Raw genomic sequence first — 72089 nt, 5'->3', positions numbered from 1 at the left:
GATCTCGTTGCGATATTTGTGTGCATTCAAATTGACAATCGATAAAATGCAATTATGTTCGTTGTGCTTAGCTTATGCCTGCCCATACCATAACCCCACTGCCACCATGGGGCACTCTGTTCACAATGTTGACATCAGCAAACCGCTTGTCAACATGACACCATAGACGTGATCTGCGGTTGTGAGGCTGGTCTGCCAAATTCTCTAAAATTACATTGGAGGCGGCTTATGGTAGAGAAATTAACAATGAATTCTCCTCCAACAGCTCTGGTGGATATTCCTACAGTCATCTGTGGCATTGTTTTCTGTAACAATACTGCACATTTAGAGAGGCCATTTATTGTCCCCAGAACAAGGTGCACCTGTGTAAAGCTGTTTAATCAGCTTCTTGATATACCACACCAGTCAGGTGGATGGATTTCCTTGGCAAAGGAGAAATGCTCACTAACAAGGATATTAACAACATTTGAGAGAAATAAGCTTTTTGTGCATATGGAACATCTCTGGGATCTTTTATTTCAGCTCATGAAACATGGGACCAACACTTTACATGTTGCATTTATATTTTTGTTCAGTGTAGTTTAATCAGCTAGGGATTCGGAGAAAGTGTGACACTCCTCCGGCCCCCAAGGACTGGAGTTTCCCATCCCTGGCCTAACAACCCATAATATCACACGCCATTTGATTGCTGAGAGCCTTTATGAGCCACGTATCCATGGCATCTTCTGGAATGTCTCAAGCATTTGTAATTATCGCATAGAGGAAGTTGGCGCTATATTTGCTCTTTAATTGGTAACATTAAAAAGCAAAGGGCGGTGCATGTCAACCGAGAAAAGCCAGCTGGGGAGGCCAGCTGGGGGATTTGTGAGGAGAATGAAGGATAAAGCTTGATACATACAGGACATACTACAATACTGCACCATGATTAGGGCATTGGGGCGGGAATAATTAGGGAGAAATTGTTGGGTAACTCCTTGTCTTCATTACACCCTATTAGATCAGAGGTAAATGCCCACAGAAACGGACCTCGTAATAAAGCTCTCACATTATTCCTCTGAGTATATATGTGATAATCTGTTATTCATTCTGCTGGCTGGCCTGAATATTATTCTCATTCTGCAGGAGCAGAACAGAGTCTGGGGTAGTGATAGGGCTTCCTCTCACTGTTAATTAATGAGGGAAGGTTGGAGGAGAGGAGGGATATTTAACTTGTCACGGACATGCCACAAGGCCATCATATAGATGACGAGAAAACATGACTTCCTTGTTATGTCGATATAGGACTCGTTTTACTGTGCATATAGATACATTTGTATATGTTTCCTCCTGCATCTTCACAAGGTCCTTTGCTGTTGTACTGTGGTTGATTTGCACTTCGCACCAAAGTACGTTCATCTCTAGGAGACAGAACTCGTCTCCTTCCTGACCGGTATGATGGCTGCCTGGTCCCATGGTGTTTATACTTGCGTACTATGGTTTGTACAGATGAACGTGGTACCTTCAGGTGTTTGGAAATTGCTCCCAAGGATGAACCAGACTTGTGGAGGTCTACAATTATTTTTCTGAGGTCTTGGCTGATTTCTTTAGATTTTCCCATGATGTCAAACAAAGAGGCACTGAGTTTGGAGGTAGGCCTTGAAATAGATCCACAGGTACACCTCCAATTGACTCAAATTATTAGCCTATCAAAAGCTTCTAAAGCCATGGCATCGTTTTCTGGAATTTTCCAAGCTGTTTAAAGGCACAGTCAACTTAGTGTATGTAAACTTCTCACCCACTGGAATTGTGACACAGTAAATTATAAGTGAAATAATCTGTCTGTAAACAATTGTTGGAAAAATGACTTGTGTCATGCACAAAGTAGATGTCTTAACCGACTTGCCAAAACTATAGTTTGTTAACAAGAAATTTGTGGAGTGGTTGAAAAGCAAGTTTTAATGACTCCAACCTAAATGTATGTAAACTTCCGCTTTCAACTCTAAGTATTTTAGATTGCACTCTGTTCAAAGTGGCAACAGTCTGTAGCTATAAAGTGGCTTATAAAGTGTAATTGGCCTCCTCACTGGTTTGTGTTGCTGGAGAGAGAATCATATCAGCTTTGACGTGCTTTATGAGAGCCAGATGAGACATTAAACATGGGTTGCCTTTGTTATTTATTGAAACGATGAAGATCATCACGCTCAATAATGAATAAGGAGTGGGGCTCGGACCCGTGAGGTTGTGAGATGAATTAGAAGGTGCCTCTAGTCTTTTCATCTGCCCTGGTGAATGAGCCTCGCTCTGCAGTATCATCAAAGTTTTATAACTCTGTTTTGTACACTGGCCTATTGTCTAAAATAATGGAAAAGAGCTCTAATTTTCATGAGGCCATTTAGGGTAAGGAGCCTAAGGTGTTATTTAGATGGACACCATGCATTGTGATGCACAAGTTAGTTTCAAATACTCTTTGACTTGTGTTTGATGTCATGATTAATAATATCATATTCATTGATCTCATCTGCCTGATTGAATGAAAGCGACCCTTACTGAAACTAACCCTGCTGAAAAGAACAGCATAGACCAGCATACATTTCAAGCTGGTTCATGCTGGTTTATACTTGTCTATGTTGGTCAGTGCAGGTCTGATGCTGGTCAAGCTGGTCTGACAAGCATGGTCTAGCTTAGGGAAGGGCAACTTTGATGGGGGTGGGGGCCACAAAAAAGATGAACTCATCATGACAGGCCGCATTGGCTCTTGCCATGGGTTGTACAGAAAATGTAGCAGTTTTAAAGCAAATTTGCTGCAATCCTACACAACTCATTTTGCCATGGGGCAGAGAGAAATGTTTGCAGTTTTTAATATATCTGAGTGAGAGTGACTAACAAAATCAATGGGGGCTCCCCAGTTGGTAATTTGACCATTATTACCACAAGTTTAGATAGCTGGACGCTAGACTTACCAATCTAAAACATTTTAGCTGGCATGGGCTAATTGAGTGACTGTCATAACAAGACAAAAACTGCTGATGCACAACCACATTTTGAAATTGCACCTTGTCTAGTCTACTATTCTAACTCTCAACAGTAAGTGAGTGTGGTCTCGACGGCCCTACAAAAGGGCGGGCTGCAAGTTGCCCATCCCTGGTCTAGCTGGTCTGACCAGCATGGATCTGAGTTTTGGACACTGGAGCTTATGCTGGTATTCTGGTGATCAAGCAGGGCCATGCTGGTCTATGCTGGTCCAACGTAGTCTAGCTTGTCAAGCTGGTCTGACCACACCCATCATTATCATTTTTCTTCGCATGCTCTACTCCAGTTGATTTTAAAAGAATAATGTTTGTTTCAATATCTTTCTTGTTTGCTGTGTTGTTGCATGTACATTGATTGATTAATTAATATTATGCTAAATAACACGTATTTCTCTAAACTAATCCAAATTGTCAGTTGGACTTATTGCACCCATTGTTTTAATCATCTTTCTAACAGTCATTCTGAATTCATATTGTGGAAAAAGAAAAGTTGTAATTGTTGGATATCCCGACTTTGGCTGGATTCCAATAGGAATGAAATGTCACTTTGCAAGCCAGCATTATGTGACTTGATGCTGGTCACCAGTGTCCAAAACGTAGCGAAGGCACCAGCAAAAACAACACCTATGCTGGACCAGCATATGTATCACATTTCAGGTAAGACCCAGATGCAGACAGTGTCGAAGTAACAAGAGTTTATTACTAGAACAGTGGGCAGGCTAAACGACAGGTCAAGGCAGGCAGAGATCAGTAGTCCAGATTGGAGTCCAAAATGCACAGAATGGCAGGCAGGCCGGTTCAGGGTCAGGGCAGAATGGTCAAAACCCGGGAAAACTAGAAACTTGAACTAGAAACAGACAGGAGCAAGGGGAAAAACAAACAAAACGAACTGGCAACAGACAAACAGAGAACACAGGTATAAATACAGTGGGGATAATGAGGAAGATGGGCGACACCTGGAGGGGGGTGGAAACAAGCATCAATTCAGTTTTTTCCCCAGCATTTTTTCAGTTCATGTTTCTAGTTTTCCCAGGTTTTGACCATATATATATATATATATTCCATTTCCCAGTTCAAAACACATTCAGTCATACAGTATTTTGTCCATTCTTAAGCTGCAGGTAAAGGCAGTGTAGAAGTGACTGGCCCAACTGTGGTGTATGTCCCCTCTGCCATCAGACTTAGTGGGAGGGAAGGTGGTAATAATTCTTTGCTCAGAATGACACATCTCGTGGCCTAGCACATTTGTCGTGCTATATATATATATATATATATATATATATATATATATATATATATATATATATATATATATATATATATATATATAATTACTGTGTGTGTGTGCAGTCCACATGAGCTGTGCTGTAATCATTGAGGTAATCCTGTTTAAGACATTTACTTTAGCTCTTCTCTCTGGATTTATGCTGACACCTAAACAGCCTGCACACTTTGCATGACATGATCCCAGCCAAAAGGGCTCTTGGCTCACTGGACAGAGCTCGTGTATGTTTTTTTTCATGTGTGTGTCCGTGTGTGTGTGTGTGTGTGTGTGTGTGTGAGGGACTGTTTTTGGCAGCCTCTAGCTAGTCTAGTGCAAACAACGTTTCCATTCCATTTGTCGTGCTGAGAGCAACTCCTATTTCTGGCCTCGTAAAAGTTATAGAACACGACCATTACCAGCATCGTCAATCTACCAATTTACAGTCACTAAGACACGTTGTAAATCAATGGTTTGTATCAAGTCCTTCTGAAACCTTGCCACTTACATCCAGTAATTGAACATGTCTCATAGAGACGTGCAGAAATGTTTAAATCTCTTAATACACAGTATATGACCTTCTGAGCGTCAAACTAGCATGTCTATTCAGTGTAATAACTGGCGACAAGTTACATGGCAGTTTCCTTTTTGAGTTATTTCTTTCATCCAGTCTTCAACAACAAAATTGCCGTATATACTACATCTTCACTTCATTTCCTATTCACCCCACACCATGACTAGATAAACAAATGTACTGCTGGATCACACAGAAAAATATATGGGCAGGAATGGGGGCAACGGCGCCCTTCCCCAGAGAATATGAAATCCTGGATTTTCAAGTGGGAAACCTTACTGTTTTTTCAGTGTTTGTGAAATCACCAACATGGAGTCGTCTTATTTCACCTCTTTTTTACCTCTGCTTTTTGCATGGAGCACCTATTCAAAGCCCCACCTGGTTCCTCACTGTACCCTGTGTAACAGAGCAGAGCGGGTGGAGGAGTAGGGTACATGTTTGAGTTAGTAAGACGTCACTGGCTGAGCCCTTTCACCTGAGGCAGTGCCATGAGAAACACGTTATGTACTGGACTATAACCGGTCTCTTCAACGCACCATGTAGTGCAGGACTCCCATTGGGTCAGTGACGTGACAGGAACTCTACAGTTCTCCCACCAGCACTGCATCTACAAGTCCTGTACTTCTCACAGGCTGTTATCTTCATCCAGTTCAAAACACATTCAGTCATACAGTGTTTTGTCCATTCTTAAGCTGCAGGTATAGGCAGTGTAGAAGTGACTGACCCAACTGTGGTGTATGTCCCCTCTGCCATCAGACTTAGTGGGAGGGAAGGTGGTAATAATTCTTTGCTCAGAAGGACACATCTCGTGGCCTAACGATCCCATCTAAATAAGGGCTCTGTGACATACATGCACAGGAACAGCTGAGATTTTTTTTTGCATTACTGAAATTGGCCCATGTGTCAAGGTTTCATTTCCCGGCCTTGTTTCTGTCTCAACCTTTAATTTGGGGCGCTGAAGCATCATTGTTCAACAAGTCACACACTGCCTGCAGCACAATATCAGTAATTGGGTTTGACCTTTTTGCTGGAATACCAAAACTACAAATGAAATTCAAACGGAGTTTCAATAATGACGTTTTGTAGGTGGGGGCTGGGAGATTTACTTTGCCACAGCTGTAACAGTGTCTCAGTGCCCTGGGTAGGAGAATAATAAACATTAATTTAGGTGCCTGTATCACAAATACAACAGGGAGAAATGGGACTGCTCCATCTGGGTTCACTTCCACGTGCTCCCTCTTTTCTATTATCAACTATCACAATGTTATCACACTTCGGTCTAAGAATATCATGCACTTACAAGAGCAAGAACAAATTTGTCTCAATCATCTTTTCGATAAGAACATGTAATGTGCACATACAGAGTGCTTATGCTTTGAGACAGGAAGCACTATGATATCTAAGAGTAACTGTCAACATTAACATATGAATAGGAATGTCACATCCATGCATGAGTGACAGTGGATGCTTTGGGCTAAAAGATTGAGATGAAGACAGAATGAGCAATATGTTGTGGTTAGCTGTACTGCATTATTCATAGTTGTTTTAGAAGACATTCGTATCAGTCAATATGATTTAGATCTGCAGAATTTACAGATTGCTGTGTTGTGCATATTCTCAAATGAATCTAATAGAAAAACAATCGATACACTTGCATTTCTGTGTGAAATAGTTTAGATTCTCACAGAGAATCAAATAGTTTGTACAAAAGCATGAATAAGTGTTTTTAGTCTTGATTGAAAAGTGTTCTACTAACATGTCTTTTACACCCATCCTAACATAAATCCATCCTGCAATCTATTCTTGAAGGTTATCATATTTCTCTTGACATGTTGAGTGTAGAGTGCGTTTGCTGGTCATGGTACAGTGGTGTGTAAAAGGCTGTTTGATGGATGTCTCAATAGGAGTGAATAAGGGGAAAGTTAACATGATATTTATTAGTCCCGTTGTGCTTGGAATACAGTTGGTAAAGGTTATAAATGCGTCACTGGGAGTCATGTGCCTGCTTGATTGAGTTCAGTCAGTCACTCGTGACATAGATTTCACAGGGAAGTAAAGCACTCCCTTCCAGCTCCAAACGTTTAGTGGTATGAAATTGTTCCAATACATTTTAAGTAGGTTAAATCTAAGTTAGGTAATATTTCCCCCAAAGCATTTTCTTTTGATAATATGAAAAAGGGACCCTGAATGTAACCGATGATCCATGAACAATGAAAAAGTCTGTAAATTGTTACAACATTTCTTTGCCCAGTACTTCCACTCCAATGTCGATGATAAGGATACATTGAACTCAATTTTCATCATCATCCTCACAATCGACAGCAACCATTGCAAGAAACAGATGCTTACAGTATTAAGCATCAGCACGTCCCACATCTTAACAAAAGGCACGATTGATCAATAACCTGCCTGAGATCCATGATACTGGAGGGCATGTACAGTATACTGCATACAATAGTGGTTCGACACCTCTGTACCTAACCTCTGTATGGTGCCTATTCTCCTCTGTCTGTGCTGTGCATGGTGCGGCAGCCCGGGAGCTCTCCATGGTGCTGAATCTCCACCATGAAATCCTTGCTGTAGCCTTCAACTACATAGTCTCTCACTCACATCACATCCTATGAAGGGCCAAGGACAGACGATTCAGGTTTGAAAGGTAGATAATGAGAAATTTAGTGAGTGCATTATATTTCTATCCTCCACTCGTCTCTCGAGGTTTAGAATAAGCTGTTAAGACAGGTATTTTGCCCCCCAGACAATTACCTTAGCCAGTTATCTAACGTTCTGTCTCTGGAACAGTTATCTATCTCTGGAATGATCAACCCTCATTAGATGTCTTATAGATACAGACTTCTTTACGAACATTGGATCCTTATCTGTTGATTGTGGCAGTGAATGCTTACCACAGGAGGGCGATAGAGAGCTTCAGAGGCATTGGCGGTGGACAGTATGTTTGAGATCTTTTGAATAACCCCTATTGATTAGTAAACAGTATTTAATATCCTATCAAATCCACTCAGTGATGCTGAATTTTCTCTTAATATAATAGTATTTAACCATATTTTCTCTCTTAATAGAAAATTGCATATGGTAACCCAATTACCAATATGACATTCTGGATGCTAACTTTAAGACAACATAATTGACCCTCTTTATTCCCTAAAAAAGCTACAATGTATTTCCTTTAAATGTCTGACGACATGGCATTATAATCATGCAATACATCCATAAAAACACAAAGTACATGATGCACTGGTCTATCAGTGAAGTGTGGTGGCAGACAGATAGGGAGAATCTACATTGTGATGTGAGCGCTGGCTGGCTGCTTTCATTACCTGTCACACAACAGACCAGATGTTGAACCCAAGCGTGAAAATAATTCCACCCAGTCCTGACTCTGCGGGACCCAGGGCTCACATGCTTTGTAAGTGTCTCCCCGCTGGAGATGCTATGCAAAATAGGATGGAGGGCTGAGGGTGGAGAGGCTAGAGCTCTGTTACTCAACCCGAGCCCGATGGGCCCTAACATTATACATCGGTTTAGGGCTGGGTAGGGCCTGTTTTTGATCAATAACTAGGGTACGGGTAGGGATTAGGTATCACTAAATGGAGTTTTGCCGTGGTGAAGTTTAGAGTGATGAAAAGTAGTTTAAAAGCTAGCTGTTCTCTGTCTCATCATGGAGCAGAACAGCAGAGCAGAGGCATTTCTATCTATACTCACACAAGCAGAACCATGCACAGAGTGCATGCAGAGTGAGCAGCGCAGGGAGCCAGGGACAGACAGACGAGCTGCTAATGACTTTACTAACGGAGGAAGTTATTTCTGATTTCCAGAAGGGCCGGGCTTTAAATTTGGCAGAAGCAATCGGGCCTGGGTAGGGTAGGGCCTGAATGTCACAGTCATGGGTAGGGCTTAAAATGTATGCCCATGTAGGGCTCTGGGAGGGGCTGGTGCCAGGGGTTGTAGGTCATTGTCACTGGTGGTCTGTGGGTACTGTGACCAAAAGGGACACTGCTGCATGAGGAAAGGTCCCTGTGGTGTCAAAAGCATCCTTGGGATGGTCCACCGAAGACACCTCATCCTTGGGATGGTCCACCGAAGACACCTCATCCTTGGGATGGTCCACCGAAGACACCTCGTCTTTGGGATGGTCCACCGAAGACACCTCATCCTTGGGATGGTCCACCGAAGACACCTCGTCTTTGGAATCTCCATCTTCCCAGACTGCACACCTACTGTATGTAGGTGGTTACTTACAACCCACACTCACTGAAAGGGAAAGTGGAATACGAAACAGTTGGAAAGATAAGGAGCCGTATTCACAACACTGAACTCAATTGTGTGAAGTTACAAAGTAATTGCTACACTATTATATAACAGCATGTAAGTATGATCTTGTCTCTACTTATACAAGGGGAAAGTGTTACCAAACAGGGATAAAACGGAGCAAACCCTGGTACAAATCAAATGTGAATATCTATCAGACCCGTTGCAATTCACATCACTTGTGTCAGGATTTGGCCAGGGTTGTTCCGGGTTTTGGTCAGTAGATGTCCCCATTGTGCTTTTTGTCCCTATGTTTTTCCCTTGATCCCCATTATTATTTGCACCTGTGTCTCGTTTTCCCCTGATTGTATTTAAACCCTTTGTTTCCCTCAGTTCTGTGCTCTGTGTTTGTATGTTAGCACCCTGCCCTAGTGTTCTGTGTGCTCTTGTCGATTCCGGGTGAAGTTCTTGTGGTATTCTGTTTTTTGTTTTTGTTTATTTTTGGTGAGTTTCTTTTGAGGTCTTTTTGTGTTTTTCCTACCACCTTTTGGATTTGCCATTTTTTGTATTTTAGGATTTTTTCTTTATTAAATTCACCGTCTTAAGTACTGCTGTGTCTGCCTCATCTTCTGGGTTCTGCTGTCTATTCGTGGCTCAGTTGGTTAAGTGACTGTTTCTCACTCCAGAGACCCAGGTTCGAAACCGGGTCCTGACAGAAACACAGAGCCAAAAATGAACCCAGAGGCAGCCAGTTCCCAGGACCTTTTTGCCACGCTGTCCCACCACCAGGAGACTGTCCAACGCCACGAAGCCGCCCTGGTTCAGCAAGAGGCCTTAATGGCTAGACATTCTCATCTTCTGTCGGAGATGCTGATTTCCATTAAGCAAATATCTGATCGACTTACCCCGGCAACAGTTTCCGTCCCAGTACCTCAGGTTCACGTACCCATGGCAGTTAATCCCCTGGCTGAACCTCGTCTTCCACCTCCCCAACGGTTCTCAGGTGATCCAAGTGCTTGTAAAGGCTTTCTCACTCAATGTTCTCTCTCCTTTGAGCTGCAACCCTCGTCGTTTCCCACCGACCGGTCTAAGATCGCATATATCATCACCCTGCTGTCGGAAAAAGCCCTGGCCTGGGCTACTGCTGTGTGGGATGCCCATAGTTCCTGCTGTGCCAGCTACTCTGCCTTTGCTGAGGAATTCAAACGAGTGTTTCAAGGCCCAAGCAGTGGTTCTGACTCAGCCAAACAGCCCCTGACTCTCCATCAAGGTTGGCGCAGCGTGACGGACTATGCCATCCAGTTCCGCACGGTGGCAGCAGCGAGTGGCTGGAACAACGAGGCGCTCACGGTGTGCTTTCTGAAAGGCCTTTCCGACACTATCCAAGATGAACTGGCCACTCGGGAACCACCGGACAATCTCGAGTCCCTGATCAAGTTGGCCTCACGCATTGACCAGCGTCTGAGAGAGAGAGAACTCAACCGTAGACCTCTAGCCCCTATCAGTCCCAGCTCCGAGTACCCACCTTTATCATCGCTGGCTCCACCGGAACCCATGCAGATTGGACGCATCTCCCAGGCTGAGAGAGACCGCCGGATGAGGGAGCGACGCTGTCTATATTGCGGCAAACCGGGCCATTTCCGTTCCACGTGTCCCGGGCTCCAGGGAAACGCTCTGTCCCGTACAGACCGGGGGAACTGTAACGGGAAACATAACCTCCTCCCATCCGTCCAACTCCCGTCTGCTCATTCCAGTCACCCTCTCCTGGGACAACCACAAGCTTCACCTTCAAGCCTTGGTAGACTCTGGAGCCGCAGGTAACTTCATGGATGGTGTCTGGGCGAAGGAGAATGGCGTTCCCTCTGAACTTCTAAGTGACCCCATGAGGGTTACTACATTGGATGGAAGCCCTTTGGGATCTGGACTTGTCACTCATGTCACTACCTCCTTGAGACTTTCAGTTTCACAACACCAGGAATTGATGAACTTTCATTTGATCTCCTGTTCCGAGTTCCCTCTCGTCCTTGGATACCCCTGGCTTCACAGCCATAACCCTCACATCGACTGGTCTGTGGGCACTATCAAGCAGTGGGGTCCTACGTGCCAAGCTACTTGTATTTTCCAGAATTCCCCGAGTTCTACTCCCGAGTCTTTAGAATCCATCGACCTGACCCGAGTTCCCGAGTGTTACCATGACCTCAAACTGGTGTTTAGCAAACAGAGGGCCACCATGCTACCACCCCATAGATCTTACGATTGCCCCATCGACCTGTTTCCGGGCACTTGCCCCCCAGGGGTCGGATCTTTTCCCTATCTCCACCCGAACGAGCTGCTATGGATACCTACATCAAGGACTCTCTGGAAGCAGGCCTCATGCGTCCATCAACCTCCCCGGCGGGAGCAGGGTTTTTCTTTGTGGCCAAGAAAGATGGTGGATTACGTCCTTGCATCGACTACCGGGGACTCAATGACATAACCGTCCGTAACCGTTACCCGCTACCCCTTATGGCCACAGCCTTCGAGCTGCTCCAGGAAGCAGTTGTTTTCACTAAGCTTGACCTGCGGAACGCATACCATCTTGTGCGGATCAGACCTGGTGACGAGTGGAAGACCGCTTTCAACACGCCTACTGGTCACTATGAATACTTGGTGATGCCCTTCGGCCTGACCAACGCCCCAGCGGTGTTCCAAGCGCTCATAAACGATGTGCTTAGGGATATGCTTAACATATTTGTGTTCGTTTACTTGGATGACATCCTCATCTTTTCGAGCTCCCTTCAAGAACACACTAAGCATGTCAGACAAGTACTCAAACGCCTCCTGGACAGCCATCTGTACGTTAAGCCGGAAAAATGTGAATTCCATTCATCCCGAGTACAATTCCTGGGATTTGTAGTGGAACCCGGTCGAGTCCAAATGGACCCTAGGAAGGTAGGGGCGGTAGCGGATTGGCCCACCCCCAAATCCGTTAAGGATGTTCAGCGTTTCCTGGGCTTCACAAACTTTTACCGCAAGTTCATCAAGAACTTCAGTTTGGTGGCAGCTCCTCTCTCAGCTTTAACCAAAGGTGGCAATGCAAGGTTTTTGTGGGGAAGAGAAGCTGAGACGGCCTTCCAAGGACTCAAGCAGCGCGTCCTCTCTGCTCCCATCCTGATACTACCGACTACGGATGAACCATTTGTGGTGGAGGTAGACGCATCAGAGGTTGGTGTTGGAGCTGTCCTGTCTCAGAGGGGTGAAGACAAGAAGCTTCATCCGTGCGCTTTCTTCTCACACCGGCTTACCCCGACTGAGAGGAACTACGATGTGGGGGATCGTGAACTCCTAGCGGTTAAGATGGCATTGAAGGAATGGAGACACTGGCTCGAGGGGGCTTCTCACCCATTTCAAGTGCTTACGGACCACAAAAATCTGGAGTATGTCCAGCAGGCGAAGCGATTGAACTCTAGACAAGCTAGATGGTCTCTTTTCTTCAATCGATTCCAGTTTATCCTCACCTATCGGCCCGGGTCGAAGAATCTCAAACCGGATGCCCTGTCCCGAGTCTACGCTCCTGCCATTCGAGATGACACGGACATGCCTGTCCTTCCTGCTGCTAAGATTGTGGCTCCGATCTCGTGGCAAGTTGAGGATACCGTGAGACGTGCTCAAGCTAGCGAACCGGACCCTAAAGGAGGCCCTGCCAATCGGTTGTTTGTCCCCAAGGCAGTGAGGACTCAGGTCCTTCTGTGGGGGCACTCCTCTCGCCTCACCTGTCATCCGGGCGTAGGTCGCACCTTGGAGTTCATCCAGCGTAAGTTCTGGTGGCCTACCATAAGAGAAGACGTTGCCACTTTCGTCAATGCCTGCCCCGTGTGCTGCCAGGGCAAATCTTCTCACCTCCGCCCTCAAGGACTCCTTCACCCTTTACCTGTTCCCCACAGACCCTGGTCCCATATCTCATTGGACTTTATTACTGGACTTCCTCCATCCCATGGCAATACTACTATCCTAGTCATAATCGACAGGTTTTCAAAGGCGGCCAGGTTCGTCCCTCTGACTAAGTTACCTTCTGCCAAGGAAACGGCTGAGTTGGTAATTAATCATGTGTTCCGAGTCTTCGGCATTCCTCAAGATGTGGTTTCTGACAGAGGTCCCCAGTTCGCCTCAAGGTTTTGGAAGGCCTTCTGCCAACTCATGGGGGCTTCTGCCAGTCTATCTTCAGGGTACCATCCGGAGTCCAACGGCCAAACAGAGAGGATGAATCAAGAGCTGGAAACCACCCTCCGATGTATGACTCGTGACAACCCGTCCACATGGTCATCCTTTATTGTTTGGGCCGAATACGCGCACAACACCTTGCGCTCCTCCTCCACTGGTATGTCCCGCACGAGTGTCAGTTTGGCTATGCTCCTCCATTGTTCCCGGACCAGGAGGCAGAAGTCAGAGTGCCTTCAGCCTTGAGGTTCGTCAGACGCTGTCGGCTTATGTGGAGGAAGACCCGTCTTAATCTGATGCGTTCCTCACAGAGGTATCAACAACAAGCCAACAGACGTCGCCGTCCCGGGCCTACCCTGCGCCCCGGCCAGAGAGTCTGGCTTTCCACAAGAGACTTACCTCTACGGGTGGAGTCTCGCAAGCTGTCCCAAAAATACATCGGTCCCTTCAAGGTTGCCAGGAGAGTTAACCCAGTTTCTTATCGCCTACACTTACCCAGATCCCTTAAGATTAATCCCACATTTCATGTGTCATTGTTAAAACCTGTTGTTTTTTCTCCCCTTGTCCCGGCAGACAGACCTCCCCCTCCGCCTCGTGTCATTGGAGGCCAGCCGGCTTATACCGTCCACCGGATACTGGATTCCCGCCGGGTGCAGCGGTCCTGGCAGTATCTGGTGGACTGGGAAGGCTACGGTCCTGAGGAGCGCTCTTGGGTTCCTGCCAAAGACATCCTGGACCCTGACCTCATTCGTCAGTTCAGGGTCCTCCACCCTGAGAGAGCTGGTAGGAACGTCAGGAGCCGTTCCTAGGGGGGGGGATTCTGTCAGGATTTGGCCAGGGTTGTTCCGGGTTTTGGTCAGTAGATGTCCCCATTGTGCTTTTTGTCCCTATGTTTTTCCCTTGATCCCCATTATTATTTGCACCTGTGTCTCGTTTTCCCCTGATTGTATTTAAACCCTTTGTTTCCCTCAGTTCTGTGCTCTGTGTTTGTATGTTAGCACCCTGCCCTAGTGTTCTGTGTGCTCTTGTCGATTCCGGGTGAAGTTCTTGTGGTATTCTGTTTTTTGTTTTTGTTTATTTTTGGTGAGTTTCTTTTGAGGTCTTTTTGTGTTTTTCCTACCACCTTTTGGATTTGCCATTTTTTGTATTTTAGGATTTTTTCTTTATTAAATTCACCGTCTTAAGTACTGCTGTGTCTGCCTCATCTTCTGGGTTCTGCTGTCTATTCGTGGCTCAGTTGGTTAAGTGACTGTTTCTCACTCCAGAGACCCAGGTTCGAAACCGGGTCCTGACAACTTGTCCACTCAGATGAGTGAAGTGAGTGCTAATGGAAGGGATGGTGTACAGCCGGGTTCTGCTTTCAGAGGGCAACAATGCTAATATCTATTGTTTTTAGAGGTCTTTCTATTGTTCTGTGTCAGACATGCATATTCAATTACCCCAGATTAGCAGTATTCTTCATTACTTGATTCAGTCCGGAATTTAGAAACAGACCAGTTTTCAGGTATCAATCTTTTCTCAGGTGTAAGTATGTATTTGTTTGCGTGTGCGAGTGTTTGGGTGCGCCTGCGTGTGTGTGTTTGTGAGCGCCTGCAAGTGTGTGTGTTTGTGTAGGTGGTGGGAGATGGTAAAGTACTAATTCTTCTGATCATAAGCAGCAGTCATTTCTTGTGAGGATGCAGGCATTGTAAGCTGGGAAGGTTATTACAGAATTGGATTTCACTCTGAGATGTGGACACTTTTTCAATCAAAGCTTTTGAAAGTTGCCTCTGGTACAGTTTATCAGTCAGAGGGATAGGTGAGGACTGGGGATAACACAAGGGGAGATAAAAGATCATGTCAAACATGTGGCAGAAAATGAAGTTGAAAGGCCTAAGGCTTCTTAAAAGTATTCTGCTTTCCAAGAATGAGTTGAACTCATGCTTTTGCCTCCATTCACAGTGTTTAGTTAGGATATTATTGATTTAAAGGTGCTATTATTAAAGAGGTAATAGTATTAAATGTATTGGTGGTGTATACCACAGTTTATGGCACATTTATATTTGAATGCACTGAGGCCAAAGGGCAAATTAGGTCAAGCGTTCAAATTAGATTCATATGAATTCCCAAATGCATTTCAACAATTCTATTTATCCTATCCATTGGATTTGAAGTCAAGTTCAGTCGAAACATAATAAAGATTGCATGAGGGTGTTGTTTATCAGATCATGCGGACAAAATTAATTACAAATGACTCAGTCTTTGACAGCAGTGAGCACCATAATAATCACCTCAATTCAAAAAGTTAACACATCTTTCCTCTACATAATTAAATTAACAATATACTGTTGAAGGAATTGAATTCCTCTGTTTTAATTCCCAATTAAAATTAAACACTCTGTCAATTCATAAGAATTTGTAAGACACTTATTTTATAGGAATGGACAGAGCCCGGTCTTAAAGTCAAGTAACAGCCTTTATTCAAGAGAGTACTGCCACAATACAGGTTACCACAGGTTATAAACTGAAAATGACGTCATTAGTTCTAACACTACCCGTGCCATCTCCGTTCCAGTACAAAGGCTGTGTCTCAAGCCTTCCCACATCCGTCTCCCTACCAATTTAATATAATTTACGAGTCAAGGTTTTCTTGCGTAGATAAGCATTCTAGCCAGTCTGATTCATTTGTAACAAGGAACAGACCGTCATTGTTACTAAACTCTTGACCACATTCACACACATTATTTTCAGTACTGGGATCAGATAAGAAAATTCATACATATACAGTAACATTTAGTATTCTGATTAGTACATATACAGTAACATAATAGTATTCTGATTAGTACATCCTGATTGAAATGTATACATAATTAGTCATTATAGATAAAAAATTCCCTTAACATATACACTGCTCAAAAAAATAAAGGGAACAATAAAATAACACATCCTAGATCTGAATGAATGAAATATTCTTATTAAATACTTTTTTCTTTACATTGTTGAATGTGCTGACAACAAAATCACACAAAAATGATCAATGGAAATCAAATTTATCAACCCATTGAGGTCTCGATTTGGAGTCACACTCAAAATTAAAGTGGAAAACCACACTACAGGCTGATCCAACTTTGATGTAATGTCCTTAAAACAAGTCAAAATGAGGCTCAGTAGTGTGTGTGGCCTCCACGTGCCTGTATGACCTCCCTACAATGCCTGGGCATGCTCCTGATGAAGTGGCGGATGGTCTCCTGAGGGATCTCCTACCAGACCTGGACTAAAGCCTCCGCCAACTCCTAGACAGTCTGTGGTGCAACGTGGCGTTGGTGGATGGAGCGAGACATGATGTCCCAGATGTGCTCAATTGGATTCAGGTCTGGGGAATGGGCGGGCCAGTCCATAGCATCAATGCCTTCCTCTTGCAGGAACTGCTGACACACTCCAGCTACATGAGGTCTAGTATTGTCTTGCATTAGGAGGAACCCAGGGCCAACCGCACCAGCATATGGTCTCACAAGGGGTCTGAGGATCTCATCTCGGTGGCAGTCAGGCTACCTCTGGCGAGCACATGGAGGGCTGTGCGGCCCCCCAAAGAAATGCCACGCCACACCATGACTGACCCACCGCCAAACCGGTCATGCTGGAGGATGTTGCAGGCAGCAGACCGTTCTCCACGGCGTCTCCAGACTGTCACGTCTGTCACATGTGCTCAGTGTGAACCTGCTTTCATCTGTGAAGAGCACAGAGTGCCAGTGGCGAATTTGCCAATCTTGGTGTTCTCTGGCAAATGCCAAACGTCCTGCACGGTGTTGGGCTGTAAGCACAACCCCCACCTGTGGACGTCGGGCCCTCATACCACACTCATGGAGTCTGTTTCTGACCGTTTGAGCAGACACATGCACATTTGTGGCCTGCTGGAGGTCATTTTGCAGGGCTCTGGCAGTGCTCCTCCTGCTCCTCCTTGCACAAAGGCGGAGGTAGCGGTCCTGCTGCTGGGTTGTTGCCCTCCTACGGCCTCCTCCACGTCTCCTGATGTACTGGCCTGTCTCCATGCTCTGGACACTACACTGACAGACACAGCAAACCTTCTTGCCACAGCTCGCATTGATGTTCCATCCTGGATAAGCTGCCCTACCTGAGCCACTTGTGTGGGTTGTAGACTCATGCTACCACTAGAGTGAAAGCACCGCCAGCATTCAAAGTGACCAAAACATCAGCCAGGAAGCATAGGAACTGAGAAGTGGTCTGTGGTCACCACCTGCAGAACCACTCCTTTATTGGGGGTGTCTTGCTAATTGCCTATAATTTCCACCTGTTGTCTATTCCCTTTAGCACAACAGCATGTGAAATTTATTGTCAATCAGTGTTGCTTCCTAAGTGGACAGTTTGATTTCACAGAAGTGTGATTGACTTGGAGTTACATTGTGTTCCCTTTATTTTTTTGAGCAGTGTATATTTCAGATTCTCAGAACCGCTTATCACTTTCATGGGGACATTGCTGGAGGCAGTCCAATGCTTGAATACAAAAAGAGAACTACAAATAGATCTGCCTTTGGATAATCTGTGTATTCGATAAGGATGCCATAGAAGCTTAACACATATTTCAGTGTTACGGAGCTCTGATGTTTTAAATACAAAATCAGTTGTTGTTGCATAGACTTTCAATAATTAATTTAGCTACTGGCTTGCAGTGCCTTTAGTAATAACATTAGAGTCCATTATCCTCTGCTACTCTGGTCTGTAGTAAACTTTATTTGTTATCAGTAGAGCTGTAGCCTGAGCTGCATTGCTCAGCAAATATCCTAGGAGGATTTTGTAGCTGGTGATAAACCCTAACCTAAATCTCATTAGAGATTGTAAAGTTAATCGTTCCTATCCACCATGACATTGATAACACAATCACACACTCCATGGCAGAAACACTGCGTGGAATGTTCCACAGGAAAGCCTGGAGCAAGGGACGGAGAAAAAAAGACTGGTTAAGCATAAATATTATTTGAAGACCAACGATCAATTGTCTCCAGTGATCAAAAATGACACCGCTGGACTGATTCACTTTGAAGCCGAAGGCCCTTTTGCTGAAGTCTCCTGAATTCGAGCATTGCTGATTCAGCGACACGTTTGACCCTTTAAACTGCATTGGAGTGTCCAATCCATTTTATACTTAGTAGATGACACGTAGAAAACTTTTTGTGGTGTGGCTTGAGACCCTCTTTTCTTCTACTGCAGAACTTCAAGTACATCGGGACGTCAGTTGATATTGAGTGGCTAAACTGCCCATGGCAAATACTGTTTGGTATTCTTCTCAAATTCTCACAAATGCGAGTAGACAAATGCACATACCAGAGAGAGAATCTCCATAACCCCTTGAGACATTATGTCTGTCTCTGTGTAGATATGAAATACTTGGAGCTGGAGGGTTTTAAATTACACTGTTCGTCCCAACTGATGCTGTTTGAGGATAACCTTTTTTATATTCTGTCTGCTTGCAAACTGAGGAATGACAATGTCAGCATTCCAGTATGTGACACCATGCTAAATAACAGCGCTTTGCTTTCAGGTCTTATTTGAGGCCGTGTTGGCAGGCTGGATCAAGCTTACCAAACAGAGATAAATTACTAATACAACATCTTATAGGAAAAAGGCAAGACGTTTCACTGAATAAATCAGACCTCTGCATAGCTGGAAAAGGAAGATATATTTCTCAACAGTATTCTAGGAACGATCGTCTAGATGACCAGGTGCCCTTCAGTCTTAATGATGGGATGAAGATGATGATGTATTTTAATTAGGAAATCTTGATATTGATTATGGCTTTTAGACCAATGATGACGTGATACATACTAACGTGAAACTGCACGTGCACTGTAGCTCTTTTGTACTTTGTATGGCGTATTTCATGATCTCAAGGATGATATCTGTCTGATGGTGTTTAATGTCTGTTTCTATGTTGCGAAGCCTAAGACAAATTTCCATTTCCACATTTGCGTGGACAAGAAAGTTTTTGTAATTCAAATTCTAATTCAGAATGATCTGAAAACCTCAATTTCGAACCTGTATTAAGATATAGCTTCTCTCTCCTCACCACTGTCTACAGATTCTTGTCAATGCTTCCTTACAGTATGTGTGACCTTTCTGTGTTGAAATGTTGGGGACATGAGTTCTGACATGTCGCTTTGTCTTGGGAATCTCTGGCAGCAGAGAAGGTTCAGCCCTCCTCGATGCAAGGATGCATGACAGAAACCTGGGCTATCCCAAAGGCCACTATCTGTCTTTAGTCAATTTGCCAGGCATAGCATTTAAAATGAAATGTGTTCATAATCTCAAGCACTACCCGAGCATCAGCGTAGTGAAAATGGCACGTTTCTATGTTTTGTAGTAAAAAAAGATTGAGGAAGAAATGTTTTTCCAATGGCATCATCTGGCATCGTGATTTCAATCCACATGAAATCACAAAATCACATGATGCACACCAGATGATGCAGTTGATTTAAAACATAATAATCTCTTCAACACTAAAGCGCCAAGTGAGTGATTTTGACCCAATATGAATTTAAATTTTAAATATATTTTTAAGTCATGTCCCCCTCAGTCTTTGATATTTCCTAAATAAATGTAATTCACACACATATGTTAGAATTTCAATAACACAAACATAATTTGGGTTATAAGCAGTTTTATTAAGAGGACACCAAAAAGTGACTATTTCAAATCCTACTATAGAGTCACATGCAGGTAAGACATTTTTATTCATATTTAGTATCAGAAAGAGCAGATTCTGAGGTTTCCAAAACACTTTCCATTGGCAAATGACTCTCAAAATAGAACTTTCCCCAAGAATAACCACTGTTCCGTGACTACACATTTCAGCACATGGCAACAGATAGCCGACATTAACATAAACGAATGAACATGCTATTGTGTACTAACGGACTGCTACTCAAGACCTTCATAAACACAACTAAAACATAATTTTTCCGATAGTGTTTGGTATATGAAATTTATTAATTCGATTGTTAGACTGTTGGAGTCAAAATGACTCGTTTTGGCCTGAAGGGGGGGTCCTTCAAGGCCAGACTTTTGTAGTGTTAAAGGTGTTAAATTATCTCAAATAGAGAACAAAGGGAAGAACTTTCTTCAGAACTGTTTTGTACCATCTAACCCACAGCCTCTGGCATCAGGATCAGTGGTGTTCCCTCCTGGTCTCATATAGTCACAGTGTCTGATGGTGCACTTTGTTATACATAACATAGTGGACGTACTGTTGGTGAGAGAGAGAGAGAAACACAGCCTGAAACCACTTCAGATCTACCGAGCAGTAAGGGAGACTCATGCTGACTCGGAAAAACAAAGTAAGACTTTCACTTCAAAGCCTACAGGAGAGCTTTGTCTATGTCAAAGCTTTGCTAAACAACACACACTTTCTGAGAATAAAAATACCTACAGGGAATAGAACAAACTCACAACTGCCCTTGACATTCTGAATGTCGTAAGTGATAGGACTCAGATTGCCACGGTTCGAACGCTAGAATTCACTTTTAAAGTCCCTCTCCAAACTTTGTGAAGATCCTAGAACTGTCACAGAGATCAGAGGAGACATTGAGACAGGCTGTGAGAATATCAATCATTAACATCCTATAATATTTAGTGGAGTGCAAGTTCTTGTATCTTCCTCATCACCCTTTCCTTTTTTAAGACACGCACGGCATGTTTTACATATCTCAGTAAGTGTCTGGTATGGGAATGACTCTGCCGCTGACGACTCTGCTTTGAGACCCCATACGGCAAAGCTGACGACATTAACAACGGAGTCTGGTTTTCCCTTGACATAAAATGCAACAAATGAACGGGTGCACTCTATAGTAATCATGCTTTGACACATTCTGATCTCTATTCAACTTGTGTTGTAATTCAAATTGTTGACAGACCTTTTTAATTACTCACTGCACACAGCGTGGTGTTGAAAGGACAAACACAAAACGCCGGCTGTTCCACTGGAGCCCGAAGTCCCAATTATGTCAACAAATATTCATGTTTCATTTCTTGGCAATATCTGCTTCTCTTTGGAACTTGTTTGGTACTACCTGTCACATATTCTGGATTGAGCCTCTTTGTAATTACAAACTACTGTGCTTTGCTCACAGCTGAGCTAAAGCCCCCTTGACGAGGAAATGATACAGCATTGTCCTCCACTGTATATGTGTTCCAGACCTGTGACTGATGAGGTATTACTTAAAGGAACTTGTGATGTGGGTCTATAAATAAAGGAGGGGTCCTGACCTTCTGTTGTGCTCAGCGGTGCCGTCTGTGCTACTCAGGCCATTTTTAAGGCCGGTCGCCATTGTCTCTCCAGTTATCGACCGTATGCTAGGCTCTTCAGCGCCTGAAAAACAACACAGGCAGGCCGCCTTCTCTCTACAGGAGGTTTGTTTTCAAAAACTATGGACCTGTTATTCAATAAAGTAGTTCCAATGGTAACATCTGAATAGTGATTACTTTACTGTACTACTTTTTCTGTTATAAAATGCATTTTTTTTTTTAAATTCATTCCATCACCAATTTTGAAAAACATGCATTATAATGGATTTTAGAATACAACGCAATCAATGGTAATTAAATGGACCAGTTCTCTGGTTGTATTGCTTTCCTTTCAGAGCATGAGGAAACAAACGGATTCTCTCAGAGCTCAATCAGAGTGGAATGGACTAGGATTCATCACGAGGTGAGCAGTTTCCTTCTGTCTTTTTACTGAAGTTGATAATTACTTCATAATTAAATGGTTGTCAATATCAGTGGGGAAAAACTAACAGAAAAGTTTTTCAACTTTGAGTCCTGTCAACAAAGTGAAATGGCCTCTTTGCCTTAATGGATATTAATAGCAGACAGAACCACAGAGAGATTGTTAATAATATATCCTGGGAGGTCTATTAATCCCTAGTTGATAGGAATACATCTGTTTCCCACCCATGCTAATCCATGGGCTTTTACGAATGTATGACTGACGCTATTAACTGAGCTTCTCAATAGAATGAGAATAATATATTTTTTTGATGCCATGCAGGGAATTAAATGTCACAATGGGAAGTGCTTGGATGCGGAATACTAAACCATCAACAGTGTGAGAACAAAATAGTTTGCTAAAGTCTACAACAATTCCACTTCCTGCCAAGTATAATCTATCAGAATGCCTTTGTATTTGGTCTGATTGCAACAAATGGTCTCCTGCTTTCTGGAGTAAAACCATTAGACCCACAATTACTGACAGTTATGCCCCAGAATGATTTATGCATTTTCCCTAACTGCATACACATTACGGGTCAATGAGACATTACATCAGCAGACCACGTCTCCCCACCCTGTTTATGGCATCGATTAGGCTTTATTCACACCCTCCAAACAGCCATGGCAGGTTTATGACTCACTATTATGACAAATGCCTTTATAAATCTGAGCTTCATACTACTAATTGCAACTGTGCTAGCAGCAAAACAGCAGTACAGTATTTATCTATTGCGAATAACCAAACAGTTGTCAATAGCATTAGCCTTTATTCTTTCCGCTTTCAACAATGTTATTTAAGAACGTTACAACTGTCTTTGTTGGACCAAAGCAATTAGATACTTAGGTCTTGCCAAGGCATAGACAGACCCCCCCCCAAATTACCACTGCAACCCGGTGCAGAGCACCTTAAATAACAGGGTGTTCACACGTCGCCCATGATGTTCTTTTCTTCAGGCTGTGGTGCAGAGCCCACACCTTAGATTCGGAATCTAAATCTGTAACCTAAAAGTAGACGGAGCTTTCACTTTGCCAATGAACGGTTTCACAGTTGTCAGAGACATTTACATCATCATTTGGCAGTCGTCTCCTTATCGTCTGGGGTGTGAGAGAGACAGATAGGGTGGGCAGGAGGCAGAACACAGGTGGTGTGAAGCTATGAAATGTGAGAAAATCTTTCTGTACAAGACATTGAAGACTGGTTTGCAAGCTGGTATTTAAAAGTGAGAATAATTTTTTGGGGGGTGAGAGCACCGATCAGATAAATGGACATTCAAATGAGCACATGTCCTTGGCATTGTTACTACAGTAAATCCCAGGGAATCCCAGCATCAAACAAATAGGCCCGAGGTAGTCATTTTTAAATACAACTGAGAATTTCACGTGTGCTTGGAAAGCAATACGTGATTGGAATTATAATGATTTGCATAAATAAAAAGTAGTTATTTAAAGGTCTCCGCAAGAGGAAATCAGAGTAGATAAAACATGCATCAAATCAATTGTAACCAATATCTGTGAAGCACGTTCGAGAAAGACTAATACAAAAAGCTGGAATACCGTCAGAGCATTCAAATATACTGCAATTAAAACTGCTTTGACTATCAGTAATAATGGAAGGATCTGTCCGCATGCAAAAAAGATATGTGATTGGGATCAACATCTACCCAATCATTAAATGTCTCTGGCTCTGAGCACATCCTAATATCCAGTACAGTACATCCAGTACATACTATACAGCACACTGTCAGTTGAGTTGTATAAGATCCTGAGGGGATGCAGAGGGGTATGAGTACAAGAGAATGCAAATGGCTACACATGCATGAATCTGGGACAAGCTGGCCGTGACCTCCAGCGGTCTACCCATGGCTGGTGGTACAGTAGCTATCCAGGGAGCTGGTATCCTCCAACGTTGCAGCTTGTTGCTAATTAGCCACACTGGGCTACTGAAATCTTGTCCTGAGACTGACCTTTCTCCAAGGTGAGGCAGCTTACTTAGAAATGAGACGAGTCAAGGCAAAGCGTTTCCTGTTTGGTTAAGAGGGGCCACAGTCCAGGGAAAGTCTATTGAGAGACATATCGCAGAAACATGCACCAACCAACATTTGAACTCTGGAATCAACCTGAAAATAGATTCTTATTTACACCGTTAGGTGTGGGGGTCTCTAAAGAATGCAGAGGATCAAAATAGGTTTCACTGTACCATGGTGTGTGTGTATCCATATATGTTTTTGTATTTTCTTCTCTCTGCACGTACAGGGCTTGACAGGATCAAAGGCGATGAGACTTTCTGCAGCAGTTTTAATGGCATTGGTCTTCGTTAGTGTGGCGTTCAGCCTGTCAGGTGGAGAGCACATCAACTATGAAGCTGCAACATCCACACAGCTTCCCTTCCAGACCTCTCAATAACAAATGTGTTATCCACTATCACTCCAGTCTGGGAAATATCTGCATTCATTTTGTACACCTTTTGATTTCAAATATCCCCTTGAGGTAAAGAATAGCAAATATGTGTTCTCAGGGAAGGCCTTGGGGAATTATTGGGATTCATGCACTATTGATGCACGTAGAGGTTTGCCCACATGCCATCCCCTGCATTTAATGAGAGTTCCTTAGAGAGGGGGTTATTGCTGCCACCATATAAATCATCCATATTGCTTCCTTATTGTACTACGGAGAAAAGAAACATCCTCATTATCCTCTATAGCTTTGCCTTAGGAGGAGAGAGAAGGTGATGTCTCAGATAAAATAATCTATAAATACCACAAGACTATTAACTTTTATACGGAAGAATCCAAGTTGCTGAGAAAAGTGTGTGTGTGGGGGGGGGGACTTACATATTTATTAAAATGGTTAAATGTCCCTGCAGTGCATTGGTCACCGGTTTTATTGTGCACCCAGCAGTGTTACGGTTATTCATTTAGAGAACTACATACAATTATGCGACCATGTATATGCTGAATCATTCCATCTGGATACAACCCAGATTAAAGGGGTTAAGATGGATCTGTTTTCTTCTAAAGTAAAAGACAGTGAACGTTGAATATCAATCCACATACTTTGAATTTCCTGTTTTGAGAAAAAGTTGTCTCCAGTTTCTGTATAATTGCTGTTAGAACCAAACCAACACTGAACAAGCTGGCTAATCATTGCCTGCCACAAATATCTAAATATACCTGGCCTATCATCTAAACTAAGTTCTTGTGAATGTGCAGAAAAAAAGATGAGTTGCAACTAATTTGGTGTAAGGACTGTAGAAATGGTTAGTTCAGTCCTCAACAGATGCTCCTCTGATCAGCTACAGTAGATGTAAATTGGAACTGAGTAACACTCACCTTTTCAAGCTGAAACATCTGGTTTATAAGTGGGAACCTCCCAAATGCTAAAATCATTAGGGATGGTACGCCTCTGGAGTGACCTACTGTGTGGTGAATTCTGACATGACATAATCTACTGTACAGTAGGTTGTATGAAAGGCCAACACCACATAAGGCAAATATTACAGGGCATGATAAAGTTGCCTATAGGACAGCAGACAATCAGCAAAATAAACTGCAAGTCTGTCTAAAAAAGAATTCCAAGCTCAGTTGAAGCTTGAACTTCCGATAGATAATAGGTAAGAGTTCAGGTAATTTTGTCACACCCTGATCAGTATCACCTGTCCTTGTTATTGTCTCCACCCGTCCAGGTGTCGCTTGTTATTCCTGGTGTTTCCTGTCTCGTTGTGCCAGTTCGTCTTGTATGTTCTAAGTCAATCAGCGTGTTTTTCCCGTGCTCCTGCCTTTTCTATTCTCTTTTACTAGTCCTCCTGTTTTTTACCCGTGACTGTTTTATGGACTCTGTATCGTCCTGCCTGACCATTCTACCTGCCCTGACCTCGAGCCTGCCTGCCACACTGTACCTCCTGGACTCTGAACTGGTTTTGACCTTTGCCTGTTCACGACCATTCTCTTGCCCACGCCTTTTGGATGTAATACATATCAAAGACTCAAACCATCTGCCTCCCGTGTCTGCATCTCGGTCTCGCCTTGTGCCCTTGTAAATTTCCCCATACATTTCCTCCCAGACGTCAGCTAATGGACAAAAAAATATGTAAAAGTGTTATGTATAAGCCTGGCTTTTAAGATGATTTGAACAGGCTTTTTCTCATCTTAGAAGTGTTAGTGCCCGCAACCATTTTTCCATTATTGATGTCTCATGAACAATATCATTTCAGAGATGAGCATACAGCACACCCTGGGACTGTTCAACCCTCTTCACTTCTCTCTTTTAACAGTTGTTTATTTAACACTGCCCGAGAGCAGACATCATCTCTGTAAAGTTCATGAAGTTTCGGGTCCCCCTTGAAATCACAATGGGATTTCCTGTCTGGTAAGGTAAAAGAGGTTTCAGTAAACTGGTATCAACTCTGAAAATAATGACTCCTTAAATGCTGTCCTGCATGTATATTGGTTTTTTATTCAAAAGCTGTCCTGACAGTGAAGGTTTTGACGAAATGAAACAATGAATCCATTGGAATTGATCGCATCATGTACTGCTTGACATTGCCTGGTAAATGCTGTGGCAAAACTTGCCTCAGTCTTTTCAAAGTTCATGACATTTACAACAGCAGCCTGTTTGCTGCTTGGTATTTCTTTTGAAGGTTAGGCTGGAGGTAATTGGACTGTTACTTCTCCCATGATCATGTCCAATCAATACCTGATGTGGAGAGCACAGTGGAGTAGGCCTGGGAAAGATGACATTTTGCCTATGACCATACCAGTTCACAGTGCTGACTGTAGTGGCTAAAGGACAGTTCTGAGGTTTGCTGTCAATACAGTTTATTTGAATGGCAGGGAAGAAAGAGTACACACACACACACACACACACACACACACACACACACACACACACACACACACACACACACACACACACACACACACACACACACACACACACACACACACACACACACACAAGGGATAATATATGAGCCTCAGATTTCAGGCTGTAGACAGATTTCTATACATTACCATGGTGATGCATTCTCACACACTCCTCTTTATTGACAACCATCTGGGAATAGTTGCCCATAAACATTGCGTGAGGTGTGTTTCTTGCATGGCTGCTACAAGTCAGCTAGAAATCCCATAAGTCTGTTTTCTTTGTACAGGATGGATCATTATTTCTGTCTGCAGTGCAATCGCACCAAACCGGGAAATAACTTTCTATCAGATGTTCTGTAGTCAAGCCAAATGCATTCTGGGAGGAAAAAAAGTTGTAATCAACTGTGGTTAGATAAAGTTGAGCTCATTGCTAAACTGCTCAGCGTATCAGTGTGTACGGTGGTGGCTCACAAAGTAGCAGGCAGGGGTAGACAAGCATTGGCAGGTTAATCAAGAATTAATGGAGAGTATCACAAATGACAATTTAAATTAGGGATGGGAAACTTTGATGGGGGTGGGGGCTGCAGTGGCTCGCAGGTCTGCATACCCACATCCATACCCACACATGCAGTCAGAACCGGCCCTAGCCTTTTGGGGGACCCTAAGCGACATTTTAAATAGTGCTATGGCACGTAGGTCCCCTGAACCCAGCTCACTTTCCAGCTCACACTCTCAAACACCTAGATCCCCTGAACGCAGCTCACTCTCCAGATCCCAGTCACCTGAATTCTAATCACCTGTTCACACACCTGTAGGTCATTATTACACACTATTTAGTTCAGTTCTTTGCACCCCATCACTGTGACGTATTGTTTGTTTTGTGACACATGTCTTCGGAACTCTGCTTTTCCCGTGATTTACACCTCCCGTGTATGATAGTTTTTGCCTGCCTCATTAACGACACCTTTTGCCTATTCCCTGCCTGTACTTTAGCCTATCGGATTTCCTGTTATCAACCTATTGCCTGATCTCCCGGACGACGTCACTACCGTTTTCCCTGCCTGTACTGTTGCCTTGTTGGACCCCCTGTGTATGACCTTCTGCCTGCCCCTGGACCCAGCTACCTGCCTCCTCCTGTGGTCCTCTTCAATCATCACCTGCTGTGCCCTGCACTTGAAACCAGTTCTCTGTCTCCCCTCGTGTTCATTACACCAAGGACATGCCGTGGAAGGAACAACACAGTTTTTATGCTGCTGCTATGAATATGTAATAAATATGTAAAATATGCATTAGTTTTATGCGTCTATGTTACATGGAGGTGGTTATTTTACAACCCTAATGATTGCAATTAAACTAGGAATACTGGGCATTTATTACATCCCCAAATTTGCAAATGCTTTGTATGGGTTAAATTAGATGTAACGCTCTGTAATTTGTATACTTCTATGTATTGTTTGGGCAATGATTAATACACAAGTTCTGCCTTAAAACATTTATCCAAGACTGCAGTGCTCAACTTACATTATTCAATCTGAATCTGCTTGTTTGGGAGCTTCTTAGTTGAGCTCATTTAACCAAGCCAATCCTAATTTCTCAAAAGGCAGTATAAAAACATCAGCTGTTTTTCTACATACTGCCTTGGGTGAAGAGCTCACTTTGCTCTGTAGTTCCCCACGTCTTCCTCTGTCTTTCCATTACACTCTACCTCTTCTCTTGTGTGAAGCTGAAAAGAAAAATGCTTCCAATTATCATCATAATGCCCATGATTTGATATGATAATATGCATGAGGGCATCCATTAACTATTTTTACATTCATTATTGTCTGAATTTGCCAGAATGCCTTTATGATACACATTTTATGCCAAGTTCACATACTATAGCTTTGTCATGTCTGTGATTATACTGTAGCATAGGACAGACATGTTACAACAAATCTCAGCTGTCTCTATACTCTTTATTGTTGTCCATTGAGTTGGAACGATTGACATGGTACAGTGTTGTAAAAGTAACAGGTCTTTGTGAAGAAGCACAATTTAGTTGATGACGAATACTAATTGTGAGATTAAATGGCATGGCAGCATATCTTTCTCTTTTATTTGGTTAACAAAACCGGCATGATGTGAAAGTAGGAACTAGGAAATGATACCAAAGGTCTTAAAGTTAGTGGCAGATTACACACACCTTGTTAAACTCGCACTGTATTTTCAAACATGAAGAGAAATTGGATTGACTTTAAGGTGTCCTCATTCGAATGACTCCACGGAGGTATCCATTTCAATAAGCTCATATCGCCTGGTTATTTTTATAATCAGATTCTCAATCCCACCTAAAGTCTTGCCCCACCATCTCATAGAATTTGATATTGAAAGGCCTATAAAAGTCCCGGAGCTGCTCAATGACCTCCCGGTCGATCTGCACGTGAGTTCTGCCCTTGGACTTGCCCAGGCAGCGGGGCTGGCTGCTGCTCTCTGGCTTCTTCAGGCAAGGGAAGCCTTTGGTTCGGTTAAAGTAGAAGTGCTTGTCTGTGATGATGCGCTTCAGACCCAAGAAGTCCTGGACGCGGCCCAGCTCCCCCGCCGGGTCCGTGATCAGCCGCTCGCCGCTCACAAAGTGGATCTGGGAGAGGCGAAAGTACTGCAGCCAGTTCTCTAGGTGGAGGATGTACATCCCTATGCGGATAGCGTTCCACGAGGTGTCTACCAGACCCTGGCTCCGGTTCTGGAAGGCCAGCTCCTCGAAGGTGGGGATGTCCGGCTTCTTGGACAGAGTCTGTGTGTAGTCTGAGATGGCCCTGGTGACTGGGTTACGCACCACCACAATCAGCTTGGTGTTGGGGGACATACTGGCGATGCGTCTGGGTGCCTCTCTTGTCACAAAGTAGCTGGGGGTTTTCTCCAAGGTGATTTGGCTGTCTAGAGTCCGTGGCATTAGTCCTCTAAATAGGGAAAGACAAAGAGAAAAACGCTGATTTAACTTTTATACCTGGAGTCCATTGCATTAGTACTCTAGAAGGGGATAGAATAGTAAAGCAATTGAATTGTCTTGCAGAAATTGTTATCCACTTCGACGGCTGAAAAGGTTTCATGAAAACAACTCCTGTTTCCTATTTCCAGGGTGACAGTGATGCTGAGGGCTGGAGGGAAATCATCCAATCACATGTTAGACTGGTGTTCATAAATCACAATCACCTGCATTAAGGACATCCAACAGAAAAAGATACTTGGGAGAATCTGGGTCACACTAAATAGGTCATCATTTTCATAAAGTTTCTGGGGAAATGCATCTTAAAATGTTTGTAAAGTTTTCACATATCTATGGAAACCATGGATAGCAAAGTAAGGACGAGTGTTCTGATATTTTCCACGAAAACGTAGAGACTGGCATTGCTCTGGAAATTTCCTTTCATGATTCGAGCAATGGGAGTTAAGAAATGCATCATTCCTGTTTAAAACCTGGGTTATGCAACAGATGTATTTAAACATGGAGCCACTAGAGCACAATGAGCCAAGTAAAGCCCCACCGGCCAAACCCTCAGATCTGAACAACGCTGGGCCAATTGTGCACCGTCCAATGGGACTCCCGGCCACGGTCGGTTGTGGCACAGCCCGGGAATGAACCTGGGTCTGTAGTCGCGCCTCTAGCACGGCAATTCAGTGCCTTAGACCGCTGTACCACTCGGGAGGCCTGAATAGTTCTAAGATACAATTACAACCTACATTTGAATACAACATCATTGTCCATTGGTTAGAACAGAAATGTGTCTTCTGCCTTTGCCAACATGCTTCTGGTCCACCTCTCTAACCTCTAGGCTACTGGGCTTTCCCATTGTGTATCCATAATAAAAGCTCTAGAAACAGTAAAATTCTTCTTCCCTCCAGGTCAGGACCTTGATTCCCTGAAACTTTTGAACATTGACATGGATAGATCCCACCTAAAGTGCATCAAGCAGTTTCTCCCAAAACCATTCTTGCACTAAAACTGATACAGTAAATAAAATAGTAACTTTATGTCTGTGACTGATGATTCTGTGCTTCCAACTTTGTGGCTTCAGTTTGGGGAAGGCCCTTTCCTGTTTCAGCATGACAATACAGAAATAGTTTGTTGAGATTTTTGTGGAAGAACTTGACTATCCTGCTCAGATCCCTGACCTCAACCCCATCGAACACCTTTGGGATGAACTGGAACACCGACTGTGAGCCAGGCCTAATCGCCCCAATATCACTGCCCGACCTTACCAATGCTCTTGTGGCTGAATGGGAGCAAGTCCCCGCAAAAATGTCCCAACATCTATTGGAAAGCCTCCCCAAAAGAGTGGAGGCTGTTATAGCAGCAAAGGGGGCGACCAACTCCATATTAATGCCTATGATTTTAGAATGAAATGTTTGACTTGAAGGTGTCCACATACATTTGGTCATGTAGTGTACCTTAACAGTCTGATAAATATTGATCAGTTTAGCTTGATTTATGAATCATGTGCTGTTCTGCTGGGTGTCTCAGTTAGCCTTACCAGTTCAGGGCCAAAGGCAATCATTAATCTTCCATGGGATGGAAGGAACAGAACAGCAGTAGCACCATCCCCAGAAAAACAGCTTTACAGTACGCTAAATACATGCTACTACTGTATATCTCAGGTGCTATGTGATGGAATCCCAACTGAGTTATATCATCAACCTTAACCTATATTATAGCATATTCTTCCTCTTTCTTCACACTTCCATACATGTATTATTGCCTTGATGAAATTTTAGGGAGCTATATAATCTCATGGAGAAAGATACAGACATTCCAACACTGTTGGGATATATCATTTGAAACGCTACCCTTTTCCGTTTCACAATTCTCACCAACACTGTTAAAAGAAATAGCTGCAATTAAGCATATTACATAAACCTTTTTTTTAATCCACACAACCAACACCCAGGATGGTGTTACTGACAGTCTAACACTTTCCCTGGTGCCTGGTGCAGGAGCTGAACGCAGCGTGAACAAGATCTGAAATTCTCACTTTTTTGCTGATGAGAAGGAGTGTTGGTGCTGTACTAGCTTTTGCAGCCGTGTTTTGTAGCATTTCTCGACTGCCACAAAGAGGTGCATTTCTTGTCGATTAGGAATGAAAGAAAATCCATCACCTCCTGTAACTTTATTTCATCCCACAAAGTTTCAGACGAGACCAGGACACAAAAAGGTTTAGTGCAGCTTTCCATAGTGAAAGCCATAATGGAACATATAATTCAATGGGATTCTCTTATTTCACACAACCAATTACATTTTCCATTTTCCAAGTACAAGACAACAATGATCCACTTCCTAAAGATGAACATGTGCATGTTGGGGAGCACAAGAAACAACATGACATGTTCACATTATCTACTGGGTTTGCTGAGTCCCGGGATTGGTTGAACAGAAACCTAGCTTGAATTGAACTTTATTTGTTCATGATTGGAGTGATGAGATGCGCATGTACATTTGCTCTTTAGATTATTCCCCCCCTTCTCTTTATCATTAAACGTTAACAACTTGTCAGGGACAGCTTTACCACTGTTTCATTAACCTGATTTGAATAACATTGGTGGAATTTGCATTAGCATAATCTGCACTTCCATAGTGCAGGCCTACACGTTGTGCATACATTCTCATTTCAGCAGGGATTTAATCCATGTCATGTATTTGAGAAATGAATTTACCCTCTCAGATCGAACAAATTACATTGATAAAATAAATGGTCCATCTGCTGTTCTCTGCAGTTTTTTATTTTTATTGAACTAACATTTGTTTTACAGATATTGATTATTATAAATGAAAGCCCATCCACATGATTACAAAACATTCAATTGACCAGAATATAAACCCGCTTCTCATCAAGAAACATTTCATTAACATTTAACTAAAGTGCCATCTTCCATTTTCCTCTTATGTAAATACCCAAACCGGGGAGAAGAACAGTTGTTCATGTGAGCATACTGACTGCGTTACTGAGAACACAACCACCACAGTGGGACATTAGGAATGACTCCATGCAAAGGTCTGATATCACACCTGAAACTTCCACTAACATCAATTGCCAGTTGCTATTTGCGTTGGTCTCCCTCTATTTAGATGCCTGCCTTTTTCAATGGAGGTGCTTGTAGCATAAGAGAGGACGGGAGGAGGCTGTAATTGTAATACGCCAAGGTTACTGTGACATGTTGTAAGCCATTCAGCAGCAGTGTATTCTGTGCTGACACCCTATGGTGCTTGAAGAGAACAGCAAGCACCTTCAGTAGTGTAGCGTTCTAAAAGCCTTCATTGTCGCTCGATAGGCCTACTCTCAAAAGGATTGGGTCACCATGATCACTCCAGCTCTCAATTACTGACAAGCTTTTTGGAGCTCTGGGACAAGGTTACAGATGATATATTGTAAATCATATCAGATAACTCCGTAGAATTAACCATTAGTGAAATATTAATAATGATGTAGAATATAGTTGGAAGGTATATCCACAATGTGGAACTGTACTGCCATTGCACACATTTTGACACATTGAGTACACCCACACACACACACATATATCTATAAAGCTGGCAGTAACTGGCATTTTGTGTCATGAATCAAAGTTGTAGAGAGATGGATGGGCTCCCCGCTCTGATCATCATCCGGATCCTGTGAGCTGGAACTAAATTGACTGGAATCATTTCCAGCCGTCTCCTGTTCAGGTTATTGGTGAAACTCTGAGAGGAGTCAGGATACGTTACAGGCTTGGCTGTGACATTTTAATCCCTCTAATGAATCGAGGTGTGGAGGATCTATCCCAAAATTGTAAATGTGCCCAGTGCTCACAAGATTGCAAAGAGATAGCAATTCCCCCTTACTGGTAAAAACACACGTGTGTATTTAATATCCTCCCCTGACAGATGTGTTGAGACCAACACCTACAAATCATGTCTGGCATACTGTAACATTAAAAGTGCCAAAGGATGTGCCGAGTTCCCTGGCTGCTAACGTGGCTCCACTGAGCAAGTCAACATTGTACAGACACACAGGCACCAGCTATATCAGGCATGTAAGACCGTAGCAGCAGGTAAAGGTCGGCTTTGGATCATCTCCTTCAGCACAATCAATTAACCCAGACCTTGCCAGTGTAACTTCATTGATGTTTCAAATCAAGAGGGAATTGAGTGCATTGTAAGAGTCCTCAGTAAATATTTGCTCGTGAACCACAGTAGTGCGTCTACATAACTTTGGTATGGTCATTAGCAGATCTTCTGATGTGGACGAAATGGAATGTGTTTGACGGCAGATGCACAGAACACCTGTAGCATCTCTAAGGTTGAGCTAAAATGTAGCATAGCATCTTTACATAGATGCACAGAACACGTGTGGCCTCTCTAAGGTTGAGCTAAAATGTAGCATAGCATCTTTACATAGATGTAGAGAACATGTGCAGCCTCTCTAAGGTTGAGTTAAAACATAGCATCGCATGTTTCAATAGATGTACAGAGTCAGGTATTGATTTGGCTAAGTCAATAACTCAATCATGAAGTATTCTGCTTAATCTTAAACCTATGTGGCACAGGAGGTTGGTGGCACCTTAATTGGTGAGGACAGGCTCGTGGTAATGGCTGGAGTGGAATCAGAGGAATGGTATCCAACACAGCAAATATGGTTTGATGCTGTTCCATTTGCTCTGTTCCAGACATTATTATGAGCAGTCCTCCCCTCAGCAGCCACAACTGCATTGATGATTTTGTTTGCCTTCTTCAGTGTTGTATTCACGTCCTCCACATTCAAGCTATCATCCACTGTCAGTAGAAAGGCTGTGGAGGTGACACACTGTTTTCAACAGAATTAATCCAGGCCTCATGGTACTAATTACCCAGCTTTATGATGAGTCGGAGGATTGGACAGTAATGCGATGGCCAGGCCTGATCTGATTGGGATTTAAATTGGAAACCATCAATCATGACAAGCAGGCAGCGTCCCTGCAACAGACAGACAGACGGAGAGATTTAGAGAGTGGCCCCTATCTCTGGCAGAGCAGAACGGGTCTGTCATCACACAGACTAATAATGAACCCTGCCTATTATACAACACACAGCTTGTGAGTTACTGTCTACTAACCAGGGACAGGGAGCATGGTGACTTCAACGTATACAGTATCTGTGGTGTTGGGATGGCCTCGGCTCGAGCGGGGGTTATTTGGAAAAGCCCCTGATTTAAATTATAACAAAGGTCTCATGGCTCATCATGGTCACTTCCAAATGATCTGTGGAACGTACGACGAAGTGAGATCAGTGCAGGGAAAAGCCTGGGATTTAGAGCATGTCTATACTGCTTTCTTGGTGGATGCTAAAGAGCATGTTGTTGAAGTGTCGTGTTATACAGTATTGCATGTGGATTTCAAAGCTTTCTCACATACCTCTATTACCGGGGCCTGAATTATATTCAAATTCACATAGACAGTCATACTCTTATCCATTGGTTTCATTCTGGAGCCTTTCATCTTCCAATTTGTATGACATCTCACAACAATACAGTGAATACTATCTAAGGTTATAGGATTCAGGGACAGGTAATACCAGTATGTGAGAAGGCTTTTAAATCATTATAGTGTATTGCTACAAACCACGGTATGTGTCTATGTTTAAGGTATGGCTACATCATATCTTCAATGACACAAGGAGGGTTAATTTGTACAGACCTTTTTATGTTACGGTTGCAAACAACCCAGATTGCAATTACACAGCTTCATGTGTTCTAATGCACTAAGCTGTAATAAAACCAGAGTCGCTATACAACCGCATCACCAACTGCAGTCTACTCCCCTCGCCTGGTACGGAGGAAATAGCTTCATTCTGTCTCCACTGGAAAAGATTATCTTATTAATATTTCACTCACTCCCATTTCTGCTGGAATGACGTCCAAGCATTAATCACCAGTCAGCAGCGACAGAAGCTGGTCTCAATGGAAGTCAATTAAGAGTTACCGTGCAACGTCCCAGGCAGCAATACTGAAGCCAGGTCAGCTGGTTGGTTAACTACACCAAGAAATCAGTTATAGTCAACTGCCAAGACAACCAGCAGCAGGTTTTATTCAATTTAAAACAAAGATTTTGATCTGTTCTGTACACACCTTGTCAATATTTTCCAGAGTAAACTATGTTTTTAAATCAGGACTGTCCTGTTTGTCTGTATGGGAAACAAAAAATTCAGAATCAGAATCAGTCTGACCTCACTGATGTCTGTTTTAGTCGTGTTGGCTCTGCTCTACGTTTCACAGAAATGACAATACGTTGGAATATTCTAAACCACTGAGGATGTTTTGAGACAATTGCTCTCCTGAAGCGATAAAGCATTGAATTAAGGCGAACCAAATGCTGTTACTGTGTCTGACTTTGATGTGGGAAAGTGTCCAACTATCCAAAAATGAAGACACTCTTCGGAAGACCCCGAAATCCATGGCTGGCAAGCTGCACATCCTTAGATGAGCATTTCAGTTAATTGTGTAAATGTTTCAGATTAATTAACTGCGGCTCAGCTGCCAATTCCAATGAAACACAGTGTAAACAAAACTATTTCAGTGCATGTCAGCCTGTCCTCACATCCTGTTCAGTTCAAACTTGTTTCCTCCTGTCACATTTCCCCCTGCCTGTCTTTGCAAAAGGCTTTCTGCTGAACTGCAGGGAGTAATGGAAAACATTACCAACGCATAATGAGACACAGCAAATATTCATTCAGTCTGCAGTTGAAATACAAATGGTTCTAAAGACACCTGGAATATGCTAGAGATAGGAAATATTGGAATATTCCTGGCAAGGAATCAATTCAAATTCAAATCAAATTGTATTTGCCACACGCGCCGGACACAACAGGTGTGTAGACCTTACAGTGAAATGCTTACTTACAAGCCCTTAACCAACAATGCTTTAAGAAGTTAATAAAAAAATAAAAAATAAGTGTTAAAAAATAGATAAGTAAAAAATATACATTTTTAAAGTAACAAATAATTAAACAGCAGCAGTAAAATAACAAGAGAGACTGTATACAGAGGGTACCGGTACAGAGTCAATGTGCGGGGGCACCGGTTAGTCGAGGTAATTGAGGTAGTATGTACACGTAGGCAGAGTTAAAGTGACTTTGCATAGATTATAAACAGAGAGTAGCAGCAGCATAAAAGAGGTGTCTGTGTAGCCCTTTGATTAGCTGTTCAGGATTCTTATGGTTTGAGGGAAGAAACAATTAAGAAGCTTTTTGGACCTAGACTTGATGCTCCGATACCGCTTGTTGTGAGGTAGCAGAGAGAGCAGTGTGGCTGGAGTCTGACAATTTTTAGGGCCTTCCTCTGACACAGAGGTTCTGGGTGGCAGGAGGATTGGCTCCAGTGATGTACTGGACCATACACACTACCCTCTGTAGTGCCTTGCGGTCGGAGGCTGAGCAGTTGCCATACCAGGCAGTGATGCAACCTGTCAGGATGCTCTCTATGGTGCAGCTGCAGAACCTTTTGAGGATCTGAGGACACATGCTAAATCTTTTCAGTCTCCTGAGGGGGAATAGACTTTGTCGTGCCCTCTTCACGACTGTCTTGGTGTGTTTGGACCATGATAGTTTGTTGGTGATGTGGACACCAAGGAACTTGAAGCTCTCAACCTGTTCAACTACAGCCCCATCAATGAAAATGGGGGTGTGCTCGGTCCTCCTTTTCCTGTAGGCCACAGTTATCTCCTTTGTCTTGATCACATTGAGGGAGAGGTTGTTGTCCTGGCACCACACGACCAGGTCTCTGACCTCCTCTCTATAGGCTGACTCATCATTGTAGGTGATCAGGCCTACCACTGTTGTGTCATCGGGACAATTGATGATGGTGTTGGAGTCGTGCCTGGCCATGCAGTCATGAGTGAACAGGGAGAACAGGAGACTAAGCACAAACCCCTAAGGGGTCCCCGTGTTGAGGATCAGAGTGGCAGATGTGTTGTTACCTACTCTTACCACCTGGAGTCGGCCCGTCAGGAAGTCCAGGATCCAGTTGCAGAGGGAGGTGTTTAGTCCCAGAGTCCTTAGCTTAGTGATTAGCTTTGAGGGCACTATGGTGTTGAACGCTGAGTTGTAGTCAATAAATAGCATTCTCTCACAGGAGTTCCTTTTGTCCAGGTGAGAAAGGGCAGTGTTGAGTGCAATAGAGATTGCATCATCTGTGGATTTGTTTGGGCAGTATGCAAATTGGAGTGGGTCTAGGGTTTCTGGGATAATGTTGTTGATGTGAGCCATGACCAGCCTTTCAAAGCACTTCATGGCTACAGATGTGAGTGCTACGGGTCAGTAGTCATTTAGGTAGTAGTCATTTAGTGTTCATGGGCACAGGAACTATGGTGGTCTGCACTTGCCAGTTGGTCAGCACATGCTTGGTGTACATGTCCTGGTAATCCGTCTGGCCCTGCGGTCTTGTGAATGCTGACCTTTTTAAAGGTCTTAATCACATCGGCTACTTAGAGCGTTATCACACAGTCTTCCGGAACAGTTGGTGCTCTCATGCATGTTTCAGTGTTACTTGCCTCGAAGCAAGCATAGAAGTAATTTAGCTCGTCTGGTAGGTCTGTGTCACTGGGCAGCTCGTGGCTGTGCTTCCCTTTGTCGTCTGTAATAGTTTGCAAGCCCTTCCACATCCGAGGAGCGTTGGAGCCGGTGTAGTATGATTCCATCTTTGTATTGACGCTTTGCCTGTTTGATGGTTTGTTGGAGGGCATAGCGGATTTTCTTATAAGCTTCCGGGTTAGAGTCCCACTCTTTGAAAGCGGCAGCTCTACCCTTTAGCTTAGTGCGAATGTTGCCTGTAATCCATGGCTTCTGGTTGGGGTATGTACGTACGGTCACTGTGGGGACGACGACATCAACGCACTTATTGATGAAGCCAGTGACTGATGTGGTGTACTCCTCAATGCCATCGGAAGAATCCCGGAACATATTCCAGTCTGTGCTTGCAAAAACAGTCCTGTAGCTTAGCATCTGCTTCATCTGTCCACTTTCTTATTGACCGAGTCACTAGTGCTTCCTGCTTTAGTTTTTGCTTGTAAGCAAGAATCAGGAGGATAGAATTATGGTCAGATTCGCCAATTAGAAGGTGAGGGAGAGCTTTGTACGTGTCTCTGTGCGTGGAATAAAGGTGGTCTAGAGTTGTTTTCCTTCTGCTGCACATTTAACATGCTGATAGAAATGAGGTAAAACTGATTTGAGTTTCCCTGTATTAAAGTCCCCGGCCACTAGGAGCGCCACCTCTGGATGAGCGTTTTCCTGTTTGCTTATGTCCGTATACAGCTCATTGGGTGCTGTCTTAGTGCCAGCATCAGTCTGCGGCGGTATATAGACAGCTACGAAAAATATAGATGTATATAATGTGGTCTACAGCGTATCATGAAATACTCTATCTCAGGCGAGCAAAACCTCAAGACTTCCTTGGAATTCGTGCACCAGCTGTTGTTTACAAATATACATAGGCCGCCGCCCCTTGTCTTACCAGAGACCACTGTTCTATCCTGCCGAGAAAGATTGAAACCCGCCAGCTGTATGTTAATCATGTCGTCGTTCAGCCACAACTCAGTGAAACATAAGATATTACTTTTTTAATGTCCCGCTGGTAGGATATACGTGCTCGTAGTTTGTCTATTTTATTATAGATTGATTGGTAAAGATAGGCAGATTATCCTCTCCGTGACGGATCCTTACAAGGCACCGGGGACAGTCGTCCACGGTATCTCTGTCTTTTCCTCCTGCGAATGACAGGGATGAGGGCCTTGTCGGGTGTCTGGAGTAAATTCTTCCCGTCCAACTCGTAGAAGAAGATGAATTGCTCCAGTACGAGGTGAGTCATCGCTGCCCTGATATCAAGATGCTCTTTTCGGTCAATAGACACGGTGGCAGAAACATTATGTAGAAAATGAGTTACAAATAGCGCAAAAAAACATACACAATAGCACAATTGGTTATGGGATCGTAAAACGGCGGCCATCTCCTTCGGTGCCATTATCATTCTGGAAAATGTTTGAGGCGTGTATACTATGTATTGTACTAACTAGTCTAGACTCCAGGAAAAACAGTTTGAACAGAGTTGTGCATATCCCCATTTAATTCAACTCAATTTACTACAGTCAAAACTATACATTTACTTAATCACATTATACATTTATAGGTTTGGTGTCCTCCATGTTAGATTCTGTCTCTCAGAATAGTGTCATTGTGTGGCCTTGCCTCCAGGGTGGCCTAACCACTCTCAACAGCTCTTAATGTTATGCACAGCTGGGTTACCTACAGTTGGTAAAGGCTCTATCCCTGTCTCTGAGTAGGAAGCTCACAACACCACTACCTCTGTCTCTTGCTGCTGGCAACTCCAGTTAATGACTTATTCAATACAAAATCCTAATACAAAAACCTCACTGTGCCATGGTGTCTTTGGGGGATATTCCCGAGAGGAGTTGTTTTTGTAATTAATGTTAACTGCTACATGTTTCTGAGCTATATCGGGATTAAGACTCCTCATTACTAGTGGAGAGAGATGCCTGGGTCAGTGGAATGTGCAGTTCCCTCCGTTAAATGAGCAGCAGACAACTTTCTGTCCTCGTCAACCTTTCTGACGCTAGACTTCCGGGGCTCAGTATCCTCCCTGAGCCAATTAATGGTGGACCTGGAGAATACTCTTGGCTGAAGCAGATTCTACGAGGCCTCTTGCACAATTTGAACAGGGAATCAGGGAATCTATTTGATGTGCGTCTGAGTCCTGTAAAATCAGTAGAGCTGAGATGCCCTTTTAAGTTCTGATGGTGATGGTGTGTAGTGATGCGGATTTGTTAGATGTTTTTGATCGTGTGCGAAAATTGAAAAACGCGTCCACGAAGTGTTGCGGAATTGGTTGCAGTATAACGTATGATTCATCTGCCCCTTATATAGTCACAGGGATGGAGAGACACTCACATCCAATCTAAATGAGGCCAAATGGGTCTTATTCTATTCTGGAGATCAAGTAATGAACACTGCACTATTTCACTGTCGTCGCACAGGTCTGTCACTTACAATGGGGTGAAAATAGTTGGATTATGCAAGTAATGCACAATTAAAAAGATTAAAAATAGAGGACAGTCTATCACAGTGCCTCATTAGACGATGGTGACAATCGTATTATTTAATGCTGAGACCAGGTCATATTAGTTCTAGTCTGCTTAAAGATTCAGCCACCATGACTGAGGTGAACTAATACAGCAAACACTCATTACATTTAAATGGATGGTGTCTCATGTCTTGGACTGAAATAAAATGAAAAATAAGACTCTCTAAAGCACATTATTAAAGGTGATTTGTATGGAACTTCTGACGTTAATCAGCCAATTTATCTATCTCATTACTGGCGGCATTTATGTGGCTCTTATTGCAAGATGTCAGTGGCTAAACTAAAATTGCTTTCAGAGGGGATTAGAGACACTGTTGCTAGGTCCTGGCCTCTGCGGCATTTTAATTAATCAGTCCCCAAATAGTACTGATGAATTTAGAGCCTGTTCGTGTGTGTGTGTGTGTGTGTGTGTGTGTGTGTGTGTGTGTGTGTGTGTGTGTGTGTGTGTGTGTGTGTGTGTGTGTGTGTGTGTGTGTGTGTGTGTGTGTGTGTGTGTGTGTGTGTGTGTGTGTGCATGGGGTGGGTACGTAAGTGTGAGTGTAATTAATAATTAACGTGAAACTAATTATATGAATACAGTATCTGCTATATTGGCACTATATTGTCACAACCCTACTGCACACAAACTTCCCACTGTTCTATTAGTCTAATATCAGCATTATTGAAGTTATATTATAGGCCTATTCTTAACCTCCAGAGCTAAGTGTGTGAAAAAGCACTGCTACGTCAAGTCTTCAGCTCTGAACTGAACGCCTCCAGGTCCCTTTTATTGATTTAAGCAGCTCCCCATGGGTGAGTCTGACTCAATTGACTTAAACACAGCAGGTATAAATGGCATCACACTGCGATGGAACAGTGAGCACACACCACAACCAACTGGGCTTAAGGAGAGCTGCTGGGTGATTTCACTAGAGTGGCCTGTCTGACAGAACCTCCAACAGAACAGAACACTTTCTAATGGCACATTCTTTGTTTCAGTGGGTTTTCTCTCTCGGCTAAGTGTAGATGCGACCCATGAGAGTTCCCTGCTCGGGTTCACTCAACAGGCACCATGTTCTGTCAGAGAGGAGAATGTGACACCTGTGTAATGCCTGCTTTTAGGCATGCAGGTACCATCTTCAGCAATGGTCTTACGGCTGCCAAGGGATGAGAGCAGGTAGTCACACAACTGAGCCAAGCTGAGCTGAGATTTACTGGATCTGGCCATGCTGGAAAGGATCATGTGAAAGGAAAATATAAAAGCCAGCGCGGTACTGTTGGGTAGGCACAATAATGAGAAAAGGCTATTACTCTTCTATGGACTTCGTTATCCAAGGTCTGACTCGTGGGTACGAGACAGCACCAGTGTCCCGTCTCATCGATGTACAGTACACTGGAGGGTCATCCCGTTAGAGGGAAGGCAGGAGGAGTCCTACCTTGTCCGAGGTCACTAATCAATATTAGCCATGTTTCTGCTGGAGAGGGTTTCTTAAAAGTCTGCCCCTGAAAATATCTATTACCGTTGATCTGCATGTTGACTTACTGAAATTCGACGCTGCAGCTATACTGTGACATTTCAACCTGGGTATCAAGCCAAAGTAACTTCATCCTGGATTTGGGGCATGATTTACTTGTAATGCTTACGATTCCAATTGTTTGTTGTGTTTCTTTTACTCTGGTATTCCAAAATATTTGTATGCCTTGGGAAATCAAATCTTTAGATCAATTATCTCACAAACTACACTATATGGTATGTGGCTCCCCCTTCAAATTAGCAGATTTGACTATTTCAGTCACACCATTGCTGACAGGTGTATAAAATTGAGCACACAGCTGTGCAATCTCCATAGACAAACATTGGCAGCAGAATGGCCTTACTGAAGAGCTCACTGACTTTCAACAAGTCCGTTTGTCAAATATCTGCTCTGCTACAGCTGCCCCGGTCAACTGCTGTTATTGTGAAGTGGCAACGTCTAGGAGCAACAACGGCTCAGCCGCAAAGTGGTAGGCCACACAAGCTCACAGAATGGGACCACCGAGTGCTGAAGCGCATAGCGAGTAGAAATCATCTGTGTTCGGTTGCAGCACTCACTACTGTGTTCCAAACTGCCTCTGGAAGCAATGTCAGCGCAATAACTGTTTGTCAGGAGCTTCATGAAATGGGTTTCTATGGACGAGCAGCCGCACACAAGCCTAAGATCACCATGAGCAATGCCAAGCTTCGGCTGGAGTGGTGTAAAGCTCGCCACCGTGGAGCAATGGAAACGGGTTCTCTGGAGTGATGGATCACGCTTCACCAACTTGCAGTCCGACTGACGAATCTGGGTTTGGCGGATGGCAGGAGAACGCTACCTGCCCCAATGCATAGTGCCAACTGTAAAGTTTGGTGGAGGAGGAATAATAGTCTGGGGCTGTTTTTCATGGTTCGGGGTAGGCCGCTTAGTTCCAGTGAAGGGAAAACGTAACGCTACAGCATACAATGACATTCTAGATGATTCTGTGCTTCCATCTTTCAGCATGACAGTGCCCCCATGCACAAAGCGAGATCCATACAGAAAAGGTTTGTCGAGATCAGTGTTGAAAGAACTTGACTGGCCTGCACAGAGCCCTGACCTCAACCCCATACTTTAGGGATGAATTGGAACGACGACTGCGACCCAACCTCACTAATGCTCTTGTGGCTGAATGGAAGCAAGTCTTACCAGAAGAGTGGAGGTTGTTATAGCAGCAATGGGGGAACCAACATCCATATTAATACCCATAATTTTGGAATGAGATGTTCGACGAGCAGGTGTCCACATCATTTTTGGTCATGTAGTGTATCTACACTGAGAATACAAAACATGAATAACACCTGCACTTTCCATGAAATAGACTGACCAGGTGAATCCAGGTGAAAGCAATTATCCCTTATTGACGTCACTTGTTAAATCCACTTCAATTACTGTAGACGAAGGGGAGGAAACAGTTAAAGAAGGACATTTAAGCCTTGCGACAATTGAGACTTGGATTGTGTGTATATCATTCAGAGGGTGAATGGGCAAGACAAAATATTGAAGTGCCTTTGAGTGAGGTATGGTAGTAGTTGCCAGGCACACTGGTTTATGTCAAGAACAGCAACGCTGATGGGTTTTTCACGCTCAACAGTTTCCCGTGTGTATCAAAAATTGTCCACCACCCAAAGGACAGCATGCCAACTTGGTACAACTGTGGGAAGCATTGGAGTCAACATGGACCAGCATCCCTGTGGAACGCTTTCGACACCTTGTAGAGTCCATGCCCCAATGAACTGAGGCTGCAACTCAATATCAGGAAGGTGTCCCTAATTGTTGTTATACTCTGTGTATCTATGAGTGTTCTCTACAGTATTGTGTTGCGAAAAAAGGATCTCTAAGTGATCATTATCAACAATTTCAACAAGAGTGAGAGGAGGGAATATACTGCACACTTATTGCATCCCACAAGGTACATGATTAGCCTAAGGATCATGAAAAACGTTCTGGACTTTCATGAACACAATCCTGGGACAGTCAAGTACACACCCTGGTACACACTTTTTAAGTTGACTAATAATGTCAGAGATACACATTAGAATAGAATGGATATAGATGCAATACACCCAAGCATATCTATATTATATCATAGGCAGGCCTACATACATTAGGTTGTAAGAAGTTCTAAATCTACTTCGCCTAAGCCTACTGTTTTATTGTGATAAATTCCTTTGTAGGGGGCCGTGCACTTGTTCAACAAATAAAATATTGAAAATGAAAATATATCATAAACAGACAAATTAGTTTATTATATATGTAAATCAACGTGGCATTTCGTACCTGTACCAGTCCAATCCTCTGTCATAGTTTCTATCGAAAAAGTGGGGCTCTGTTCCAAGCGCGCGCACATCTGGATGAATTCGAATGAACTCCAGCACCGCTCTGGTGCCGCCCTTCTTCACCCCGATGATTAGTGCGTTAGGTAACTTTTTGTTTCCATATTTCTGTGCAACAGTAATATTATATTCGGATGGGGCAATACTCCGTTTGTGAGTGATGGGCAAGGCAGAATTTCTACTTTGGTTGCGAGCATTACTTGATCCTTGGTGAGTGAGTGCCACGTTTAAAGTCTCATCCAGAGCAGACCTCTTGTCCGCGATGCAATCTTTTTGTAGAAGTTTTATGCTTCCTACGTTCTTGTGATGGAGGCACCTTTTTTCCTCATAACTCTGGGTTGGCATGATTGTACCACAACAAAACAGTATGCTGTAGCATAAATATGTGAAGGACAATGAAATGGTGAATATAAAAATAAATCGTTTGCTCAACCTATTTGAAGATGGCACGATTCGGTTTGTCATGAACCTATATGCCATATCTCCATGGGCCAAGGGACTGCATGTTTTTCTTCTGTGCTGCGCCTGGACTGCGGTGTCTCCCTGTGGTACCGGACTCTGCCTCTGCCAACATCCCAATACGACAGAAAACCAGGTAAATGTTCCTCCAAGAAATTACATGTGCACAATTTGCATCGTTTCCAATTAAACAATTGTTGGATAACTTTGGAGTAAATTGATATCAGCGATTTTCTTGGAAAAAGTAGAATGATTCCGCCTAAATGTGTTCATATAGTTTGAGTGGTAGGATGATTGCATCAGGAATATTAACTAATTGCATAATATTTTGTCGAAACACTTCAACTCCCACGGAGTCGTTATCCTCAATCCCATTCTTCGTTTTCCTCAATCCGTTGTTCTGGGTAAAATATGCCGTCTGTTGGATAATGATGAGTGACTTTGGAAACCTGCCGAAATCCAAAAATCTGCATCTCTTCCAAAAGGTACGGTGTAATCTGCCATTGACTCTAATCCGTGCGAAGCCTCAGCCTCGCCTTCACGGGATGTGCGATGTTCAGCTCATGTTTGGCTGTTTTCTCAAAGTTCTCAAGAATGCCGTTGCGGCAGTTAGGGACAGATGATGAATATATAAGATGCCGTCTGACGTCACTCTTCATATGATCATATTCTTCATGCATGTAACTTTTTAAAGGAATACTCCTGGTTGCCTATTTTATAGAGACATACAGCATATATAGTTGGCAGGTGAAGCATAGTCAATCCGGATACCTGTGTGTGAACATTTCCACATAACTCGCATGTGTTCTCTAGCCAATTGGAATTCATAGGACAACAAGCATTTTTATTTAGAAATTAAGATTATCTCTAATCTTAAATCTCCAAGCTGTTGCACAGATCTCCGCTTCACGGACATTCTAAACTGAGAGACGTGACTGAATATTGCTAGTCTGAGTCATAAAAGGCTTAGATTTGAACAGGTGAAATCTCCATGATACTGTGCTCTCCCTCACAGATGGGTGTTCTGGGGCCCTGCACTGTAGCCAAGGAGATAAACACGTTTCTTTGTGTCATACCGAAGCACAACCATTGAGCAGATGTTATCCAGTAAAGCCATACAGTCTACACACCAGACAACATCAAATCAAATCACATTTTATTTGTCACATGCGCCGAATACAGCAGGTGTAGGTAGACCTTACAGTGAAATGCTTACAAGTGTCACGCCTTGGTCTTAGTATTTTGTGTTTTAGTTAATTAGTTGGTCAGGCCAGGGTGTGACATGGGTTTATTGTTTGTTGTATTCTTAGTGGGGTTTTTTAGTTATTGGGATTGTAGCTGATTAGGGGTGTGTGTTACATAGGTTTGGCTGCCTGAGGCGGTTCTCAATCAGAGTCAGGTGATTCTCGTTGTCTCTGATTGGGAACCGTATTTAGGTAGCCTGGGTTTCGCTTTGTATTTCGTGGGTGATTGTTCCTGTCTCTGTGTAGTGTTCACCAGATAGGCTGTAATAGGTTTCACGTTCCGTTTTGTTGTTTTGTATTTATTAGTTATTTCATGTATAGTTCCGTTGTTTGTTTCACTAATAAACATGAGTAACCAACACGCTGCATTTCGGTCCGACTTTCTTGCGACAAACGAAGAACGTCGTTACAACAAGCCCTTAACCAACAACGCAGTTTTACGAAAAATAAGTGTTCTTAGAACTGTATGGTTGGTTAAGGGCTTGTAAGTAATAGAATTAAAAAATATCCACACACACAAATACAAACACACACACACACCGTATGTTTGTTATTCCACAATTCCATCACAGCTTTTTATTTCAGTCATTTTAGCATAATTTCTTGAAAATCAAACAGCAAACGTAATGGCTCACAATACATCATTACATGATTTGAGCATATTTTAATCAGTTTACTCAGCTAATGTGGATGCTCTCCCAGTCTCACAGAGCAGAGAGGAAACGTTGGAGTAGTGAAACACTAGATTTTCCAAATTAGCGAGGCACCAGGGAGTCTGTTTCTCTGTTTCACTCTGTGGCGCTGCCATGGGGCTGAACCTGCTATTAGTGAAATGTGATTTGTGACCACCGATCAATTGGGGCCACAGTCCCCAGTAATATGACATTGATACAGCGAGGCGTAGGGGGGTTCATTAACCTTTCCAGTCCAGCTAGAGAGAACCCTGGGGCTTCAAAGTGCAAATGCTTTACAGTCATGTCAAAGGGAGCTGTAACGGCTTTCTTGGTGTGAAGGAGAGTCGGACCAAAATGTGGCGTGGCTATTGAGATTCATGTTTAATAAAAACAACTAAACCACAAACACTACAAAACAAGAAACGTAATACGAAAACCGAAACAGCCTATACTGGTGCAAAGTAACACATAGACAGTAACAAGGACAATCACCCACGAAACACTCAAAGAATATGGCTGCCTAAATATGGTTCCCAATCAGAGACAACGATAAACACCTGCCTCTGATTGAGAACCACTTCAGACAGCCATAGACTAACCTAGAAAACCCCACTAAGCTACAATCCCAATACCTATGAAAAAACCCCAAGACAAAACACACCACATACAAAAACCCATGTCACACCCTGGCTTGACCAAATAGATAAAGAAAACACAAAATACTAAGACCAAGGCATGACAGGAGCTCTACAGTATTATCCAACTGTGTTCTGCTCAGTTTGTACGGGTAATGTAGATTCATCACTCTTAGAATGGTGGAGGGCTGTTGTATTGAGGCTATGTTCTGGACTCATGTCCTCATAGCTCAACTTCCATCTAGCAGAATTGTTAATATTGAAAGAATCCACGGGACAGTGCAAAGGGAATTTTAAAAGCATCGCCTCTCTGGCTGTATTCCTTGCCTCACAGTTAGCTTTTATATTTCATAATGAGTCTCAATGTCTAATTTGGAAAAGTAGGCACTGTAGGTCTCTGTATACACACGGATAAAACGCTCAGACTCCTGTCCTTGCATTGGAAAATTAGGTCTAATCATCAGATTCTGAGGGAGTAGTAAAGGCTTGGTGGCTGATGGTTAATGTCCTATCAGTCTTAGATAATCAATCATTTGAAGGAAGACATTTTCCCCACAGTATTACTTTGGATGCTGTCCATGGCGCTGAAAATGTTTCACGGTTATAATAATCTGCATAGTGTTGTCCATGGTGCTGAAAATGGTTCACAGTTCTAATACTGCCCATTGTGCTGTCCTTGGTGCTGAAAATGGTTCACAGTTACAATAATGTGCATGATGCTGTCCATGGTGCTGAAAATGGTTCACAGTTATAATAATGTGCATGATGCTGTCCATGGTGCTGAAAATGGTTCACAGTTATAATAATGTGCATGATGCTGTCCATGGGGCTGAAAATGGTTCACAGTTCTAATACTTTCCATTGTGCTGTCCATGGTGCTGAAAATGGTTAACAGTTCTAATAATGTGCATTGTGCTGTACATGGTGCTGAAAGTGGCAACTGTTCTCTACTGTATGCTGCTCTGAGCTCTAACTCCTGTACCCCAATGCTGTAAAAAGGACGGATGTCTCAATGCAGTGCATATAGGGAACTTAAGACTGTTATCCAGTACAGATTATGTATGACATTTTACACGTTATTGTAGTAATTTTTTACTTGTTGAATACTGTTAATGAGAGATTGTCACACAGTTACAATGGACATTGAGATACACACATGTTCTAGTGCTTTTCCACATTGGGAGATAACTTTGAATGTGTTTGTTTATCCCTTATGGGAGAAACTGCAGTTGCACTGACAACTGTAATGCAATGACACAATATCCCTCACCCGTATATATAGTAAATAAATAAATGTGTTTCCCAAGTTGAATAAAGAATGATTAGCCAGCCTGTGTTTTATTGAAGTCTGATGTAGTTTGTTGTTGTTGAACAGGGATAAACTACTGCATTCCACTGCCATGATACTGTACAGTATGCAGCACAGCAGGAGGATTTTACATATTTAAGCAAACCACTCCACCAAACTGCTGGCTGCCCTTTCTGCTACCTTTTGCATCGAGCTGAGCTGTCCTCACTCTTTACTTTACTGTCCATAGCACATCTGTTCATTTCTTTTAATGTGGTTTCATGCTATCATTTAGCCATAATGAGATCACAGACTTGACTACATGCATCACTTGGAGTCTGAAAGAGAAAAGGACTCCACCCACACTAAGGGTGCTACCTAGAGTGGAAAACGTGACATTATGTACTGGAGAATGCATGACATATGCCGCACAATTGTAGATACATTTGAGTAAGAGCCCTATGTGAAGCTGACGCTGAAGAATGTGTTTTCATATGAACCTATTTGATTTCTTCACCGCTAGGCAGTGCTATGTATACATTTATATGGACTTCTTTCATGGAATTATGAACAATCCACTTGTCAAATTGAGCCAACAACAGTAAAACATTAAACAATGACTTTGTGCAGACCTCCGTGTACTGTATACACATCATTTGGGTGGCAGGTAGCCTAGCGGTTAGAGCATTGGGCCAGTAACCGAAAAGTTGCTGGTTTGATTCCAGAGCCGACAAGGTGAAAAATTGGTCTGTGCACTTGAGCAAGGCACTTAACCCTAATTTACTCCAGGGGTGCTGTCCTACTGTGCTACTACTGTACTACAATATATATAAAAAACACATTTCACTGCACCTGTATGGGGGTTTTATTTATTTGTTTTTTATAAATATCTTGGTTTCTGCTTTCTTATCTATAGAAACAGAATAATAGACAAGCCAGAACCCAGCTAAAGGCCATTGAACAGCAGGCCATTTCCCTGCCTGCCAGCCACTGACTCAGCTAATTGTTGCTGACATTTTGCCCGTGTTGTTCAAATCAAAACCATTTTCATCTATCGATTTCCTAAGTCTCTCACAAAAGGAGGAACATGGGCTTAGAAATGTCACCCTTTTGGTGATCCGCCGAGCGTCTCAGTGGGAGTGCTTCCTGGAAATGAGTAATTGTCTCCTAGACAGTTTATGCTGGAAGTGTTCAGCAGGATCCTCAGTACAGGGACCAGGTCTGATCCTCTCCAATTTGTTCACACTGAGGATCAGGGTCCAAAGTCCAGCGTTTTTGCAAGCACAGGGGAAAAAGATGCCAACCAGCCAAGACTCAGCGCCAACGTCACATTATTCATACCCTGTGCACATAGAGCTGAGACACCGAAGCTTAGAAAGGGGCAGTGAACTCTCTGAGAGGTAGCAGAGACTATATAACTAACTTCTACAGAAGGCTAGACATGCTACTGTGGCAAGATGTAGTATGTGTTCATTAATGCAATCTCAAGCTGGTCTGTTTTGAACTCCTCAAAAAGACTTCCTAACATGGATTTTTACTCTGAAGGGGTTTGTCGGTCTGATATTAGGTATTTAGTTGATTTGAATATGTTGAATTATTTATCTGTGTTGGAAGTCCAAAAGCTGTAACTTTATGAGGAAATAAAAATGTTATGACTCTGACTGTTATGTGGTCTGACAGTGTATAATGTACATTTTCAATATTCTTACCTGTATTATTAGTAATGGTAATTAATAAGCTTTCCTAGTGGCATTTCTTGCTCAGTTCTTGATGGTTTGTGGACAATGACGGAGGTATTGTTAAACACTATCTTTGAAGAATGCAGAAAGATACTAAAGAACGGCACATGGCATAATTCATCGGAAAGTGTCATCTTTCAAATTGTGGGTCGTTTTTCTAGTGCTGATTGTGTCTCTGCCAGACAGCTGAGGAGGATTTGACTATAAAAATGTTATTAGATGTCATAAAGAGCCCCTCCATACATCTTCTCTGTCCCACCCACACATTTGATATTAAACTCTAGTTTTAATTGGAACACCTATCATAAGTGGTTTTCTGCTGAGGCGCCAGCATCATTGAGTTCTTAAAAGGTAGGAGACTATCATGGACTTTTGGAAGTTTATGATACTTATAGGTAACACATTTATTTGCATTCATTTTTTCAATAGCGATCAGGTATGGAATGCTATATGTTTAACTATCAGCACAGGCCTTGTCCTGGTGGATGGACTGTGGTTTACAGTGGAAGACACAGAACCAATAACATACTGTAGACACTGCATAAATACTGTACCATCTTCTCTGAGTCGACTGTTTTGCTAATTTACATTCCATTCACACCCTGTGTCATGGTTACAGTTTTAGATGCACCAGCATTTTAGGGACAGAGCTGTTCATTAGTGGGGGAAAACATAATTTTGAGACATAGGTGACTGTCTGTCAAATGGTACAGGGCAAGGGAAACAGCATAGCTGAAAATGGGGGCATTTCCGGGTGAGAGATATTGCATATTTAATTTTGATGGAATTAAATGAAAAACAAAAATGCTAACAAACCCTTTCACAATAACAGAGTTTAGTTCCCCCAGTTACTGAATGCAACATATACAATTTTGTTTAAGTATCAGCATAGAACAGGTGGCAAATATATATATATATTTTGGTATTTCTTGCCAGACAACATTTTGGAAGTTGACTGTATAGCTCAGGATTTCAACAGCAGGAACCAGACCTTTGTCTTTGAAAACTATACTGTCGAACATAATCCAGCCATTTTTCTGCAAATATCAAATGCAATGAGAGTAGATCGATTGGTGTGATGAGGTTTTCAACGCCTTTTCATTTCCTGCCCCATCTCTTTTAGATTGCATTTCCACATGTTCTTTACAGCATCTGGTTTGCTGACACCCTATGAAATGCATGCAAACAGCGAGCACCTAACCAGAGCGTTATCTATTTTGAGCCCCCAACCAAATTGAATCCAAACAATCCAAATGGCTGAGGAATGAGAGCTCGCCCTCAATGAGGCCATCTATCACAGGTTCTCCTCAGGCTTCCAGACCGGAAATGATTCTGATAATGACACTGAATGTGCTGAATCTCTCCCTGTCCCAATAAACCAAACTTTGCCCTCTCATTAGTAAGGCCTGTGACGACTATTAGTTACTGTCAACGGATTCCTTAGTAATTAGCTAAACGCAATTTAAAGGGCAGTCTCTGTTTCTTTTCTGCATCCTTTAGTGATGACAGTATCTGCTTCTTTTCAGTTGACTCAGGCAGTGGCTTTAGATTAGTCTAATAGGAGTTTCAGCTCAACCATAGAAAGGTGTAACACATACGTGTAACACACTGTTCGGTACACACTGATTAAGTCTTGTATTGATCATTTATCAATAGGATATGAAGGAAGCATTATTGAACAAAATCCAGCAAGTGCCTAGCCTATGGCAGACTTGTCTCTGGGAAAAGCTTTTAAATGGATAGGATACTAGGTGAGTGACCCATAGTGCTTCTTAAATCTCACCCTATTGTCTATGTAAATCACAGCTATTTGTGTCACTGTCTCCTCCCCCAGACAGAGGCACTTGTCTGTGAAATGGCTTTACACAGACCATTGATTCCAGTACTAACAGGTGATTTGCTAGAGGCAAAGATCAAAATACGTCTGCAACGAGGAGGCGAGGAGGGTCTCATGGTCTTCATATGGTGCTTATTTCAGGGAAATGTTTGCAGAGCTAAACTCATAGAAAAAACGGTTCCCAAAGGATTCTGAGGCTGTCCCATAGGAGAACCCTTTTTGGTTTCAGGTAGAACTGTTTTAGATTCTATGTAGAAGCCTCTGTGGAAAGGGTTCTACTTGGAACCAAAAGGGGTTCTTCAAAGTGTTCTCCTATGGGGATAGCCAAAGAACCCTTTTTGGTTCCAGGTAGCACCTTTTTTTTCTTAGAATGTCACCAATGCAACGTTCAAACAACGTGAAAAGCAAGTTATACCATTTTTTAACCAAGTACATACAAGCAACTCATGACTATACTTTGATGTTAAGTTGCTTAGATGGAGCAGAACAAATTTCATTCTTCACCATCAATAGGGAAATGTAATATTGAATTCTTATTAGACAAACAGAATACAGATGTTTCGCTTTTCGCTGTCACAAACACCAATACATAAAATCTCAAATGGATCAGCCAAGCACCATACCATATGCATAATTCATGTGTGAGGGCTACATTTTAGAGCACTCTGAGATTCAACTGTGTTCATTATTTATGTGTGAATATTACTCAGTCCCGTCTTCATATTCAGAACTCATTTAGTCTCATCCATGCAGACGTGGCACCTTTATCCTCCTGAAATATAGTCTCAATTAATGTTCTTACTGGGATTTGGGAAGGGATTTAAAATGGAAAGGCGTGGGGCGCCGACTGTGGAGAAACACTGAGCTGAAACTGTCTGGGGGTTCTTACACATCCGCTTGTTCTTCTTTAGAATAACTTGTGGCGATAATGCTGCCAGATTCTTTGTTGCTATGTTCGCATCACGTTTTGTGTCACAAAGTTCTGAAACAGCCAGAGAGAAGACGTGCTGCACACTACAGTATGTTCATTTCAATCTGAGGAGATCGGGCACCGCCGAGACCATCTAGCGAGGTCTTTATCACGAGGCAGCTTTAGGACGGATACATAAATATTTAATAATAACAAGTTGATTGTGGCAAATACTGATGCCGCTGTTACATTTTCTGCCCAATTGGTCCTGTCTGGATGGAGCCCAGTCAGATAGGCAGTCAGTATCTGCTGGAGGAGAGGTATTGTAGGGGGGGGGGGGGGCTGTAGCAAGGTACCTTGTGGTAGAAAAAAAACAGGAGGACAGGAGGAGTAAAAATAAAAATGCAATCATTGATCATCTCTCCCTGCGCCAATGTCAAGTTGAGGAGGAGAATAAGCATGAACAGAACAAAAAAAATAGGAGAGAACCTTTTTTTGGTAATTTGTCATATGCTGACTGTAGCGTCAGAGACTGTATCGCATTACCATTTGTTTGTTGGCAGGATTTCCTGGAACACAATGTCCAAAGTGTCAGCTGGAGAATGCTGTTGTGTGTTTTGTTTGTGTGTTTGGTAACACTTTACTTGACACCCAGCGTCATAAGACGACTGAGTCGACTGAGACGCTATAACAGCTGACCTAACATGTCATAACCTGTTACAATATGGTCATAACACTGTCATGACACACATAATTGTTACCTGTTTTGACATATATTGAGTACAAAACCTACCACACAAGGCAAAACATCCCATTATGCCATAGCCTACGTGTCAACAGTATGTTTATGTTATATGGCTTATCATTATGTTGGTCATAATGCTTCATGACAGTGTCAAAGTGTATTTCCTAAAAGTTACTTCAAATATGATGTAAAAAACACGACTGTAAAGAATTCATTACAACAACAGCAACAACAACAACAAAGGATTTAAGAAACAAACTTTCAAAGGAAAGGAAACGTCTTGGCAGGCAAAAAACTAATTTGAATAAATGTAGGTGTCATAACCAGCCATTAAATAACGCAATATGTCACAGCAGGTGTAGACATTTGGGTCATAACAGCGTTATGACATATTAAGACATGGTTATGACGGTGTTTAAGCCTTGAGACATGGATTGTGTGTGTGCCAATCAGAGGGTGAATGGGCAAGACAAAACATTTAAGTGCCTTTGAATGGGGTATGGTAGTAGGTGCCATGAGCACCTGTTTGTGTATGTCAAGAACTGCAAAGCTGCTGGGTTTTTCACACTCAACAGTTTCCCGGGGGTATCAAGAATGGTCCACCACCCAAAGGACATCTAGCCACATAACATGTTATGACACTGGGTGTCAAGTAAAGTGTTACCGTTTGGATAATACGTTTAACACCAAATGTAGCCTGTTCATACTTGATTTAATTAAGATGACAAAAATAACTTTTCTGTAGATAATAGGGACGGTAGCCAGCCAGGAATTCCATCCTCATTCAGACCACATTCTCCTACGAGCCTCCCCCTATACAGTCCAGCCATACTAAACACAAGAGTCTAAACAGTAAAACTCCGACCTGATCCCCAGTCAGGTATACTGCTCTTTTGTATTTGTCTAAACTGGTCCACTGGGTCCTGTTACAGATGTTTTGAAGGGCGTAGTGTCCTTCTCTGTATCAGTGCATTGGATTACCTCCCATACTAATACTTATCCAGTCATCTCCAGAGACTTCTTTGTTGTGGTTGAAGTCTCATCCATTGTTAGTGCGTGACACAAATACACAAATATACTGCAGACACATATATTGCCATATTGCAACAGATAGCACAATATATTTGATCAGATGCAGGTATCAGCACTCGGAATCTATGTCTGAATGGGAATCATATAATAACTAAGATACATTCTGTCTGTCTGTCTGTCTGTCTGTCTGTCTGTCTGTCTGTCTGTCTGTCTGTCTGTCTGTCTGTCTGTCTGTCTGTCTGTCTGTCTGTCTGTCTGTCTGTCTGTCTGTCTGTCTCTGTTCCTCTCTTCTCTAAGGAACAACCACATGTTTTTGTTTGCTGTCCATGACACCTGCATAAGGAACAATTTCCAATTTAGTATACAGCATTGCAGATATACACAACTCTTTCCAGTCAGTGTAGACGAAGGGGAGGAAACAGGTTAACAGATGTTTAAGCCTTGAGACATGGATTGTGTGTGTGCCAAACAGAAGGTGAATGAGCAAGACAAAATATTTAAGTGCCTTTGAATGGGCTATGGTAGTAGGTGCCAGGAGCCCCCCGGTTTGAGTATGTCAAGAACTGCCAATCTGCTGGGTTTTTCACACTCAAGAGTTTCCCGGGTGTATCAAGAATGGTTCACCACCCAAAGGACATCCAGCCACCGGCAGGACAGTTGTCAAAAATGGGTCATTGATGAAAGAGGACAAAGGAGTCTGACACGAATTGTGCCGAGCAGTCGACTGAGAGTCCAGTATAACATTGGTGCCAAAAGACCTATAAAATAATGAACTCGTCGTAGCTTGACACGAATGGGGTATGGCAGCCGACGACCTTACAGAGTTCCACTTCTTTCAGGAAGAAACAAGAAACTGCAGTTGCAGTGGGCTAAGAAACGAAAACACTGGACACTGGAGAATTAGAAAAACATTGCCTGGTCTGGTGAATCCTGGTTCCTGCTGTTTCAAGCTGACAGGAGGACTAGGGTATGGAGAAAACCACATGAGTACATGCATCCATCATGTCACATGTGTCAACATTGCAGGCTGGTGGTGATGGTGTGATGGTGTGGGGTTTGTTGTCATGACTCACATTGGGCCCCTTGATAAAAATGGAGCAACGTTTGAATGCCACAGGATATCTGAACATCATTGCCAATCAGGTGCATCCCTTCTCATGGCAGCAGTGTATCTATCTGTGAATAGATTTTTTCAGCAGGATAAAGTCCCATGCCACAAGGCTAGGATTGTCCAGGAATGGTTCCACGAACATGACTGTGAATTCAGCTTACTGCAGTGGCCTGCCCAGTCACCAGATCTCAATAGCATCTGTGGGATGAGATGGAACGAGATGGAACGAGCTATTCGGAGTAGAGATCCACTGCCAGCCAACTTGATACAACTGGAGTTAACATGGGCCAGCATCCCTGTGCATTGGAGTTAACATGGACCAGCATCCCTGTTGAGCACTTTCAACACCTTGTAGAGTCCATGGCCCGACGAACTGAGGCTGTTCTAAGGGCAAAAGGGGGTACAAAACGTTTTCATGTTTTGTACTCAGTGTAGATCTGAGTGAGAAGCTGACTATTTCTATTTACTTTTAGTCCTTCTCCTAAAGGTGAAAGGTTATGTATTTTGATTCAACATAAACAACTTTTCTCTGTAATGGTCTAAACATGTAATGAAAACTATTGATTCTTATTGATTGCTTGCGGAGTTGCATTATACCCTACTGATCTCGCCTTGACTACCCAGAGATAAGAGAATATTACAGATAAGAACTATTCAGGAAAACAAAGATGAAAGTCGAGGTTCTTATTCCAGGAAAAGTATCTGCCAGCAGCAATTACTTTCAACCAATCTTCATCAAGGGCTACAAATACAGCTTCAGATGAAACAATCTCCTAAAATACTCCAGAAGGGAGTGTAGCAACTCAATGCAGCGTCAATGGTTTAAAATGGAAAGACAGAATAACACTCCTGGCCAAGTGAAGCTGAGAGCACTCCCATTTTAAGGAAATTACAGCCCTGAAAGCTTTGCTTGACTTGATACGTCCGTTGAAAGCGTATTATAATGTCCTACCACTGAGGCTTGACAAGCTGCCACACTATCAATTGTACCACTCTGCTATTAAGGGAGGCTGGAGGAACACAGACCACCCAATGAAGATTTGGTGCAAAACGTTGCTCAGCTGTGACCACCAGGCTGAGAGCATGTATACAGACCAACCTGAAGAATATGTTGATATCCCCCAATAAATGAAGGCTGAATAATGTCTCACTCTGAAAGATGAACCCTTTAGTTTGGGATAATAGGAAGGATTTTACAGTATAACACAGTGCAGGTATAGACACCACAAAAGCTATACTGTTACAGTCCAGAGTCCAGTTGGACTATTTTAGATGCATTATCCAGTGTTTCGAAGGACAATACTGTATTAAATATCAGTACAGTACAGATACAACTCTTACAACTAAATATGGAAATACTCTATTGGAGCTGTTCTCAAATCATAATCAATTGAACGTTTATTGGTTGCGTACACAGATTTGCAGGTGTTATAGCAGGTGCAGCAAAATGCTTATGTTACTAGCTCCAACAGTGCAGTAGAATGTCTAGCAAATACAATACAAATACAATACAAATACAATACAAATACAATACAAATACAATACAAATACAATACAAATACAATACAGATACAATACAAATACAAAAAATATAAACAAGTAATCAAGAAATGACCGAACGAGTACAATTAAGAATCCAGATTAGATATATTACATGGACCATGTGTCAGAATCCAGGTTAGATATATTACATGGACCATGTGTCGGAATCCAGATTAGATATATTACATGGACCATGTGTCAGAATCCAGATTAGATATATTACATGGACCATGTGTCAGAATCCAGATTAGATATATTACAGTGAGCATGTGTCGGAATCCAGATTGGATATATTACATGGACCATGTGTCAGAATCCAGGTTAGATATATTACAGTGAGCATGTGTCAGAATCCAGATTAGATATATTACAGTGAGCATGTGTCGGAATCCAGATTAGATATATTACATGGACCATGTGTCGGAATCCAGATTAGATATATTACCGTGAGCATGTGTCAGAATCCAGATTAGATATATTACAGTGAGCATGTGTCAGAATCCAGATTAGATATATTACATGGACCATGTGTCGGAATCCAGATTAGATATATTACATGGACCATGTGTCGGAATCCAGATTAGATATATTACATGGACCATGTGTCAGAATCCAGATTAGATATATTACATGGACCATGTGTCGGAATCCAGATTAGATATATTACATGGACCATGTGTCAGAATCCAGATTGGATATATTACATGGACCATGTGTCAGAATCCAGATTAGATATATTACAGTGAGCATGTGTCAGAATCCAGATTAGATATATTACATGGACCATGTGTCAGAATCCAGATTAGATATATTACAGTGACCATGTGTCAGAATCCAGATTAGATATATTACAGTGAGCATGTGTCGGAATCCAGATTAGAGATATTACATGGACCATGTGTCAGAATCCAGATTAGATATATTACATGGACCATGTGTCGGAATCCAGATTAGATATATTACAGTGACTATGTGTCAGAATACAGTATATTAATATGTGGTGTCTGTAGACAATATAGAATTACATTTGGAAGGAAAATGGTATGTACAGTAGTGCTGTAGGTTTATTACAATAATACAGTATATATAGTGCCTTCAGAAAGTATTCATACCCCTTTACTTATTCCACATTTTGTTGTGTTACAGCCTGAATTAACAATTGATTAAATGTACCTTTTTCCTCACCCATCTACACAAAATACCCCATAATGACAAATGAAAAACATGTTTTTAGAATTGTTTGTATTGAAATGTATTGAAAATAAAATACAGAAATATCTAATTTACATACAGTATATTTCAAAAGTTTGGACACACCCACTCATTCCAGGGTTTTTCTTTATGTCTACTATTTTCTCCATTGTAGAATGATAGTGAAGACATCAACACTATGAAATAAGACACACTGAATAATGTAGTAACCAAAAAAGTGTTAATCAAATCAAAATATATTTTACATTTGAGATTCTTCAAAGTAGCCTTTGCCTTGACATCTTTACAAACTCTTGGCATTCTCTCAACCAGCTTCATTAGGTAGTCTCCTGGAATGCGTTTCAATGAACAGGTGTGCCTTGTTAAAGGTTAATTTGTGGAATTTCTTTCCTTCTTAATGCGTTTGAGCCAATCAGTTGTGTTGTGACAAGGAAGGGAGGTATATAGAAGATAGCCCTATTTGGTAAAAGACCAAGTCCATATTATGGCAAGAACAGCTCAAATAAGCAAAGAGAAACGACAGTCCAGCATTAGTTTAAGACATGAAGGTCAATCAGTCCGGAAAATGTCAAGAACTTTGAAAGTTTATTGAAGTGCAGTCGCAAAAGCCATCATCCGTTAAGATGAAACTAGCTCTCATGAGGACCGCCACAGGAAAGGAAGACCCAGAGTTACCTCTGCTGCAAAGTATAAATTCATTAGAGTTAACTGCACCTCAGATTGCATCCCAAATAAATGCTTCACAGAGATCTCTGCATGTGTGGTTCCCACCGTGAAGCATGGAAGAGGGTGTGTGACGGTGTGGGGGTGCTTTGCTGGTGACACTGTCAGTGATTATTTAGAATTCATGGCACACTTAACCAGCATGGCTACCACATCATTCTGCAGCGATACGCCATCCCATCTGGTTTGCGCTTAGTGGGACTGTCATTTGTTTTTTAATGACCCAACACACCTCCAGGCTGTGTAAGGGCTATTTGACCAAGAGAGAGTGATGAAGTGCTGCATCAGTTGAACTGACCTCCACAATCATCTCAACCCAATTGAGATGGTGTGGGATGGTGGAACAGCATTCCAGGTGAAGTTGGTTGAGAGAATGCCAAGAGTGTGGAAAACTGTCATAAAGGCAAAGGATGGCTACTTTGTGGAATCTAAAATATAAAATGAATTTTGATTTGTTTAACACTTTTTTGCTTACTACATGATTCCATATGTGTTATTTCATAGTTTTTTAAAAATTATTCTATAATGTAGGAAGGAAATAGTAAAGAATAAAGAAAGACCCTTGAATGAGTAGGTGTGTCCATAATTTTGACTAAAAACAAAACTGTAACTTGCCACACAGGAACGTTCAATGTCGTCTTGGTAAACTCCAGAGTATATTTGGCCTTGTGTTTTAGGTTAGTGTCCTGCTGAAAGGTGAATTTGTTTCCCAATGTCTGTTGGGAAAACCATGTTTTCCTCAAGAATTTTGCCTGTGCTTAGCTCTATTCCATTTATTTTTATCCTAAAAATCTCCTTAGTCTTTGCCAAAGACCAGCATACCCATAACATAATGCAGTCACCACCATGCTTGAAAATATGAGTACTGAGTGATACTCAGTGATGTGTTGGATTTGCCCCAAACATAACCCTTTGTATTCAGGACATAAAGTTAATTTCTTTGCCACATTTATTTACATTTACTTTAGTGCCTCATTGCAAACAGGATGCATGTTTCGGAATATTTTTATTCTGTAAAAGCTTCCTACTTTCCACTTTAGTTTAGTGGAGTAACTATAATGTTGTTGATCCATCCTCATTTATTTTATGTAATTATGGCAGACGTTCTTATCCAGAATGGCTTTACAGGAGCAATTAGGTTGAAGTGCCTTGCTCAAGGGCACATCAACAGATTTTTCACCTAGTCAGCTCAGGGACTCGAAGCAGTAACCTTTCAGTTACTGTCCCAACGCACTTAACCTAGGCTACCTCCCGCCCCAGGTAGCTCAATCATGAAAAAAATCATGTTAAACACTATTATTGCACACAGAGTGAGTCCATGCAACTTATTATGTGACTTGTTAAGCAACAAAAAAAAACACAGACAAAAGGGTTCCAAAAGGGTTCTTTGGTTGTCTCCATAGGAAAACACTTTTTGGTTCCATGGAGAACCCTTTTTGGTTCCAGGTAGAACCCTTGTGGGTTGCACGTAAAACCCTCTGTGGAAAGGGTTCTATATGGAACCCAAAATGGTTCTACCTGGAAACAAAGGGTTCTCCAATGGGAACAGTCGAAGAAGCCTTTTAGGTTCTAGATAGCACCTTTTTTTCTAAGAGTACTATACATGGGGCATTAGTCTCTAGGTGCAAGGCAGAGTACCGGGCAGGTAGCTGGCTAGTGATAGCTGTTCAACAGTCTGATGTCCTGGAGATGGCCTGTCTCCAGACTATCGAGCTTTCTCCACTGTGTAAAAAACTATTTCATTAGAACTCAAAAAGTAAATGCTGATTGTGCCGAGAGATGGAGAATAGATAGAGGAGAATAGAGAGAGTGTTAAGAGACACACATATATAGAGAGAGAGAGAGCTGAGTGCAGTAGGAGCAGTACCACAGACAGTGGTCCTACTGTGTGGTCTGTGTCTAACCCGGCTCTCTGTGTGCTCTGATTAAACTATGATTCATGGGTCTGCTGGAGAGCCTTTTCAGCAATCCGTCTCCTCAATGAGATTTTTTCCCCTTTCAAGGGGTTTGGTAAATCAAGCATTCCTGGCAAGGATCCTGGCTGGACAATGTCTATGTATTGCTGAGGATGAGTTATTAAACACTATAATCACGGAAGCACAGGGGTCTGATCGCCACAGACAGACACATATTCATCTTGCCACTGTCAGTGGAATAACATCACCATTTGGAGACAGTTAGGTAATCACTCCCAAGACTGACCAGAGTAGCTTCCCACCTCTCGCCCTCCCTCTGCAGTGCTCATCTGCAGAATGTGAGTGAGCTTGCCAGTGCTGTTTGATGGTGGACGTGTAATCGCGCTGTATGTGTGTGAATAGAATTCTACATATTCTATTCCTCTGTAATCCTACAATATTCAGTAAATATAACAAAGATGCCCGCCACAATGTGTGACGTACAGTGCCACAAAGCAAGTTGTATGCAGGTACATTGTAGACGTGATTGATTTACCCGACTGTAAAGCGATAGATTATACAGGTACAAAAGAGATTCAGGATACATATTGTGAGAACTGGTAGCTTCCATAGACACGGCAGCCCATGGCTATAGTAAGGGTTTTGATGCACTCATCAATCATTAGCGAATCGCCTTGGGGCTGGGGTGTATCAGACACTATTATGATGCCATTAGTCCATTCCATAACTGTTAAACGTCAGCATGTTCTGTACCTCTATTAAGAGCAATTAACTGCATTGATAAACGATATACCTTTACATTCACTCACTGTCGTCAATGTCTAGACCGAGAGCACAGAAGCCTGCACATGAGAGACAACACATTTCTGTCCTTGCTGTGATCACTGCATTCAGGTCGGCTACCCAAAGTACCGAAATAATGCAGGGGGGGGGGGGGGGGTGTTAGAGCTGTCGGAAGACCTGAAGGATCACAGGCAACATCAGAGCAGTGCTTTGTGACAGCAACGGATATAAAACGAGCCCTCGCATGAGAGCTTGTGGACAGGAAAAGCTAGGCACAAACATTGCTTGCAGCATCCACAGCCATCCATAATCAATGACAAATGGGCATTTATATTGGATGGGAGTGCTACTGTGTTCGAGTCAGATTAGGCTGAGGGTTGATTTGTTGGTCAACTGTGAAGGTTGCCTCAGGAAGAGAGTAAGGAAACCCTTTAATACTAGGACGTCTCTGGATCATAGTGACTAAAGCTAAATGAAGGACTTTCGACCCTAGAAGGACTTGTTATGACAAGATTATAACTGTCCTGTTAAAGTTTCTATTTGCGAAACTAATCTCATAAAGACTTTAATTGCTTACATTTCGTATCATTGTAACGGACCTCTTCTCAAAGCTGCATTTGCAATAGCTGGTTTATTTGAAGAAAAATAATGACATACTTTATTACGAAACCAGTAATTAGTAAGTGTACCTCGTGTTCACAGTAAATCCCTCGGTTATTAGTTATTTTCATGTTACTTTGAGCACTGTGTCTCTGTATTCTGTTCAAATAGTTCTCCTTGGGCCACCTTGACAACCTGTTGTATTATTTTGTAATTGCCAACAAATTCCTAAACCATGATTGACATGAGGGACATTATTGAGCTTCAGATGGTTTTGTCAATCACATTTATTTTATAAAGCTATTTTTACATAAGCAGTTGGCACAAAGTGCTTCACAGATACACAGCCTAAAACTCCACAGAGAAAGCAATGCAGATGCAGGAGTAGAGTGCCTAGGAAAAACTCACATTTCTATATATTATTATTGTTTTAACAGTTCCTGTAATCAGTGATTTACATGTATTTATCCCTGTGTTGTCCTTAAGTACAACCCTCCATGTGTTTTCCTTACAGTACAACCCTCCATGTGTAGTCTATACAGTACAACCCTCCATGTGTTGTCTATACAGTAAAACCCTCCATGTCTTGTGTGTACAGTAAAACCCTCCATGTGTAGTCTGTACAGTACACCCTCCATGTGTTGTCTATACAGTAAAACCCTCCATGTCTTGTGTATACAGTGAAACCCTCCATGTGTAGTCTGTACAGTACACCCTCCATGTGTTGTCTATACAGTACAACCTTCCATGTGTGATCTATACAGTACAACCCTCCATGTGTTGTCTATACAGTACAACCCTCCATGTGTTGTCTATACAGTACACCCTCCATGTGTTGTCTATACAGTACAACCTTCCATGTGTGATCTATACAGTACAACCCTCCATGTGTTGTCTATACAGTACAACACTCCATGTGTTGTCTATACAGTACAACCCTCCATGTGTTGTCTATACAGTACAACCCTCCATGTGTTGTCTATACAGTACAACCTTCCATGTGTAGTCTATACAGTACACCCTCCATGTGTTGTCCATACAGTACAACCCTCCATGTGTTGTCTATACAGTACAACCCTCCATGTGTTGTCTATACAGTACAACCCTCCATGTGTTGTCTATACAGTACAACCTTCCATGTGTAGTCTATACAGTACAACCCTCCATGTGTTGTCTATACAGTACAACCCTCCATGTGTTGTCTATACAGTACAACCCTCCATGTGTAGTCTATACAGTACAACCCTCCATGTGTTGTCTATACAGTACAAACCTCCATGTGTTGTCCATACAGTACAACCCTCCATGTGTTGTCTATACAGTACAACCCTCCATGTGTTGTCTATACAGTACAACCCTCCATGTGTTGTCTATACAGTACAACCTTCCATGTGTAGTCTATACAGTGCAACCTTCCATGTGTTGTCTATACAGTACAACCCTCCATGTGTTGTCCATACAGTACAACCCTCCATGTGTTGTCCATACAGTACACCCTCCATGTGTTGTCTATACAGTAAAACCCTCCATGTGTTGTGTATACAGTAAAACCCTCCATGTGTTGTCTAAACAGTACAACCCTCCATGTGTAGTCTATACAGTACATCCCTCCACGTGTGATCTATACAGTACAACCCTCCACGGGTTGTCTATACAGTAAAACCCTCCATGCGTTGTCTATACAGTACAACCCTCCACGTGTTGTCTATACAGTACAACCCTCCACGGGTTGTCTATACAGTAAAACCCTCCATGTGTTGTCTATACAGTACAATCCTCCATGTGTTGTCTATACAGTACAACCTTCCATGTGTAGTCTATACAGTACAACCTTCCATGTGTTGTCTATACAGTACAACCCTCCATGTGTTGTCCATACAGTACAACCCTCCATGTGTTGTCCATACAGTACACCCTCCATGTGTTGTCCATACAGTACAACCCTCCATGTGTTGTCTATACAGTACAACCTTCCACGTGTTGTCTATACAGTACAACCCTCCATGTGTTGTCTATACAGTACAACCCTCCATGTGTTGGCTATACAGTACAACCCTCCATGTGTTGTCTATACAGTACAACCCTCCATGTGTTGTCTATACAGTACAACCCTCCATGTGTTGTCTATACAGTACAACCCTCCATGTGTTGTCTATACAGTACAACCCTCCATGTGTTGTCTATACAGTACAACCTTCCATGTGTAGTCTATACAGTACAACCTTCCATGTGTTGTCTATACAGTACAACCCTCCATGTGTTGTCCATACAGTACAACCCTCCATGTGTTGTCCATACAGTACACCCTCCATGTGTTGTCTATACAGTACAACCTTCCACGTGTTGTCTATACAGTACAACCCTCCATGTGTTGTCTATACAGTACAACCCTCCATGTGTTGTCTATACAGTACAACCCTCCATGTGTTGTCTATACAGTACAACCCTCCATGTGTTGTCTATACAGTACAACCCTCCATGTGTTGTCCATACAGTACAACCCTCCATGTGTGATCTAAACAGTACAACCTTCCATGTGTTGTCCATACAGTACAACTTTCCATGTGTAGTCTATACAGTACACACTCCATGTGTTGTCTATACAGTACAACCCTCCATGTGTTGTCTATACAGTACAACCCTCCATGTGTGATCTAAACAGTACAACCCTCCATGTGTTGTCCATACAGTACAACCTTCCATGTGTTGTCTATACAGTACAACCCTCCACGTGTTGTCTATACAGTACAACCCTCCACGTGTGATCTAAACAGTACAACCCTCCACGTGCTGTCTATACAATACAACCCTCCATGTGTTGTGTATACAGTACAACCCTCCATGTGTGATCTAAACAGTACAACCTTCCATGTGTTGTCCATACAGTACAACCCTCCATGTGTTGTCTATACAGTACAACCCTCCATGTGTTGTCTCTGCAGTACAACCTTCCACGTGTTGTCTATACAGTACAACCCTCCATGTGTTGGCTATACAGTACAACCCTCCATGTGTTGTCTATACAGTACAACCCTCCATGTGTTGTCCATACAGTACAACCCTCCATGTGTTGTCTATACAGTACAACCCTCCATGTGTTGTCTATACAGTACAACCTTCCATGTGTTGTCTATACAGTACAACCCTCCATGTGTTGTCCATACAGTACAACCCTCCATGTGTTGTCCATACAGTGCAGCCTCCATGTGTTGTCTATACAGTAAAACCCTCCATGTGTTGTGTATACAGTAAAACCCTCCATGTGTTGTCTAAACAGTACAACCCTCCATGTGTAGTCTATACAGTACATCCCTCCATGTGTGATCTATACAGTACAACCCTCCACGGGTTGTCTATACAGTAAAACCCTCTATGCGTTGTCTATACAGTACAACCCTCCACGTGTTGTCTATACAGTACAACCCTCCACGGGTTGTCTATACAGTAAAACCCTCCATGTGTTGTCTATACAGTACAACCCTCCATGTGTTGTCTATACAGTACAACCTTCCATGTGTAGTCTATACAGTACAACCTTCCATGTGTTGTCTATACAGTACAACCCTCCATGTGTTGTCCATACAGTACAACCCTCCATGTGTTGTCCATACAGTACACCCTCCATGTGTTGTCCATACAGTACAACCCTCCATGTGTTGTCTATACAGTACAACCTTCCACGTGTTGTCTATACAGTACAACCCTCCATGTGTTGTCTATACAGTACAACCCTCCATGTGTTGGCTATACAGTACAACCCTCCATGTGTTGTCTATACAGTACAACCCTCCATGTGTTGTCTATACAGTACAACCCTCCATGTGTTGTCTATACAGTACAACCCTCCATGTGTTGTCTATACAGTACAACCCTCCATGTGTTGTCTATACAGTACAACCCTCCATGTGTTGTCTATACAGTACAACCTTCCATGTGTAGTCTATACAGTACAACCTTCCATGTGTTGTCTATACAGTACAACCCTCCATGTGTTGTCCATACAGTACAACCCTCCATGTGTTGTCCATACAGTACACCCTCCATGTGTTGTCTATACAGTACAACCCTCCATGTGTGATCTAAACAGTACAACCCTCCATGTGTTGTCCATACAGTACAACCTTCCATGTGTTGTCTATACAGTACAACCCTCCACGTGTTGTCTATACAGTACAACCCTCCACGTGTGATCTAAACAGTACAACCCTCCACGTGCTGTCTATACAATACAACCCTCCATGTGTTGTGTATACAGTACAACCCTCCATGTGTGATCTAAACAGTACAACCTTCCATGTGTTGTCCATACAGTACAACCCTCCATGTGTTGTCTATACAGTACAACCCTCCACGTGTTGTCTATACAGTACAACCTTCCACGTGTTGTCTATACAGTACAACCCTCCATGTGTTGGCTATACAGTACAACCCTCCATGTGTTGTCTATACAGTACAACCCTCCATGTGTTGTCCATACAGTACAACCCTCCATGTGTTGTCTATACAGTACAACCCTCCATGTGTTGTCTATACAGTACAACCTTCCATGTGTTGTCTATACAGTACAACCCTCCATGTGTTGTCCATACAGTACAACCCTCCATGTGTTGTCCATACAGTACACCCTCCATGTGTTGTCTATACAGTAAAACCCTCCATGTGTTGTGTATACAGTAAAACCCTCCATGTGTTGTCTAAACAGTACAACCCTCCATGTGTAGTCTATACAGTACATCCCTCCACGTGTGATCTATACAGTACAACCCTCCACGGGTTGTCTATACAGTAAAACCCTCCATGCGTTGTCTATACAGTACAACCCTCCACGTGTTGTCTATACAGTACAACCCTCCACGGGTTGTCTATACAGTAAAACCCTCCATGTGTTGTCTATACAGTACAACCCTCCATGTGTTGTCTATACAGTACAACCTTCCATGTGTAGTCTATACAGTACAACCTTCCATGTGTTGTCTATACAGTACAACCCTCCATGTGTTGTCCATACAGTACAACCCTCCATGTGTTGTCCATACAGTACACCCTCCATGTGTTGTCCATACAGTACAACCCTCCATGTGTTGTCTATACAGTACAACCTTCCACGTGTTGTCTATACAGTACAACCCTCCATGTGTTGTCTATACAGTACAACCCTCCATGTGTTGGCTATACAGTACAACCCTCCATGTGTTGTCTATACAGTACAACCCTCCATGTGTTGTCTATACAGTACAACCCTCCATGTGTTGTCTATACAGTACAACCCTCCATGTGTTGTCTATACAGTACAACCCTCCATGTGTTGTCTATACAGTACAACCTTCCATGTGTAGTCTATACAGTACAACCTTCCATGTGTTGTCTATACAGTACAACCCTCCATGTGTTGTCCATACAGTACAACCCTCCATGTGTTGTCCATACAGTACACCCTCCATGTGTTGTCTATACAGTACAACCTTCCACGTGTTGTCTATACAGTACAACCCTCCATGTGTTGTCTATACAGTACAACCCTCCATGTGTTGTCCATACAGTACAACCTTCCATGTGTAGTCTATACAGTACACCCTCCATGTGTTGTCTATACAGTACAACCCTCCATGTGTTGTCTATACAGTACAACCCTCCATGTGTGATCTAAACAGTACAACCCTCCATGTGTTGTCCATACAGTACAACCCTCCACGTGTTGTCTATACAGTACAACCCTCCACGTGTGATCTAAACAGTACAACCCTCCACGTGCTGTCTATACAATACAACCCTCCATGTGTTGTGTATACAGTACAACCCTCCATGTGTGATCTAAACAGTATAACCTTCCATGTGTTGTCCATACAGTACAACCCTCCATGTGTTGTCTATACAGTACAACCCTCCATGTGTTGTCTATACAGTACAACCTTCCACGTGTTGTCTATACAGTACAACCCTCCATGTGTTGGCTATACAGTACAACCCTCCATGTGTTGTCTATACAGTACAACCCTCCATGTGTTGTCCATACAGTACAACCCTCCATGTGTAGTCTATACAGTACACCCTCCATGTGTTGTCTATACAGTACAACCCTCCATGTGTTGTCTATACAGTACAACCCTCCATGTGTGATCTAAACAGTACAACCCTCCATGTGTTGTCCATACAGTACAACCCTCCACGTGTTGTCTATACAGTACAACCCTCCACGTGTGATCTAAACAGTACAACCCTCCACGTGCTGTCTATACAATACAACCCTCCATGTGTTGTGTATACAGTACAACCCTCCATGTGTGATCTAAACAGTACAACCTTCCATGTGTTGTCCATACAGTACAACCCTCCATGTGTTGTCTATACAGTACAACCCTCCATGTGTTGTCTATACAGTACAACCTTCCACGTGTTGTCTATACAGTACAACCCTCCATGTGTTGGCTATACAGTACAACCCTCCATGTGTTGTCTATACAGTACAACCCTCCATGTGTTGTCCATACAGTACAACCCTCCATGTGTTGTCTATACAGTACAACCCTCCATGTGTTGTCTATACAGTACAACCCTCCATGTGTTGTCTATACAGTACAACCTTCCATGTGTTGTCTATACAGTACAACCCTCCATGTGTTGTCCATACAGTACAACCCTCCATGTGTTGTCTATACAGTACACCCTCCATGTGTTGTCTATACAGTACAACCTTCCACGTGTTGTCTATACAGTACAACCCTCCATGTGTTGTCTATACAGTACAACCCTCCATGTGTTGGCTATACAGTACAACCCTCCATGTGTTGTCTATACAGTACAACCCTCCATGTGTTGTCTATACAGTACAACCCTCCATGTGTTGTCTATACAGTACAACATTCCATGTGTTGTCTATACAGTACAACCCTCCATGTGTTGTCCATACAGTACAACCCTCCATGTGTTGTCCATACAGTACACCCTCCATGTGTTGTCTATACAGTACAACCTTCCACGTGTTGTCTATACAGTACAACCCTCCATGTGTTGTCTATACAGTACAACCCTCCATGTGTTGGCTATACAGTACAACCCTCCATGTGTTGTCTATACAGTACAACCCTCCATGTGTTGTCCATACAGTACAACCTTCCATGTGTAGTCTATACAGTACACCCTCCATGTGTTGTCTATACAGTACAACCCTCCATGTGTTGTCTATACAGTACAACCCTCCATGTGTGATCTAAACAGTACAACCCTCCATGTGTTGTCCATACAGTACAACCCTCCACGTGTTGTCTATACAGTACAACCCTCCACGTGTGATCTAAACAGTACAACCCTCCACGTGCTGTCTATACAATACAACCCTCCATGTGTTGTGTATACAGTACAACCCTCCATGTGTGATCTAAACAGTACAACCTTCCATGTGTTGTCCATACAGTACAACCCTCCATGTGTTGTCTATACAGTACAACCCTCCATGTGTTGTCTATACAGTACAACCTTCCACGTGTTGTCTATACAGTACAACCCTCCATGTGTTGGCTATACAGTACAACCCTCCATGTGTTGTCTATACAGTACAACCCTCCATGTGTTGTCCATACAGTACAACCCTCCATGTGTTGTCTATACAGTACAACCCTCCATGTGTTGTCTATACAGTACAACCCTCCATGTGTTGTCTATACAGTACAACCTTCCATGTGTTGTCTATACAGTACAACCCTCCATGTGTTGTCCATACAGTACAACCCTCCATGTGTTGTCTATACAGTACACCCTCCATGTGTTGTCTATACAGTACAACCCTCCATGTGTTGTCCATACAGTACAACCCTCCATGTGTTGTCCATACAGTACACCCTCCATGTGTTGTCTATACAGTACAACCTTCCACGTGTTGTCTATACAGTACAACCCTCCATGTGTTGTCTATACAGTACAACCCTCCATGTGTTGGCTATACAGTACAACCCTCCATGTGTTGTCTATACAGTACAACCCTCCATGTGTTGTCTATACAGTACAACCCTCCATGTGTTGTCTATACAGTACAACCCTCCATGTGTTGTCTATACAGTACAACCCTCCATGTGTTGTCTATACACTACAACCCTCCATGTGTTGTCCATACAGTACAACCCTCCATGTGTAGTCTATGCAGTACAACCCTCCATGTGTTGTCTATACAGTACAATCCTCCATGTGTGATCTAAACAGTACAACCCTCCATGTGTGTCCATACAGTACAACCCTCCATACAATGTCCATACAGTGTGTTCTGAAAAGTATACTTAGCATACTAAGACGCACAGTTTAACACAAGCACGTTACCATGCCAAGATTATATTAGCTTAACCTTTTTCAACAGTCACAGCACACCCTGCCACATCATATGATGATGTTTGCAATCATGTCTTCCCATTCACCCATTTACATCAATTAGAATGTATATTCATACCCCACAATAAATAATCCAATGAACTAAACCAATTATTCATATTCTGTGAAGGTAATTACCACCTACTGTTTCCATTAATATAATATAATATTATTTCTGTTGGGGAAGTGTTGCTGTGAAGCTGTGCTGGCTGGTGTGAAAAGCAAGCCACCTTGAAATATGAGAGATTTGCTTCATTGTCTGTCTTTGTTTGGGTGACAATGTAAATATCTAATTATTAGATTTGACAAAAATATAAACAAATGAAGGCCACACTTTCTTCATTTTAATATGAGATGAA

At 42.6% G+C, this 72089-nt stretch overlaps 1 protein-coding gene across 1 annotated transcript; it reads right to left on the bottom strand.

The window, feature by feature from the left end:
• Positions 1-29057: 29057 nt before the first annotated feature.
• LOC135553700 (heparan sulfate glucosamine 3-O-sulfotransferase 2-like) lies at positions 29058-45405 on the bottom strand. The gene is made up of 2 exons (XM_064985653.1): positions 44870-45405; positions 29058-29861 (listed from the first exon to the last, which is right to left on the bottom strand). The coding sequence occupies exons 1-2, from the start codon at positions 45403-45405 to the stop codon at positions 29243-29245; spliced, it is 1155 nt and encodes a 384-aa protein (XP_064841725.1). The 3' UTR covers positions 29058-29242.
• Between the last annotated feature and the right edge of the window lie 26684 nt (positions 45406-72089).

Source organism: Oncorhynchus masou, chromosome 14 (assembly GCF_036934945.1).
Source record: "Oncorhynchus masou masou isolate Uvic2021 chromosome 14, UVic_Omas_1.1, whole genome shotgun sequence".
NCBI classification, from domain to species: domain Eukaryota; kingdom Metazoa; phylum Chordata; class Actinopteri; order Salmoniformes; family Salmonidae; genus Oncorhynchus; species Oncorhynchus masou.
The sequence above is the reverse complement of the archived record's forward strand: the minus strand, read 5'-3'. Positions and strand labels throughout refer to the sequence as shown.

What these genes read in the sequence shown, in the direction of transcription:
- LOC135553700 (XM_064985653.1), bottom strand. Translation starts at nt 45,405, where the DNA reads ATGGCATATAGGTTCATGACAAACCGAATCGTGCCATCTTCAAATAGG. An exon ending in AGAGGATTGGACTGGTACAG is followed by an intron (nt 29,862 to 44,869) that starts GTACGAAATGCC and finishes TTCCCTATTTAG; the next exon opens with AGGACTAATGCCACGGACTC.